At 37.4% G+C, this 72,089-nt stretch overlaps 2 protein-coding genes, 5 long non-coding RNA genes and 3 pseudogenes across 8 annotated transcripts; 5 read left to right on the top strand and 5 right to left on the bottom strand.

Annotated features, from left to right (window-relative positions):
* Positions 1-13,895: 13,895 nt before the first annotated feature.
* Positions 13,896-18,489, bottom strand: LOC145220322 (uncharacterized). Its single transcript, XR_013858101.1, has 3 exons — positions 18,419-18,489; positions 15,277-15,409; positions 13,896-15,027 (listed from the first exon to the last, which is right to left on the bottom strand). It is a non-coding gene; the product is annotated as an uncharacterized LOC145220322 (long non-coding RNA).
* An 84-nt stretch (positions 18,490-18,573) lies between these two features.
* Positions 18,574-19,887, top strand: LOC145220316 (uncharacterized). Its single transcript, XM_080087563.1, has one exon. The coding sequence runs from the start codon at positions 18,644-18,646 to the stop codon at positions 19,373-19,375; it is 732 nt and encodes a 243-aa protein (XP_079943689.1). The 5' UTR covers positions 18,574-18,643; the 3' UTR covers positions 19,376-19,887.
* A 7,451-nt stretch (positions 19,888-27,338) lies between these two features.
* LOC145220321 (uncharacterized) lies at positions 27,339-30,021 on the bottom strand. Its single transcript, XR_013858100.1, has 4 exons — positions 29,525-30,021; positions 28,608-28,775; positions 27,676-28,267; positions 27,339-27,400 (listed from the first exon to the last, which is right to left on the bottom strand). It is a non-coding gene; the product is annotated as an uncharacterized LOC145220321 (long non-coding RNA).
* On the top strand, positions 27,744-28,616 carry LOC145220319 (uncharacterized). 2 transcript variants are annotated; one of them, XR_013858098.1, is made up of 3 exons: positions 27,744-27,844; positions 27,944-28,008; positions 28,220-28,616. It is a non-coding gene; the product is annotated as an uncharacterized LOC145220319 (long non-coding RNA). The 2 variants fall into 2 exon arrangements; XR_013858097.1 differs by lacking the exon at positions 28,220-28,616 and having other exon boundaries at positions 27,944-28,055.
* A 200-nt stretch (positions 30,022-30,221) lies between the features above and the next one.
* LOC145220318 (uncharacterized) lies at positions 30,222-31,298 on the top strand. The gene is made up of 2 exons (XR_013858096.1): positions 30,222-30,802; positions 30,880-31,298. It is a non-coding gene; the product is annotated as an uncharacterized LOC145220318 (long non-coding RNA).
* A 5,112-nt stretch (positions 31,299-36,410) lies between these two features.
* On the top strand, positions 36,411-43,603 carry LOC145219441 (uncharacterized; annotated as a pseudogene).
* Positions 39,263-41,789, bottom strand: LOC145220315 (uncharacterized; annotated as a pseudogene).
* Positions 43,604-50,438: 6,835 nt separating the features above from the next.
* LOC145220312 (uncharacterized) lies at positions 50,439-54,815 on the bottom strand (annotated as a pseudogene).
* Positions 54,816-56,730: 1,915 nt separating this feature from the next.
* LOC145220311 (uncharacterized) lies at positions 56,731-60,328 on the top strand. The gene has a single exon (XM_080087560.1). The coding sequence runs from the start codon at positions 58,222-58,224 to the stop codon at positions 59,683-59,685; it is 1,464 nt and encodes a 487-aa protein (XP_079943686.1). The 5' UTR covers positions 56,731-58,221; the 3' UTR covers positions 59,686-60,328.
* Positions 60,329-61,227: 899 nt separating this feature from the next.
* LOC145220320 (uncharacterized) lies at positions 61,228-62,745 on the bottom strand. The gene is made up of 2 exons (XR_013858099.1): positions 62,275-62,745; positions 61,228-61,608 (listed from the first exon to the last, which is right to left on the bottom strand). It is a non-coding gene; the product is annotated as an uncharacterized LOC145220320 (long non-coding RNA).
* Between the last annotated feature and the right edge of the window lie 9,344 nt (positions 62,746-72,089).

Raw genomic sequence — 72,089 nt, 5'->3', positions numbered from 1 at the left:
TGAACGACGTATCATAGATTGGTCGAATAACGTGACGCGCTTTTCCACTAATAATCTAAAAAAAACTGGGTTTCGTCCTTGGATTGTACGGCTTCGAATGCCGTGAAAAAGTAACACTTGTAAGTCACAAAGCCCATTGTAAAAAGTATATTAACGTTTTAAACTAAGGCATTGTTTCGTAACAAATAAACTCGTTCGACTGGGTGTCTACACGTTAATCCAGTGGTTCTCAAACCTTTTTTTGTTGCGACGCCCCTGGAAAAGTTTTCAGGACTTGCGACGCACCAGAAAATAAAAGTGAATGAGGAAACTGATTATTAAAGTTGTATTTATTGATACAACAACAAAAAGCCACGAAACGGAACTATTCTGCGACGCCCTTGGAAAATTGAAACGACGCACAGTTTGAGAACTGCGTTAATCTTTCAATCTGTCTACTAGTGCTGTACCATGTTATGTGTAAGTTCATTCCTTGTGCATATTTACGTCAGAGGCATCGAGTTGGAGTGGAGACCAAGTAAATGTGGTAATAATGTCTTGTCCATCTAAGAAAATGACGAAAATAACGTCGTTTTTTAAAAAAGTCTGTTTCGGATTGTGGACCAGGAACTGACACGTAAATTACAAACAAGTTATTGAAAGATTTTTGGCTGAAGCTCCACGCCGATAAACCTTTTATTTTTGTGTGTTTACATGTATATACGTTTTCAAGTTCCAACAAAGATCGTTGTTGCGGTTATTTAGGTTGCTGTATAAATACATCGCAGAAACTTCGTTTTTACCATCGCAATACATGCCGATGAAGCGATTTACTGCTGCACCGGCGCCAAGTTTTTTTAGCTTTGATGCGAACGAACGTGTTTTTGGCGCAGTACGAGAGCCGTTATACGCAATAACGTCGATAGAAAAGGGACCTGGCATGCCGACGAACCTGCCCCCCTAGTTGCGCCCATGATTCTAATATACCTGATTTTTTACCATTGTCTAATATTAAGATACACTAAGTCACGTGATCAAACATGACAGCCTGATTGGCTAAGCTGAGGACACAAAAACGGTGTTAATGTATCTTAATCTTGTATTAAAATGAGCAATTAGATATGTTGGTAAAGTTGGATAGTTTACCCTTTCTCATAAATGTGGCAATCGTGATACAAAGTGTTTCAAGATACATCACGGCAAAGTATTAACATTAGGTGAACGGCTAGTTGCAAACATTGTTGGTGACAGATCAACGTCAACAGGCATTGTGACATCACTATAGGTGATAGCAACGCGTCAGTATTCCATCATGCGTGGGAAGACTTCCCATATGAGATTAATGAAGGGTTATTTCCTGCGCTTGCCAAACGACACTAGTTACACATGAGATGCAAGCAAGACAAAATCACCCTATGAACTACGGCGTTTGAAATCATTTATTGTTAATAGGCCAAAAAAACAATACTGGAAGCTTTTGATGAAACTTCAAATTTTGTCATTAGTTAGACAAAGCTCGTTTGTCAAATCAATTCACGTGATCAAACGTGGTGGTCTGATCGGTCGATTTGTGACATGTTGCAATCGTCTGGCGCGGCACAAAGAAAATTTCTTTTTTAAACATTTCACGGTGAATATGAATTGGACTTAAGTAAATTTCCGGAAAAGTGGGTTTGGCTGGTCTGGTTAAGTATTATATTATCGCCAAAATTTAGTGTTTGGTACAGGATCTATCCCGCAAGTAGTGGGCATCTTTTTTGTCGACGATCACTGATTATATTTTAAATTATATGTAAGAATAATTGACGAAGCAACAGTGCTTCCTAATCAAAATCAGTCAACAAGGTTGTTAAACGATATATATTTCACCCCAAAAAGGGCATCCTCAGTCGTTCTGTGAAACAACGGGTGTAAAAGTATGACAAACCAAGCAAAGAAATGAATACATATTAAACACACCAAAGAGAAACGGCAACCTGCTACAAGCCCTCGCTGATTAGGAAGCACTGTTGCTTCGTCAATTATTCTTACATTATCGCCAAAAGAGACATTTCAATGTACATCATATCTCACCACTTTGACGCTGATTTAATGAGAAGCGTGTGGATTGCATTTCGCAACAAAGCGCTACGCCCCAGCAAAGGAATTAGTAACAACTTTATTTTACTTTTTTTACTTTCTCCAGTTTAAAGGCGTCAACACAAAACAGGTTTCAAATTTTGTTACGAACCTTTTCATAGGTATAGGAACTTCCTTCTTAAGGAAACACCACTTAATACGCAACAATAAACCCTTCGGGTAATTTATTACTGGCGCCGGGCCCTTCATTTATTCACTATCCTTCCGCAAGCAGAAGGACAGGCATTGGAAAATGCAAATTGTCATGAGTGCAAGGTCTTCTTCCCATGGTACTGAAGATTGCACAGCAAGCGCGCATCTTGAATCGGTACAGTCATATGCGGAAGGTAACGATAACATCAACTAGTATGAACGGTTTGCAATTACAACGATGACCCCATATCATTGTCTGAAGTTAGTTAGTTTGTGCTGAAACCAGGCTGTTTGGTAGCAATAAAAACTTTGAGACTTCAGGACTTTTTTGGGCCTTTTTATGTTAATGAGTTATGTTGAGCCGAGTTGAGTTTGTTTCGTTTTGTGTTTTCGTCAGGGCCCTGAGGAGAAGAAAAACATGCTGGTGCAGTCAATTTCTAGGGCCCCCTTGAACACTTTCGAGAATAGTTTGTTAAGTTGCACTACAGTTTATGCGCAGATAATCCAGCATTTAATACGTTCATTCGTCAATCAGAACAAACAAAAGCATGTTTGCCAATGGTAATTAGCACACTCATTAAATAGCTTGGACAAAAACGTCAAACCTTTAAGAGTTCAAAATCCTAAAATTCCTATATTTTACTGCATGCGGCCCGGCGAAGGAGTTTGTGCGGCCCGCCAAATATTAGTAAATTTTAAAGAGAATGTTAATAACGCTGAATAGTATTTAAAAAATACCGGGGGTGCGAATTGCTGATGCCTGTACCATGTGCAGTATCTTACCCGTACCATAGGCTACTTACTTTGGAACTAAACACAGATACTTTTTACGTGGTTTAGCCTGTTGTTTCTGCCATGTTACTTTGCGAATCGTCACTTAACACAATTTCTTCATTCGATAAAGGTAAATAAAAGTAAAAGCGTTTGATGAAGGTAAATAAAAGTAAAGCGAAACGCGAATGTAAAAATGTTTCACGTTTTCAAATACAGCCCACTTTGCACTGTTGACGCCAAACCTTGTTCACGTTTAGGATCAAGTTTAGGTCGTTGCAATACTTTGCAAACGGACATTAAACACGGCTTTAGAATCGTTAACACAGACCCGCACAACACCTAAAAATGGAAACTAAACGCGGCTCGCTTTTTTAATGTTGGCGCAAGAATTTATTGACAAAAATACGTGGTGTAGCCTATGTTCCAACAAATGCTTGTTTATTTTGAAACAATTGCAATTGTGGCGTTTCAACCAATGTTTGTCCTATAATTTCAGTGACAACAAACGTATTTGCACATAGCTGAAAATATACTCCGTTAATATTTTGGGCAAAATCAGGGGTGCACAACATGCGGCCATACGGCCGCGGAGACGTGTTTGTGCTGTGACCATGTATGTTGAAATACACGTGCTGGCGGCGGTGACGTAACTAAATTAAATTTGCCAAATAGTTTGCGCCAGACTTTTTATCCGCTTACTGTGTGCAAACAATGCGAAAGAACAGGCACCCCAATCGTCACAATACAGATTATGACGTCATAAACAGTTAGCTCCGTTTAGTACACTTATGCGTCAAGTAAGAAATTTTTAATCTGAGCATTTAATGAGGCTTTAAATGGTATATATAAAGGATACAAACCTAATTCTTTACACCAGTTATTTAAAAAAAAAAAAAAAAAACAAGCAAGCAATTGGCGGTCGTTGGTGAAATACTATGCGGACCCCTGAGATTAAGACCTTTTGAATGCGGCCCTTGCACTAAAAAGTTTGCCCACCCCTGCGCTACACCGTTTGTGCAGCAAAGTAAACGCTTAAAAGCAAATGAAACCAGGGGTCACCAAACTACCGCCTGCGGGTCGGATCCGGCCCGCGACCACATTTTTTGGTTTCGATAACTTTGTAACATTTAAAAGTTAGTTTACTCCTTACGAAAGTTTTTCTGCCATAACATGTACAATTAATATGTTATATAGTTCCGTAGGATTACAACGCTCTTTGAAGTGTGTTAATTGTCCGCGAACAACTGCCTTCATTTGTCACGTGTGACGTAATTTAGAAGCATTGCTGGTAAGATGGGACTTACTATACAATTTAAAAGTCGTATTACTAGACTTCAAATAGGATTGAAAAAGGGACCATGAAAATCGCCTCGTGGGGCAAGGCGCTAAACTATGCGGCCCTCGCGAATCATTGTTAAACTTATCTGACCCGCAGTGGTCAAGTTTGGTGACCTCTGGCTTAAACCAAACGGCAACTACAGCACAAAATGCCAACGAAAGAAAGTTTTTCCACATAGCAAGGACTTCGTTACGTGAAAATTAAGCACAAATATCTCCGAATCGCACGGTAAAGTTCTGGTGTTGTTAGTTGAAGACACCTGAATAATTCATCAGGTGAAAAAATTCCTTTTTGTTGCAACAAGTCAAGTCAGGTCTTTTCACTACTAAAACTCAAGTCAAATCTTTGAAAATGATGACTGAAGTCTCGAGACCCGATCACTGCTAGCTTGTTTAAAACAACGTGTTTTGTTCACATGGGTATGATCAGACCAAATTTTAAAAATACATACATATTTGACCCTGCAATTTTTAACCGAATAATTATGCGTCCCCTGGATCCTCATTGTCCCCTGGACTCTCATGGGCCCCGGTGCGGCGCACCGGCTGCACCCCCGTCTTGTGGGGCCTGCCGTTCAAAGCACATGACGCCTCGCGGATGAATATTTTGATGCGTCACGACAAAAGCAAGACATATATCAGCCAAGTTTCCGCTGCAACATGTAGCTTATATGTTATAACCAAATCCATCCCATTTGCAACTTTTTTTTCTTTTTTGTTGTTTTGACCGAACCAAGTGTCATATTTTTTGGGGCAGCACAACATAAACCGTATTTCGAGGTAGCACAGCTAAATTTTGGTAGGTGGCGCAAAGAGCTGAATTACTTATTTAGCTTCCAAAAAGGGCTAGGGACAGGAAAAAGTTTTAAGTTAGTTTCCTTGGATTTTATTGATAATACTATCCCTCAACTCAAAAAGCCTGAGTGCTAGCATTTTTAGAGGTCCATTTATTTATATTTGGTCTTAGTGCTCTTTGTTTCACCTATCAAAATTTAGCTAAATGTTGGGCTGCTGTGAGGTATGGTTTCAATAGATTGTCCACATTTTCAAGTGTTGATTTTGTTGTATACTATGTGTTATTCAGTTCGCCACAAACTTGTTTTGAGAAAAGACTAGATCATAGGAAACTGACGAAACTGTGACGTAGTTTCACTTCTCGTTTTACAATTCACCAATGAACCTAAGCTTGTTTATTAATGAGCATCCGGACATTGTTGGTTAAAAGATGAACTCTCTTCGCTTGCTTCTATCTGTTGTGGGTTGGTAGAGTGGCGAAAAAAATAGCAAAGCGCAAAAAAGTGGCGAGCACCATTGGTGGATGGTTGAACACGCTGCTGCTACACCGTATTAGAATGCGAATACAAAAGTAATTTGTCTCTTTTTTCTGTTTACCTAGGCCTGATTACTGAATGTATTGACTTTGCATCAAATCACGTGTTCAAATCACGTGGTCTCTCCGGATTAATCAGCAAACATCTGTTCTTTTCTCGAGATTGCTTTTTGTAATTTATATTTTTCCCTTTTTGGACGACCCTATTAACCTTGAGTTAATCAAGCGTAATGACTTTGGTACATTGATTTCTAATCCCCGTGTGTCCAATTTCTTATCTCTCGGGTTTCATCATCTGTTGTTCAATCAAGATCGCTATCGAATTTTTTGAGTATAAATATCGGACCACAAACATTGAGATTCATTCTAATTCCGATTATAATTCCAAGTCTCATTCTGGTCAAAGTGCGAATATTATATTCTGTCATTATTCGCTTAATGTACGAATCGCTCGTCAACTTGATGTTACGTTGAACTTGTAAAAGTAAGTTATCTGTGTTCGTCTGTTTGTTATGTTGCTTGTAATAAAACTCGTGAAGTAGATACTTAAGTCTGTGCTATGCTCAGTTATTAACCGGAGTCAGCTTTGCATTCGCTGCAACTTTACAGACAGAATAGTAAGTCATTTTTTGATTGAGAACCGTAGTTATACGTTTTGAATTTTACTGAAACTTAAAAATGGAATCAAACACTTCCAATGTCACAGACATAGAAGAAAGAACGAAGGGTGCAACCAAATATTCCAATCAAAGAATTGCTTGGCTGACGATAGACACAACTGCACTATGCGTTACCATTTACTTGATTATTGCAATATTTGCCTATGGTTCTTCACACAACAAGTACAATAGTGGAGATAGAAATGCACGGGTTATGTATATGATGACAAGTGTAACTTCTATTTTAGTCAACATATACACTGTGCTTGACATATGTTTAATAAATGTGGGTTACATTCCCGGATCAATATATGCATGTCAAACTTTAATGAAAATCATGCCCATAGTTCTAGGTTTTAGTTTATGCTCAGTTTACACATTTCTGTGGTTTAAACAACGTTGCTTCTACGAATGTACGCTTTTGAATCACCTTTACAAAGGTTGGATTAAAGTACTAAGTTGGTCGAGCATTTTCTTTCTGAGTTTGGGCATATTTACTGCTGTCATTGAATATTCGATTACACAAAGAGTTCAGTCATTTGGATATATATGCCGAAATGTTGATAGTAATGTGTGGCCTTGGATTGTGGGAAGTATAATTGATTTTTGGGGCCAGTGCATACTTTTATTTCTTTTCCTCTATCCATTTAAATGCGCCCAACAAGGAGTAAATGCCATTGCCGGGTTACAAATGATCAAACGAACCGCATGTATGTCAATTCTTTGCATTTTATCCGATATTGTAGCAACACTTTGTAACTTTCGTCTGGAAATACAGCTGTTTGCTGCAGCAAATACTTGCAACCTTGTAGCTCTTGTTTTAACGTTCGAAACGTGGAAAGAAATATTGAAATATCCCCTGTCACTTTTGACAAGAAATGACACAGTTGATATCTAGCAGTCAATTGTTTATTTTTTATTACATCGTTATAAGTCCACATTGACTAATTGCTTGTGTTTTCATGCATCCTAACTTTGTATTATAGTTTTCTGCTTGTTAGTATTTTTTTAAAAAAAGATCTATTGTCGTGATGTGTTATTTCGTTGTTTGCGTTATTCTAGGTTTCCATGTTATAAATAACTCAATTGCACAAGCTTCCGGCTATTGTTAATGTTTGGAGTGAACAACGTTCCACAGTAGTTTGGGTAAAATGTAGTATTGATATAAAGGGATGATGGAATAAACTACTAAAAAATTGATTCATACGTTTCTGCATGAATACAAGTTGAAGCTTCGTTGTATTAAATTTCGCCTGCGTTTGGATTTGAATTTAAGGTGATCTTTTTCCAGTTTTCGTATGCGAACCCACATATTCCCTATCTGACTTTATTCCGTGACTGCACAGTCATAAATATACTGAAATCTACAAAACCCCGGTTTAACCAAGTTCCTCATTTGCACAAAACCAACGGCACGAGAGTTGGAACCATTTATTTGTGGTGTCATTGAGAGTTTGCATCCATGTCGAACTTCCGCTACAAGAAAAGAGAAACTGAAATGTCTGCACTAAAAACGTTTTATTTCATGCCAAACACAACAACATAGCGTTAAACGATAAACATTTTTTTTTATTTTGCCAAAATTATGATGTAACAATTAATTTATTGATGCCACAACCATATAGTTTGATAATTGATGGTTATTACGTAACAGATATAAATGCCGCGAAATGTTTTGATTTTTAAAATGCAGCATAGTTAACTCCTTTCTCATATTGTTGTTGATTTGCATTTAAATTTGCACTATCTGATACGCGAGTTAAACCCCAAATAAACCTGCTTCCTAATTTTCACATAACGAAATTCCGATTCATTTGTGGCGTCATGGGGAGTTTACTTCGAGGTTCATCTTCTGGTAACACTGTGACGTTAGCTGTAAGAATAGCAAATCCGTTGTATATTTGTGGACAATGCACGGCTCTACATACAAGCAAATATTTGTGTATAAAACTCCACGACGTTTTGATTTTTAAAATTGTAGTGTTCTTGGCAATGCCTGCGTGTTTTCCAACCATTGGTACCCAACGGCATACCTGATGGTTACAAACACCTTTCGGTGCTTTTTTCAATACAGCAGAGATAAACAAACTTTTTTCACGACGAGCGGGATAAAAATAACATCTGACGGCTACGTAGGTTACAATCCCTGACGCAGCTCCGTTCCAAACGTTTCTGCTAAGCGCTTTTGCAGGACCAACAAATAGTATATTTAAAGAATGTCCTCTACCAGCCAAACTCTTTATTTCATCACAAATATTTATTTTATTTCTTTATTTCATCACAATTAACAATAGAAAGGCGTTTGTTCCCGCACAATGAAGAGAGCATTGATAATTTAATATTATCTGTGATGAAACAAACAAACTTTTGTATCATCCTTTTAGATTCTGTGAAACTAGGTGGAGTTAATCTTACATGTTGTTGCAGGAAATACTGTTACTTTCAATGGTTAACTAAAGCCTTAGTTTTTCCAAGATATATACTGAAAACCAAGACTCTCGCAGGTCGGATAAAATAAAGCCGCAGGCCATAGTTTTGCATCCCTTGTATGAGAGCAGTGGTTCCCAACCTGGGGTTCATGGACAATATTTGTAAGTTCCCAAACCGTTTTTACAATCCTGCATCTGAGTGCAAACTGTTTATCAAACCCTTGGATCAGGAAAACTAGTAATTGTTACCTCCATTGGGACATCACAACACACATTAACAATAGAACTTATTGTGCTTTGTTTCAAGTATTGTATACCAGAAAATGTATCTCTTCGTTGCATTGACTGCTACAGTACAGAACTTTATTGAGATTGAGGGACTGTGAAGGTTGATCGAAATTCTGCCCTGATAAGCGAAAGTATAATAACGCATAATGCAGGAAACAAAAAAACATAACTGGACTAAATTGCGTTGGGGGTCCGCGGACCTATAAAATTTATAAAAGGGGTCCGTGACTACAAAAAGGTTGGGAACCACTGTATTAGAGCAAATCACTGATTCTGATATAAATCCTTTGAAACACCGGGTTGGGTATCACTTGCTTCTGCTGTGTTACAAATGACAAAAAGGACCGCCTTTATGACCCTACTTTGCTTTTCAACCGATATTATAGCAATAATTGTTAATAGGTATTTGGACGTAGAGCTGTTTGCAGTAGCAATTACTTGTAACCTAGTAGCTCTTGTTTTAACGTTTAAAACGTGTAAAGAAATATTGAAATATCCTTCGTCACTTTTTACAAGAAGTGAAACGGTTGATGTCTAACAATGATTTGTTTATTTTTCATCATGCGATTATTGGTCCGCATTAACAAATGGCTCGCATATTTCACGCACCCTAGTTTAGTATTACAGTTTTATGTTGCATAGTCTTTGGCTTAAAACGATCTATTGTCGCATTGTGTGTGAAGTCTTGGTAACAATAAATTAATTGCACAAACAACCGGGTATTGTTGAAGTTCGCGTCGACAAATGTTCATCAGTTGTGTTGTTGACATATACTATATCTTGATTTAAGGCAGTGGTTCCCAACCAGGGCCCTTGGCCCCCCAAAGGGGCCACGAGCTGTGTTCCGGGGGTCACAAGCATAGATTCACAAGAAACACCCACTAAAAGTCATTTTCACTTTAAATTTATTCCCGAATTTAATCGACAATTTCACATACTATATGTTTATAGTGAGGTTTATCATGCTCATTTACTCTATTAGACCTGTTTAAGGCCAAAATTAATACCGCATTCCAACGCGAGATTCCTATCTACATTTTAAGGGGGCCACAGGTCCTACATGGTAACTTGAAGGGGACCACGAGGCCAAAAAGTTACTTTCAGGAGGCCATGGTCCACGAAAGGTTGGGAACCACTGATTTAAGGGGATGTTGGAACAAATTTTACTTGAAACTTATACGTTTAAAAATCAGTGCAGATTAAAGTTGCGTTGTATTAAAATCTACCTAAAGCATCTGACTGCATTTGGATTGAAATCTAAAATCGCTGCTAAAAGTCAAAAATCATTTTTTGTGCTGAAGGTGTCGTTTTGAAGGCTCCGTACCGAATCAAGTCTGTCGGTAAGCATTCCCACTCAAAAAATATGCCAGACCGACTAAACATAGGACCATATTGCCGATGGGTGACGCAAAGAGCACAGGTAGTTATCAGAGCAGCACGACATCGCACTTTTTTGAAATGGACAATCTCCTGTCGCCATAACTCACGTCAGCAGCGCTTTTAACTAAATTTTCCTAGGTGGCGCAAAGAGCCCAAGCACCGATTTAAAAGTTAATTTTTTTCAAAAAACTTCTAAACCCTACCTTTCATTAAATGCTAAATTAACAATTTAGCTTTTTGTGCCACCTATCGAAATTTAGCTCAACTTGGGTCTGTCAAGATGCATGTTGTTAGTAGCTCCACCATAAGACCCCAGTTTAGTTTTGTGATTACTTTTTTGTAGGGGAAAGTGGGGCTAAGCGGGACACGGGGCAAAGAGGGACAGCTGATTATTTTCGCGGATATTGTCGTTAGCGCCCCCTATCCGTTTTTATGCAAAGTCGGCCATCTTGTCCAGCAGTTGATGGAAAAGTTTGAAGAACTGGTTTACATTCGTTCAGTTATGAAAGAAATATTCCTTTAGCTTAATTCACTATAAGAAAAGGTTTCAGAAATCATCTAAGTTAGCCTTCACCTGCATAAAAGTTGAACTTGGCTATGTTCCATCAGATACACTAGAACATGGTGATCAAACATTGAAAAAAATGTTTTCCTAAACTCTTGTTTAGTTTTTCAAATACGGTAATTTCGGAGGCTGTACGTTGGGGGCAAATCGGGACAGAGCAATGGGGGCAAAGCGGGACATGTCGGACATTGTCCCGCTTTGCCCCAGCAGTGCATTTCTTGCTTTCACTTGAAACTATTGGCCATCAGCCGAGCCTGAGCTTAACTAGTTTGATCATAGGCATAGGTTACTCAGTACCATACTGGTATTCCTATAAGGTTAGAGTACATACAGCTGAGTAAGGATAGCTCGGTAAATGCATAGCCTACTAAGCTATTTTAAAATTTGTTGTAATCATAAAATTGACTTGTAGCCTACTGTCAGTAATAACATGGCGGAATTGCCTACCGTATTAACATGTCTGCTTGTATTTTTGTAGCATGAAAAAATTCCGAACCCCCAAAATCATGGGCACCAAAAATCCCAGTCTTGGGCATTCAAATCTTGAACCCCAAAATCTTGGGACTAGTACTAAATATGTGTTTATTAATTAAATATGCAATGAATTTTGCTAAGCAGTTCTTCAAAACTGTTTGTTTTCCAGGCCAATTTAAAACTAAATATCATCTTTATATTGCAATTTGTCAAAGTTACACTATCATGGTTAGAAATTATAAACGTAAAACTGCAATTGCTCAGTACTCGAAGCAAGACTTAGAGCAAACTTTGGATGACATCCGTTCCAAAAAATTATCTTTTAGAAAAGCTGCTGAAACATACAAAATTTCCAAAAGCACTCTTGAAAGACATTTTAAAGAAAACGTTTCAAGACCAGGCCAAATTAAGCTGGGGTCGTTTGTGCCTGCTTTACCATTAAATTTGGAAAAAGAGCTTGTAGAACATGTATTGCAAATGCAAAAGATGTTTTTTGGCTTGTGTAGTGACACATTCTGTAAACTTGCTTATGAGCTTGCCAATGCAAACAACATCACAGTGCCTTTTAATGACAGTAAAAAGAAAGCTGGAAAAGACTGGCTGGGAAATTTTATGATGAGAAATCCAAACATAAGTCTCCGCCAGCCTGAAGCAACCAGCTTGTAAAGTCCAAGTGTCTGCAGAAATAAGCAATGATATGTTACCAGTTGTGATAGAAAGTGCTGCACTAAACCCAGTCAGTACTTCAACTAGTGACCCTGTTGTGGCTAACGCAAATGCAGAAGCATCCACTTCTGGTGACCTTTTTGAAACAGCCACAGCCGACGTTTTGCAACAGGCGGTTGATAATCAGCCTTGCTGCAGTTCTTCGATGCAATGATTGGCAACGCCACGAAAAGTTTCTGTGCAAGACATATCGCCATTGCCTCATGCTAAACTCTCCTGTCGGTAAAGAAAATCCAAAAGATCAGAAATTTTAACATCATCACTATTTAAGAACAGTTTAGTGGCAGCTGGAAGCAAACCAAAACCAAAAAAACAAAATCCAAATTGCAAGAATCCAACAAAGACCAGCTAAAAGAAACTGTATGCGAAGAAAGTTTATGGGTGCATTTTTTGCCTTGAATTGTACCATGAACCACTGACTGAGGACTGGATTGAATGTAGTGTGTGCAAATGCTGGTGCCGTGATAAATGTTCTAGTTACAGTGGCAAAGGAAAATTTGTGTGTTATTTTTGTTAAAATGCTCCTTGAAAAGTTAGAAGTTATGTTCTACCGGTCTTAAAATTGTCACTGTTCTGTTTTACCGGTACCGGTATATATTTTTTGTGATTTTTAGTTGTTAATTAAAACTTCATTCCAATGTTATTTCTGTAGTGAGAAAATGTTTTGATATGTTTAGAGACCTTGTTTTGTGCCAGCTGTTTAATATAAATCTCAGATTTCGATGCATTGCATCAAAAAGACTGATTTCTAGGCAAGTAGACATGTTGTCTTGTAATTAGTTAAATGCCACCAGTTTAAGCTTAAGAAGCGTGTTGAACAAAAATAGAAATCTAAAGCTTCAATACAAGTAAAATGGGAAAGGTGGGGCAATTAGGGACACTGTCCCTGATTGCCCCGACTGTGGGGCAAAGAGTATGTGTGCTTTCAAAAGCGTTTTAGTGAAAACCTCGCATTGATAGCGTTTTTCTCCACTGTGCGTAGCAGCGTGTTGTTTTAGACTCAATTGTTTTGGTTGCAGTTTTTACACAATTTTCCATCTTATGTTTGTCAATATTAAATTATCAACTTTTCTCGTTTTACTTGTGTATGCTGTCTCTTTTCTTCACGATATGTCGGTTTTGACCACTTTAAGTCTTCAGAATTGTTTTTAAGTTAACAACGAACTGTAAGGTAAAACACAAAACAAAACCACGGCTTTTAAATTCAAAACGAAACCTGATGACGTGGTCGCTTTAACAAGCTATACACAGAGGAAAAAATTGAACTATAAATACTAACCAAATCCTTTTAAATGTACCTCTTTTTTAGTTGTAAACTAACTTTGACAAACAAGAAATTGAATTATTCCCAATCTTGTAATACTAACAGTGTGTAAAGTTCACTATCTTATGAGCTGCCGCTACCTTAATCTTCACAATACAGTGTAGACTTAGCAGCAGCGCGTTTTGTAGCCATATCCACCTATTGTGCCATTCGCGTTTCAATGTCATTGTGTCGCTATAGGCTCTTTCAGAAAGCAAAATAAACAGACTTAAAACAACTCCGCATAATAAGCTAGTTGCTTCGAAACATGCTTAACTGTTTCAAAATGTTTGGCTTTAATTAAGCTTGTCCAAACTGCATGTAAACGAGCAAACTGAAAACAATGGGTTTACTCAATTCGTATTAGGAAGTTCTGTAGTTCTGATAATGTACATGAAAACGTGTTTTCCAATGTCGACTTTTCTTATGTCTATGATATTTTTTGTATGTTACTTTCAGATATGTGCTTTGAAGATATTGTCATAAACATTTGTAACTTCTATTTAAAAATACAGTGTTACCAAAAGGCCAAAAGTCTTAATGCAAAGTTGAAATTAAAATTTGAATAGAATTTTGAAGAATAAACCATAACAGTTGCAACAAGAAGTTCTTTTTTCAAGCAGATTTTTATATTTCTTGCTTTGTGTTTATAATGTTGTTTCCGTTAAAACTACAATGTTTATCAAGAATATGATGTTGAACTGTAAACTTGTAAATTGTCATTAGGTAGCAATTTGCAGTTATTTCTGGGACTGATTTTAATTTCACCAAAACTCAATGATTGATCCAGGTTTTAATATACTTTAAACCAAACAAGTAAAACACAAACAAATGTGATTTATAGCTTCTGAGAAATCACCACTCGTGCATATTGATAGCAAATAAGAATGTGCACATATAAAACACGTATTAAAAATAGAAGAGAGTGGTTTAAAATTTACACAGTAAGGAAAACAAATCACAAAAAAAGACACAACGCTTAAAATTTAGTTATTTTCAAAAGTTTTGGGAGTCTATCACGAGACACTGGGCCACTTTTCAAATTAATTTTGTGTTTTACATTACAACCTCAATATTATTTTTGGTAACAATGATGTTTTCATACTGGGCATACTGATTCATATCCGGCATTTCACTGCCTCTTTCTTAATTCTATATAGGTCACTCAATAACAAATCAGGCTAATCAGATATAAAGAACTCTTTACGACTAATTTGTCAACAATTAATACATCATTAATTTGAGGCTAATTTACATTATATTAAAGAAGCATATGTATTTATACTGTACGTTTCGTCTTTAAAACCTGTGCGCAACAATGAATAAGACGCTATTTTACGTCAATTAAGTACGTGACAAGAATTATGTCACACATATAAACAGAACCAAACAAGCTAAAACATGCTCACAGCTCCAAATTCGTATTTTCCACTTGTAAATCTGACAGAGTGAATACAAGCAGACGACCTTTCTTGTCATGCATCGAAGCGTGACCGTGTCCGAAACCATTTCTACAGGAGAATGACGTAACAATGGATTTTTTGGTGCAGTTTCTCATCATTACTTTTAAAATCATTGGTCGAATCTTTAGTTTCACAAATTTCACACATATCTGGTCTACTTTTGTCCTAATATTACGAAAAGTGTGTTTCAAAAATTTGGAGAAAAGGAATTTTAAGAAAAAAATTTAAACCTTGCACTGAGAATCTTTTTCTCCACTGTGTTGTGAATTGTTGAAATTTATTTGGGATGATTCTCACTTTTTTAATTTCTTGGTTTTCATTATGTCTACATTAATATTCCTAGCTTCATTTTACTAGTATTGTTTCCATTGCTGTTCGGTTGTGTGTTGTCTGTTGCAAAATCGAGGCTTGTTTCTTTGATTACCGCAATCTGTAAGGTAAAATACAAAATTACTTTCGTGCAAATGTGCAAACTACTGGTTCTCAAAGTGAAGTGTTACAGTGCTGTAAGCACAAGCGTATGATACGGTAACACGTAAGTTAAATGGTCACATTAGATAGTTTGGTAAGCATACTGCAGCTTTGAAATTGACTGAAACTTCCATTTGCGACTCTTTATTACAATGCATTTGTACTAAATCGGAGGATCAGTTCAATAAACGGGTACGAATAGCCTTTATTGTAGAATGTAGAACCACAAAACTATGTAGCAATATGTACATTGTACTATGGCGCATGGTGACAATTTTTTGCAGAAAAGTAAGTCTTTCGTGTGTGGTGTTTTGTTTAGGAACCGGTTAATTAATCGCATAATCCGTTTAATTGCATCACAATTAAAAATCCCAAACCGTCGCCCATCGTTTGTCAAGAAAATCGTCCGGTTAATCGCATACGGTTTATCGCATAAACCGGATATTCGCATCGATTTTCAACGAAATATGCGATTAACCGGATTGATGATCTCTATGTGAAAGTCGAACAGACGGAGTTTTTGGAATAGAAAACGACGATATGATAGTAAAATCATCCGGAGGTGATGTACGCGAAAAAAACGTAGATGCATGTTTGCATTCTACACCAAATAACGCATCTAATTTAAAAAAAAGGCACGTCCCGACCATAAAATATTTTGGAAAAGTTATTAGGAGATTAAATCGGCGTTCAGTTTACAGTTCATTGCACATTGATCCTTTTTTATTGGCTTATCTAATCGCCAATAGTGATATGCCAAGCGGTTAAATAAAGAGTTCAATGTGTTAAAGTTACGAAACTGGTGTTCCGGCAAAGACGCTGATTGTAATTTCTTACTAAGTGCGAACTGCACCGAATTCGAAGTGTTAAACTGTATTGAAATTTAAACAATGTTAAATGTAAAACAAATGTTTAAAAATGTTTTCTGTTATATTGTTCATTACCCGCCAAACACGTAATGGTTGTAAAAATGTTAGATCGCAAGTAATCACACTATGTCGTTTAGATTCACGTAATTGATAAGGTGCTAATGATTGCCATATTTTATGTCTTCTATTCGTGACCTTGCGCAACTTATCAGGTAGAACACCGATTAAGAAAGGCATCTATTCCTCTAGTATTTGTTGCTGCTTTAAATTTTTGAAGCAACGATCACACGTTGATCACGTGACAGTCACGCTAGTCTTGCAGCTGCAGTTTTGCTGAGTAATCTAGGAAGTAGCGCCACAATCTGAGTCGTTAAAGTTTTGCTAAAATCAATTATTCTTTTTGTCAATTGGATAACGGGTTATAATAGAAACTGATACTGCTCGCCTTAGTGCTCTTGCGCTGTAGAATGTGCCAAAATTGTAAGTTTGACTAGGTTTCGGTCGTGTACTTTCGGGTTTGGGCTTGCAAATATGCACCTAGCACTTTGCCGCTTAACGCGTTGGTTTGAACTAGAAAATGAAATAGGTTAGAAACAACAGGCCATTTTACGTGTATATTAGGCGAGAGACCTGGCAGCTTTATAAGGGAAACTACCCAAAACAAGACTAAAACATCATAAAGTTTATGACATAAACCGTTTTTATAGGGAAGTTCCCAAATTTAAATGTTGGGCCCCTTAGCTACGATGCGATGTAACATATCTTTTCAAATATACCTGACTGCAAGAGAAAGCACAAATCAAGCGAACTGTGCCGTGTGCGCCAGTTAAGAGTGTGTGTGCGCGTTTCTACTGTTTCTTTAACACACTTGGGCGATTGCACCATAGCCACGACAGTTAGGAAGCATGACGTCATGCATTGCGCTTAGAGTAATAAGTCTAGTTTTGACTTTTTTTTCAATTTTTTCAAAGAGTACTTTTTCAATTCTCGGCAACAAAAGAGAGAAAATACTGCTCCGTTGCCATAGTTGAGCGTCACTGCAACTTTGTTTCAGCTGGGGAATTGAAAATGAGCACTTTTGTTAACGGCGTGTACTGTTTACATAGCAACCGGATTATCGCATAATCCGGTTAATCGCATCAAATACCCTTGGCAAATCGATGATGCGATTAACCGGATTCGTCTGTATAACTCAAAAATATTACACGCGCATTTACTGTACTGTTTTGTCAGAGAGATTTTGTTTAGTCAGGTCGCTCTAATTTCTCTCTTTAACATCAACATTGCATATAAACTGCAACTCGTTTTATCTTTCATAGACCAAGCCATGGGAAGGAGATAATCGATCAGTTAGTTTATGTACATTGGCGATTGAATGACATGTTTGAGTTAAGGTCCTCAAACTCGTAACTAAAGGTTTACAAACTAGTAGCTTTGAGACTTGAGAGAAGGTGTACAAACTAGTGTCTAGTAGCGAATGTATTCTTATCTTTGACAGCGCCACAGTTGCTGATTGTGCCTTCTTCCTTTGACCTAATGGCTACAAGATCCAGATTTGTTTACACACATTCAAAGCAAAAAGAGGTTACTTAGAGTCACTGCATCTATCACTACAACAGATGAGGTTTTGAAACTGCAATCCCTCAAATAGGTTGTTCGTTGCTGTATTGTTTATCTTGAATTAAGGTATAAATGAAATGTTTATTTTATCTTGTGGTTTAGAGTCTATGTTACATAACGAGTCAAGTTTGTATATACAAGCAGAGATACTTAGTAGGTCGGATAGCATTCAGTTAATATTTGGCCATAGCTACAACTGTACAAAAATCGAGGCTATGTTACTAATTGCAACATACTACAGAAAATCGGCTGTGATTGGTGGATGAATATTGAAGCCACCCCATTCAAGTTTAGGTTTGGAACATATTCGGCGGGTTGTGAAGGTGCTAACTTATTCAACGTTATTTGTTTTGTACGTAAGATAATCAAGGTTGTCCACAAAAAGTCCGTAGAAATGTTAGAGCAGTTATAGCCGCCCACTTTATTCACAGCTTGTTGAATTGATCCAAAATGTTTGGTTTTGTTTATAGTTTTCTTACCTCCTATTCTAAACCAATAAAATCCTGTGTTGATTTTGACTGAAATAATTCAAAAATTTTCGTTTGTCAGTTTTGTGATGTGAAAACTTGCAAGTCTTGCATAGACTGTTACAGTTTGTAGTATCAGTTGATCGATAGCTGGAAAATATAATTGTATTTTGCTGTACAGCTTGTTGCAAGGTAAAAAAGTAAGCAGTAAACAACAACATTATTGATTAAGATAAAATGGACAATTGTGTAAAAACGCATTCCGCAAGAAACAGAACACACAATTGTGAAATTTGCGAAAAAGGTTTTTTCTCAGCTTCTCAATTAAAATCACACAAGGTATCGCACACGGGCATTAAACCATACAGTTGCGACATCTGCAAAAAGAAGTTTCAATTTTTAGCACATGTGAAGCAACATATGAGATGCCATTCAGGGGAACGACCATACAAGTGCAAACTCTGCGATAAAAGTTACACCCAATCTTCACACCTTTCAAGACACATGTCCACTCACACTCAGCAACGACCACATAAGTGTGAAATGTGTGAAAAATCTTTTACAGAGAGAAGAAAGTTGGACATACATCTTAATGTACATTTGGGTCTTAAAATTCACAAGTGTACAATATGTCAGAAAGCTTTCAGTTACCCAAGAACTATAAAAAAACACATGCTTACTCATAGTGAAGTGAAACCACACAAGTGTAAGTTTTGTGAAAAAGAGTTTGTATGGAGAAATGGTCTCAATAAACACATGTTGACCCATAAAGAAGAAAAAACATTTAAGTGTCCCTCTTGTGGAAAAGGATTTCATCACTTGCAAGGTTTGAAACGACACAGTTTGACACACTCAGGAATAAAGGCTCACCAGTGTGAAATATGTGAGAAAAAGTTTGCACTATTGGCAACATTGACAAGACACCGAAAAGTTCACTTTGGCAAGAAAAAGATTCAATGCAAAGTTTGAAAAACATCTTTTGAACGGGTTTGCAGTTTGAAACTTCCGTTGGGAAAAAAGCATGAAGGGACAGAAATGTGGAAAAGTTTTATCAAAAATTAACAATTGAAGCTTGAACAGACCACCATCATTCTATTGCAACACAAACTGTGATGGAAAATTCGTGGTAAATCATAAAAAACCCAAATATATCTGCTTTAGTTAAAACAATTGGCAAGCCAATTCATTCAAATCAACCTTATTTTATCACCTTTATAGCATTTTTTGTGACATTTATATGCAATTAAAGCTAACATTTTGACCAGTTTTATTCCTGAAATTTCTACCAGTAATCAGATAATTACTATTGTGACAGTTCTTTCAGTTCATTTCCATATTTTTCTTTTGTAGTTTCTTATTCTTTTGTACAATCTATCAATGCTTAGTGCTTAACAAACAATTTTAGTATTAATGCAACTTTCAACAACAAATTTGACAACCTGTGTACAACTGCTTAAAATAAAAAGTGGTGGTCTGGACAAGTTGGTTTCATATTTCAGAACAAAGCCACTCTGAGTTCATTATGCTGGTTTTATTTTTTTATCTTTCAAATAATCAGCATAAAACAACCCATCCAGAAAAACAGAAATGTAATGCAACCAAATCGTGGGATTAGTGCACAGATGCAGATAAACATGGATGTTCATTTTCAAATCAGACAGATTTTTTTCTGTTGTGAAACATGAAATGTATTTCATCAACAGGTGTACTGGCAAATTTAAACCTTATACAAGGAGATTTTTTTGTTTACCTCCTAGTAGTTTTAAAAGTTACATTACAACACTAATTTTGCAGTTGCATAAAGCTTTATGATTACTTTTAACACTCCCTTGCTGACCTCTGTTTTATAGTGACACTCTTTGTTCATGATACAGTTAAGCAATTGCTTTTGTCATTGTAAACAGGTAATACTTATTTAATATTTGAAACTAATAATAGTTTGAAAATTTATCAAATGACTTTTCATCTCCTTATAAATCAATCAACAATCGTCACCAAACACAAGACAAAATCACTTTTCATAGCTTTGTGGCCATAAAATGTTTTGTCAAAATCATGTCATTTTGAGTTTTTGAACCAGCTCTTTGTGTGCCAGCTGGAGGCGCAGCATGTTGGTTTCGTCTATCTTTTTTCTTTCTTTGTGCTGTGAATATACGATCACCAAAATGAATAATCTTGAATGGTTATACTAACTAAACTACACGATCCATGATTTTTTGTACTTTATTGGTTGGTGCATTGTAAAGCATGTTGTATCTTTTAGTTTGACTCACCCATTAACCCCATATTATTCGATTTTGGTTTATTGGTTATTTGGATTAGAACTACAGCATGTGCTGAAATTGCAAACAGTTGTTTGTGAGAAGTTTTGTTTTGGTTAGGAACACTATACAGGGACTTGAAAAGTAATTTGATCAAAAACATTACTGCCAAGGTACTGGTGTATATAGAATACATCGTTCAGACGTTTCGACAATCTCTGTTGTCATCAGTTTTGTTTTGGTGTTGTTTAAATTTTAGCCTGATTGGCCCAGTGATTACCTGAACAGCCCGAATATGTTTAAAGATTTCCCATTGGGTGTAAGTGATTGGTTTACAATAAGAAATGGCTTTAGTAATGACAACACATATCACAGTAATTTTCTTGTTTGAAAAACTCTTAGTTTTTCCCACTAAACTGAGCTACTTTGCTTTGCTAATATTGCTTTAATCTTTAGCCTTTGTTTTGAATTGGAGTAAAACTAAAATGATCCACATTCAGATAAAAAAAACCTAAGCCTCTGTTTGGTGATGATTGTTGATAACAAACTTTTGAGTTTTGAGAATTGAAAAGTAGATGAAAAGTTGTTTAATGATAAACATTACTGCCAAGGTAGTGGTGTATAAAGAATACATCGTTCAGACGTTTCGTCAATCTTTGATGTCATCATCAGTCGATTTTTTTCATAATAGGTTTACCCACTCATAAACTTTAAATGGCAACAAAATTTGAGAATCATGTCATTTTATTTTTAAGATATCGCATTGTGTGCTGGTCTTTGCTGAAGGGGACCCATATTGTTTTGTATGAAAGGAACTCATATTTTTTAAATGCCTTGAACCTTTTCAAATTTACACATTTATTAATTTGCTAACCGAAGTTGATCCACCCACAGTTTGATCACAGACACTACAGTTTACCAACAGGCACCAGGCAAAATTTTAACTAGCTGTTTTGACTAAAGTACATGATTCATTAAGGACCTCTTTAACAACAATAGTTTATTTCAACTAATTTTGGAGGTTTAACATTTTGGTTTTGTCAATTCAAGGAGCAAACAGGTCTTTAAGAAAATATTGCTTGTTAGGATAACAGCAACCCAAAGGAAATGGCTCGTTGTCCCCTACAGTTAGGACAAATGGTTGTGTCTGTGCAGCAATCAAACTTCTTGATTCGCCAGTGTTACTTCTCCTATGCCAGTGATAAAGTATGTTAAACAAACTTTGAATAGGCTAACTTAACAATTTGAAGGCTAACTTAATAAATTTTTCATCAGTTTTAATTGCATAAATGATTTATATGCTATTACAGCATGTATTTTCAACTCAGAGAAACTCAATAAAATTGTGATAAATAGAAATATATATATTAAATGTTTTTATATCAGGATTTTATATTATTTTAGCATCATCAAACATTCAACTTGCTGACAAACAAACCCTTCATTATCTATAGACCATAGGAAGCTAGGACAATACAAACTGATGACCTCTAAGTCTAAACCCAATTTTGCACAATTTCTGTGATTAAAGTCATTCAGTCACAAACAATTTAAACAGAACATAGTACTGTATAAAAAAATAACATTCAGGTATATCTATTGGCTTGTCGATTTTATTGAAATTAAGCAGATACATTTGGGTAACCATGTACAACGAATTTGCCAGAAAAAATTGTATTGCTGTTTGTATTTTAATTGTTAATTTCAGATAACACTTTTCCACATTAAGCCGTTTTGTCGTCGTTTGCGTTGTGTTGATGAGTCTTCCATACCGACCTGTGGCTATTCCAACGGATGGAAAATCGGTTTTTCGTCTGGCCGACATACTGCGCATTGCAAATTCGGCATGTTGCCACATAAATGCCGAAATCCCTACATGTTAGATGGGACGCTAATGTGAACACCCCGTTAGGCTGTCGGATGCGTCCACCATAGACATGTGGTTACCGAAGTGGCCACACAATGCACAATGGCCGCATGGAAAAGAACCCGGCAGTGATGAAATGTTAGTCAAAAAACTGCTTTGCGCGATAGTTCTGTATCTTGTGAGGATCCTAGCCAGAGTCGGTGGCTTTCTGTAGGAAATCATCACATTCGGTTGCAGCAATCGTTCTTTTTCACTAGCCTTCAGTAGATGAAGAAAACTAGTCGCCCAAACGTCCCTTTGAGCCCCAAACATTGTGGACGGGTTTGTCGGAAATCTTTCTGTCCATTTTCCTGCTTTACCAATGATGTCGTGGACCATGTTTTTTGGGAAATTTGACAATATGGCCTTTTGCTGAAGGTGTCGCAGACTCTTTGAGTAATCTTCGTCTCTTTCATTAAGCCGACGCATCCTTTTCGCCTCACCATGCAGAATCGACTTAAAAACTGATATTGGATGGTGAGACCTTCCGTCCAGAAAACGGCGGTTAACAGCAGTTTTCTTTACGTGATTTTTTGTTACAAACTGGAACACGTCATAATTGCAGATGACGTGTTCCACGTCTAGAAAAGAAATGTGCCCCTTCTTCTGATCGGTAGCAATTAGCTGAAATGTCAATGCAAGACCAGATTCAGCAAATGATTTTCTTAAGCCGTCATTTATCTGTTCAGCTTTCTTTTTACCCAGACATATGTACGCCATGTCATCAATAAAATGAGCAAAAATCTCCGTCTTTTCGACGAACCGCTTCGCCTGGACTATAATAAAGTGAACCGCCATATTTGCCAGAGATACACTGTGGTTATCACCCGTGGCAATCCCAGACCGCTGGGCATAAAACCGATCTTCGTGACACACAATCACATTTTCCACAGTTAAAACCGTGAGGTCAACCAGGTTCTTCATTGCAGTGGATGAAAACGTGGAGTGGCTTTGTAAGGCGTCCGTCAAGGCAGTGTATATCAGTGAGCGGCGTAAATTTGTGTACAGTGATGTCACGTCGGCCGTAATGATGCATAGCTCCGTTTCTCTCATTTTCTCTGCAATAAATTCCTTGTGGGCTTGTTTCCAACAATCTAACATCTGCAAGTAATGAGTACTATCCCGGCAGTATTCAGGGACAATACTTTGGCAGTAGGCAACGCTTATCGGCTGAAACAGATATTCCAAGAACGAAGTTACTCGGGAAGTAAAGGTGTGAGACAATGCTTGCAGCAGTCGGACTGGAATGTCATGAACCCGGATAGTTTCAATGTCTTCCTCAGAAAGTTTATGGGTTTTAAATAAGGGGTATGCATAAGCGGGGGCGTTGTTAGAAAAATGTTTAGCCGTTGGTCCCGTAACGTGATGATACAGGTTTCCCTTACATTTCAATCCAGCAACGTGTAACAAAAGCTGATCGGAAATTTCATTCTTCTGGTGCAAAGAAATTATCTTTTCCTCGCAAGTCTTACGTATTTGCGTTACATGTTTATCAAATGCATCTCGGGTAAGGGGAAGCAGATCAAAACCAGTCATCTCTCGTTGCATTACTTTTCGATAGTCATCAAAGTCCAATATCAACATCTTTCCATCTTTGTCCGAGCGGCAAATCACAATTTGATTGTCTTTTGTCAATTTTATAAGTTTATGTAAACTTTGTTTATGGTCTTTATTCATGTTGTTCTTGTGGCAGAAGTTGTATTTTACTTTTTCTCCCAAATTTCTCAATTTAGAAAAAACCAAGTCACCATATGCTTTGGTAGCTTCATCAAGCAGGTCTTTGTTTGGCCTGGAGTATTTCGGGATTTTTAACCTTTCAGGCAAAAAAGGTTCGTCGGTGTTGTCGTCTTTTCGGAAAACATACCGCCACTCCACGCGCCTCACATGTCCGTGAGCATTAAGCCACTCTTGATTTTCAATACCCTCTGACCAACCAGGTGTTGGAGCAAAGTTTAGTCCTCGAGCTAACAAACATTTGTCCCGAAGCTCAATTGCCGTCTTTGATTTATTGACGATGTTATGTTTCACTTTTGCCAACAAGTTTGCATAACAGCGTTCTTCCTTTCTCCTCAAATATCTTTTTCTGTCCTTAACGTTTCTGCTGATCTTTTTCTGTCTTTGATTGGCGGTTAGCGGTTTGCTTTTGCAAATATTGAACGCCGTGCGCTGCGAGCTTTGTCTTTCGAGCAGGTACTTAAACTTGCGTTTACATTTACGTTTGCATTTTTGCTCGAAGCGAAAGATGTATGAACGTTCTTTTGGTGAGAGTGTGCGCAGATTTGGTAGCGCTTTTTCCACGCTGGCCTGCAGATTTGGGAGGTCTTTTTTAATCCTTCTGTTCTGTTGGATTATAAGCAGGTCGAAATCAACGCTCTTTCGACAATTCGACGGTAAAAGAACGTTGAAGTACATACATCTCTTCAGCAGCTGGATTCGTTGCTTGATAGAAGCATACTTTTTATACTGCTTGCAGTCCATAGCAGACGGGCAACGAGGATTCTAGGCCGTGTAGAAGCAATACTCGTAATTGAAACTTAAAGCTCGAATCACCCAGTCCGTTGCTTGGTGAGTGAAGACTAAAAATCCTTATAGCAATAGATGTAAGTTCCGACAAATCACTTAGTCGTTCACCCTTTGGTTTTAAAGATATATATATTTCGCTATTACAGCATCGTCAGTATCTACGAACAAGCAGAAAGATTCCATCTAACATGTAGGGATTTCGGCATTTATGTGGCAACATGCCGAATTTGCAATGCGCAGTATGTCGGCCAGACGAAAAACCGATTTTCCATCCGTTGGAATAGCCACAGGTCGGTATGGAAGACTCATCAACACAACGCAAACGACGACAAAACGGCTTTGGCGCACCACTACGCTATCGCACACAGCGAGCGGTTCACTCGGTGCGTTGGTTGCCGCTGCAGCTTGAGTAACGTTTTTTAACATTCCATTTTACACTTTTATTAGTAGGTCTTTTATGCATACTGTTTTCATTAATTTTTTATGAATCTTTCTGCTTGTTCGTAGATACTGACGATGCTGTAATAGCGAAATATATATATCTTTAAAACCAAAGGGTGAACGACTAAGTGATTTGTCGGAACTTACATCTATTGCTATAAGGATTTTTAGTCTTCACTCACCAAGCAACGGACTGGGTGATTCGAGCTTTAAGTTTCAATTACGAGTACTGCAGGGTACTAGTCTGCAAACCTTAACTTAAAGCTACTAGGTTGTAAAACCATAACTTTTAGTCACTAGTTAGTGAACCTTAACCTCAAGTAAGTTTGTAAGCATCACTTTGTTAAGAAAAAGTAACATTGGATACAGCTCATGCATGAAAGCGCTTATGCTGGAGCATACTATACTGAATAACTTTGTTTTGCTTGTCCAGCATGCAGTCACCAATACGAATAAACTGACTGATCGATCACTTCCTTAATTTCCATGGATTGAAGCATTAAGTCTACAACTAGTTAGACAACATGCATGCACACTAGTTCATTTTCAGTTGTTATGTAACATTGAGGTTTAAAACGAAAAATCAGCGCGACCTGACTGCACAAAATCTGTCTGACAAAACAATGTCGGAAAGGCGGAAGTAATAATTTTTAAGGGATACTATGAAAAAAATGTATTACCTAAACAAAACACAAAATATGTATATCATGTTCCTTTTTTTACCGTAATTGGTCTTCTGATTTTATATATCAAAAGTAATTCAATAACAATGGTACAGTTTACATATTGCTGCTTAATTTTATGGTTCTACAATGAACGCTATTCAAAAATCTGAAACATTTTATACCCGGTTTATTGAAGTTATTCTCTGGTTTAGTACAAATGCATTGTAATAAAGGGTCGCATATGAAAGTTTTAGACAATATCAAAGCTGAAATATGCTTACCAAACTATCTGAAGCGAACCATTTAACTTGCGCACCACCGTATTGTACACTTGTTGACTTTTAAATCATTTTGTCTGCTCACTGCACTACCATACTTCAATTTGAGAACCAGTGGTTTGCACAATTGCACGAAATTAAGTTTGTATTTAAATGTGAAGAACGAGGTAAAGGTCACTGAATTAATTTGAACCAAAATTCAAAAGAATTCAGTTCATTGCATACCGGTTGATAGTATATTCTTGATAATCGCATCAAGATTGGAAATTCTAATCTTGGCATTTTATCGCTTTACAGACATTCGAAACCAATTTGAAAAGAGCTACGCAGCGCCACCGTTTGGGTGAAGTCACCGTTGTCTGATCAATCAGCTTCAAGGGCGCGCATTTTAAATTGTCGCCAAAACTAAAATATGTAAGATCAGCACAATGTAAGATTGTTGTTGAGTGAAATAATTCTGGAAAGGGTCTGACGGCGGCTGCTCAAGGTATGTGGTCTATGCAAGAAAACTCATGTTTGCATCTGGTGGAAATAATCTTTTCCGGGTAGTAAATAGCTGCGCAGATTGAGATGGTAGTACAGGTAAAACTTTACAGCAGTATTTGACAAAATCCACATTGTCACATCCCGTTAAAACACAAATACCCAGCATGAGTTAGAAACGGGATGTTAATGAAACTTCCATGTGGATTTCACATCACAACTTCCTGTGTATAAGTGAGTTCACTTCGCTGCAAACTTCCAGCAATACACTGTGACATATGTTGGTTCGGGATGAAAAGCAAGTGATCAAGTTTAATCTGTTTGTCCGCATTAAGTGTTTGCAGTGAGTTGTCGGTGTGAATCTCCAAGTATTAAACAACGTGAACAAAACAGAGTTATTTCGTGTTGGAAGGCAGATCTGCGGTTGTGTGGTCGGTCTGTTGGCATGGAAATAGATTTGTTTGTTAGTTTTTGTCTTGAATGTAACTGTGCGAACATGAGTTGTGTAGTTAATATCAACAACAGTTTGTTTACAAAGTTAGTTTCTTGTTGAGAAATAGACAATGTGTTGGAAACATTTTCGTTAGCCTCCAAAACCAGACTTCCATGCAAACTTTGCATTTACCTGAGACAAATATTAAGTAAGCCGATTTTAAATAACATTAGTTAAAAAAACAAAAAAAACACAGTACTGCTGCAGCTGAGCGCATACCTTAGTATTGCACGCGTTTATGAAAAAAGCATTTCATCGTTTCTTGTGTTTGCAGCGACACAGAAGAGATGACAAAGTTAAGTTTGTTGCTTGTCGTTTGTTTGTTGGTTGCAATATTAGTTGATCCAGGAGAGTCAACGGAGGGTAAGATGTTGACAGTCAACGGAGGGTAAGATGGTTTGTAAACACAAATTACCAAGTTTGCTTGTAAGGAAATGTGCAACCAAGTTATAGTTGATCGAAATATTTTGCATAAAACTTTTCATAGGGTTACTATTCCCTGGGATTACGAAAACAACGAAGATCTTAAAATGTTTGAAGATCTTTTCAGAGGTGACAAGCGTTGGTACAAGATCTCACGTGTGGCGTTTGTAGTTTGAAATTTTTCCCACATAAGTAAATATATCCGCAATTTCAAGCCGCAATGCTGTGGTTCAAACAAACAACCATAAATCTTCCCAGTGATATCATATTTCTTCAAAAATACCTTTGGCAGGGCGGAAACCGATGGCAGAAAATAAAACAAATATTTTATTTCTCGCAGATTTCGAAGATGAACTGATTGGAGAAGGCAGATGAAGAAAAGGATAAACTGAAAACATTGAAGTTGTCATTATTCTGATTTGGCACCTTTGTTGAAAATTTAATGACATTTTTGATGTGCGGTTAATTGTATGCTGTGCTACAATGTAAACAGATTTAAACAATGCTTGCTAAAATTAATAAGGCAACAAAAAGAAAAAAAAGTGTTTGGTGTTTGACGTTTTTGGAAATGTGCATCACAGGCATGAAGAACATTTACTTTGAATGTAATCTTTTCATGTTAAGCCAAATAGAGAGGCCTATACTGAAAAGTAGGCCCTAATTATCAGCACCAAACCTATAGTGCAACCCATAGTGGATTTAAAGATATAAGGAAAGTAAACGCTTACCAACAGCTTGCGGAACACTATACCTCGTATGTTAGAAATGCTGGAAGTTGGTCGTGTCGATTGTTGGTGGTTCCTCATGTGTCGAACACAAGTATTAAACAACATCAACAAAACAGGGCTGTTTTGAATTGGACAGCATATCTGTGGTTAGGAGGGCGTTTCCTCTGCCTGGAAGTACACTTATGTTTATTATTTCTTGTATGTATGTAATTCCGTGATTAACTTTTGTTCGCTCGTTAATATCAACAACAGTTTGTTGACAAAGTTAGTTGCTTAGCAAGAAACATACGATATGTTGAGATTATTATTGTTAGCTTCCAATAACAGATTTCCCTGCAAAATCGTCCATTTAACTGTATGAGTGCGAGGAACCATAAAAAAGTAAATTAACCCGATTTCAAATACATAGGTAAAACAAAATCAACTGCACCACAGTTATATCACGAAGCTTTGGGCTCACTTAAATTGAAAAAGAGCATTTTATCGTTTTGGATCACTACAAACGTCAACTCGACCAATGGTTTACAAAAGCATTCAAGATAAAAAAGAAAATCGGCACCTGTGAGATCAACGTTCCTAAGTTCACAAACAACGCGCGGTAACTGATAACGCATCCATTAATCAAGCTGACCGAGGTTGATTACAACTACCCGATGTTTATAAACTTGTGGGCCCAAATCCCATTTCGGGCACTTGTATTTTTAATGACCACGTTCGCAATTTGGAAAATGTTATTTCAAGCGTGACAATCTTTAGGTTTCAATGCGCGTGTTGCGTTAACTTTGTTTTGGGACGCGCTTGTTTGTATCGTTTTATGGAAGATGTGTCAAGAATTGAATTGCGCGTAATAACTGCTCACAAAAAAGAAAGAAAGATAAAAAACAGTTTAACACATTAGCCTACTTTATTTCACTTACCCTTAGCCGGTGGCTTCCCAACTTGTTTTGGATACAATTACACAAAATGGCTCAGATTTCCTAAAAATTCAGAGTCTAGGTTTAGTGCAACGAGCTTCATACACTTTATACAACAACGAAGGCCTAATCCTTTATTTAAATAGAATCCACTAAATCAAACACTTTGCACAACGCACCTCGTCAGAAATAAAAAACTCTGCCTAGCTTCAACAGAAAAAGGCGCTGATTATACGCACGCTTTTTGCACAGAACCAAGTCACGTGATCAAACACGACAACGTGATTGGCTAAGCTGACGTAAATGACGGTTGTGTGGCGCTGCTTCGAGAAAGAACAAAGCTTTCCCATTAAATCAGCAAGACTTGATTTTATGAATCCTTTGGGAAGTCGGAGATTGGTTGCTACTAAATATGATTGCTGTGCTATGTTATTAATGGATGTTACAAAAGTTGCAGCCTAAACGCAAAGGTTTGTAACGACAAAAGAGACTCTCGGTAAGCTGAATATTCGCAGAAACTACTCTTACTATTTCTGGTGTTTGCTCAGCCTCAAACCAAAGAGGTCAATGCATAAAGGTTTCCAACAAAAAACAGTCGTAATACATCTTAATCCTGTATTAAACCGAGCATTTTCAAGTGCTGGTGAATTTTGAGTATTTTACTCTTTCAATTAAATATAGCAATTAATGTAATGAAAAATCAAACAAAGTGTTGAAAGATAAAGTCATGACCAAGTGTTAGCATTATGTGTAAAGCTCGTTGCAAAAATTATAGGCGACAGATTTACGTCAACAGGTATTGTGTCATCACTATTGTTTCTAACGACGCGTATAAGATTTACATGAGATTGCAATAGTTAGACATGAGATGCAAGCAAGGTAGATTCAGCCAAAGAATTACGGCGTTTTAAGTCATTTATTGTTAATAGGCTACAAAATCTTCAACTCCCAATTACTGCAAAACCCACAAAAATATATTTTTGAAAACGTTAAGTACCACACAAGATCGTTTTCATCAATCCGTAAAATAAAGTCTCATTGTGGGTGAATTTCATGGGCCAAAGTTAACTATTTTTGACTCTGCTCTCTACTCCACTGAAAAACAGCGTGGGTTTACACAACTTGTCAATTATCCAACTGGATTTAATCAACTTCTAGATTGGATTCTACTAGACAACACTGCGTATGTGCTAGAATGTGGGGTATTACCTCCCCTTACAAGTTTGGATCGCTGCATGATTTATGCATTATTCAATCTGCCTCGTCCCACCAATGCTACAGGTGGAAAATATTGGATTGAAGTAATCTGTTTACCTTGTACATGTTACACATTGTTGTCTCTTTTTTTTCTTTTGAAGGAACAATCGACAACTTTATGATATGGCCTCGTGTTCTCTCCCAAGTGGAAGTGCTGAGGATTGAAGCATCGTGCAAATGTCCGTTTGACCACGCTGTTGTCATGACAACCGACCATGTCGAGGAGATTTGGGGGAACAGCAGCTACTCTGTTCCGACCGAGTGCCCTCCGGTGGATGTTTAATCTTGTGTTTTGTTGCATCCAACAAATCAATGTAAGGTGACGATAATTCAATTCAATATTGGCCAAAGCATTTTTGCGCTTCTTCTGTTTTCATTATTACTTTGCAATTTTCTGATTTGTAAACTTTCCAAAACTTAAACATGCTTTTAACCTTTTGAGTTGTATCAAAACAACTCTGTTGTTTATGTAACAAAAAGTAGACATCATTTTATAAAAAGCAATAGCAAATGTGGTTACTCTTTCTTTTATGTCTTATGACTTTTAACGTAATCCAGTTTTCTTAAATTACCATAGCCTCGGAAGAACATTTACATTTCAATAATGAATATGTCTTATCGCGAATGTGTACTTCCTATTCATGTTTTTTTAAATATGTTAATACAATAATTTTCGTCATTGCAAGTACAATATAAATCTGCTTCTCCACCTGGTTTGAAATATCATTCATAGAATTAAAAACGTAGTGCAGTCTGACTTGATAAATATGTACTATTTTACTCGAACTTACCAACATTCCAGTGATAAACAATTAATCAGACCAGCGAAATCTCATAAACCTGACAGTTAAACGCTGTTCTAACCACCATGACATAAGTGAGAAGCGTAAAACCATTGTTATTTAAATTGGTCAAAAATTTCCGGTTTTGTTAGTCCTCTTGTAAACCACCAATCTTTATCTTCGACAATCAAAAGGTTATGAAACTATTAAACACTGTAACTGACAGTGCTATCGTATAGAATTGCTCAACACCAACTGCCGTTGTCAATTTTCCCTGACAATCACTAACGTCGCCTAACAGCATGAAAAAGATAGAAAAAAGACTGATTCTCGTTTTCTCAAAATTTATTGTGTGGCATTAAAGCATGCCACTCTGGCTAGGGAGTTTTTCTCACTAACAAATAACAAGAAACAATAGCTTAGTTCTTCCTCCCCGGCACAAAAAGTGCCCCAGTGTCTTTGTTGTTGTGTGGTTTGCCCTATTTTCGATTTGGTAACTGACACTATATATTATCCAAAAATTATTAACAGGTCATTTCCCATGCAGCCTGTCAACGAAGATAAGATGAGGTGAAGTCACCAACCGTAAATTCTAAAACCACGTGTAAACCTTTGTCTCGAACTCTTTTAAAGTTTATTAAACCATGAATCTTGTTTACTGTCTTCCCCACAATTGGTTTTGTTGCCAGAACCCGGATATTTCGACCGAGAAGTGCTTCCCTTTTGAAAGTAGAATAAAACTGCATTGTTAACTTTTTAACCCCGAAAAAAATACAAAAATATTGTTTGGTTTCTTCCGTTTTTTTTTCATTTGGTGTATTTTTGTCCTATAAGAACGTTAAGACGAATTTGTCCCAAACTTTATCGTGCGGCCATATCGGTATAAATTACCAAAAAACTCAACAATTGATTTGTGCATAAATTTAAGCAAAAAAGTCAGTATGCTGACTTTTAATGTGCAACAGTCATTGTTGTGCAATTTTGTTTCATATTGCTCGTTGACTCATTTTGTGTTTCCACGTAATAGTCGAACAGAAAACTTTGTCTGGCATTAGGTGTACTTTCCAAGTCTTACCAGCGTCACCTTGTGTGTATGGTTTAAAAAAAACTGATCTAGAACCTAGCCGCCAGATGTCTTTTAAAATCATGTTAGCGTCCGATTTGACACCGAAAGTGCTATAAATAGAGCTTTCATTATTGGTGAAGAAATGGGACCAAAAAGTTATCCTAGATATATTGTCCAGGAAGGAGAAAGTTTAATACTTGGACAGAATCAGGATGTTGTTAATGCAAGAAATAGGAATTCAAACCAATGCTTTCGGTGCGAAAGTATCGTTCTTTCTATACATATATTTCTATACATAAGTTAAATGTGTATATTTGTTTTGTCTTTATCAGTGGAACAATCGACAATGTGATGATCTGGCATTGACATTTGGAGATGCGTCTTTTTATGGAAGTAGTTTTGGTATAAATATTGCTGTATTTAAATTACACCATAAAACATTGAAAGAACGTTACATTATTGATTAATCATTTCTCATTGTCGTTGTGTATTTCTCAGCTATATTTTTTCAAAATCTGTTAATCCAATATTTTTTTACGCACATTATCTGACATTAGACAGGACCCAATCAGCATTGTTAGAAACATTTTATGGAAAGCCTCAGAAATACAACAGTTTGGCGCATTACCAACCTCCATGACATAAATGACAACAAAGCGTAAAACCACTGTTTTTTTGTTTGAATAGGACAAAAGTATTTTACAAAGATTTTTAGTTTTCTGGAAAACCACCAATTAGGCCATTTTATTTAGTCTCGTTTTCAGGTGTAAATATTTCTGTTTTTTATTGTTTTGACAGAATCATTACAAGCATGACATGAAGCCATTGATGATTTTCTAGCAGAAAAAAAACAACTTGCTGTGATGACAAAAAGTGTGGTTAACGTTATTTAATATTCGTATTGCAATGCAGCATAAAAACAACAACTCTGCCGCATGCGGCCCGCGAACACTCAACAACAATTGTAGTGTTTTGTCAGATTTTTATCTAATTATAATAAATTTTACTTACTTTTCTAAGTGAAAGCTATGATTTAAACATTACATAAATTTAATTCATGAATAAAATCCATATGTTATGAAACAATAGTAATTAAACCGTTCCTCAAAGCGTTAAGTTACCAGTCATATGCGTCAAACTTTTCGTAGGATTATTGTGTGCAGACAATGCGAAAAACAGGCGCCAAAAGCGTCACATTACAAATTATGATGTAATAAACAATTAAAACTGATGTTTACACTGTGCAGCTCTACCTGTGCATCAGATTTAAAATTTATCTTAACTTTTATATCGTCAATAGATGATATATATATATACATATATATATACGATAAAAACCTATTTATTTACATCTGTAATTTCAATGATCTGCAATGAGGCCGTCGTAGCGAAAAGGTTGTTTAAGAGTATTAGAACTAGATTAAAAATTACATGCGGCCCTCGGCATTTCCAAACTGCAATGTGGCCCACGAACCCCAGGAGTTTGACGCCCTGCACTAGGGACCATTCAACCAAATATAACTAAATTCGTGACACTGCTCGTGAACAAATTCACCATTATTCTTTGTCTTTTTCAATGGCAAACAAGGAAACTTACGTAAAAACACTTTAGTAACAGATCAGTGAATCAAACCAAGATGATTGCTTAATAAAAACAGTACGTGCTGATGTAGGGGCGACGTTTGCAACACTGTTTAAACTTTGGTTAAATAGTAAATTTTGAAATCACTGGTTTTCATTTTTAAGTCTAAGGTCAAGTACTTTTGCTGTGACTTCAAATAAACCGGCTCACGTAACAAATTTGTCCGAATAAAGTCAGTTTTCTTGTTAAAGTTGCCAATCAACGCGAACAAACTATTGATGCGGAGACAGGATACTCTGCTGTTGACTTCCTCACAATTTCAGGAGATATTTCATGACAAAATGTTTAACTTATCGTGACCACAGGACGATGCCGATTGTATTTACTTTAGAAGCCGATATGCTGCACTTATACTTTACACTACACGGTTTACATCCGCTGGTTGATGGTAACGGCAGCCGTGTTAAAAAGATAAGTTAAAGCAGGGGTGGGGAACCTGCGGCCCGCTTGCCTTTTTAATGTGGCCCGCGTCACATTTTTGTCAAAGTACAGCATAAAACATAGCATAAAAAACAACAACAATAAAATTTTCATGTGCAAATATTTACTTGAAAAGACTTCGACATTTCCACATTTGACGCCAAACTTATTAAAATTGCCACACATTCAACCACTTGCTGTATTTGTGACGTAACTGTCACTTGATTGTCTCTCCTTGCAGTAACAAATCATTTGCCATGTGGTGTTAGTTTTAAATTGATTTTAGAGCTATTAGCGTGGATCCTTATATTGTTACATAAAATATATTCGGTATAATGGAGCTAGGGTGTTCCAGAAAGAATGGACAGATTTTAGTCGAATTAGGTGATAAACCTGTATGCCTTGTTTGTTGCAAACAAGTAACAGCAAAGAAAAAAATCATATCTGGAGCGATAAAATACAAAATCAATTGTGTGCTTAGGGTATTATTACACGGAATTTGAAAATAAAAAAAATATTTGGCCCTCCCGAAAATGTTGTGCAATTCATGCGGCCCACAGTACTAAGTAAGTTCCCCACCCCTGAGTTAAAGCAACAAATAAAACTAGTAGCAGACGAGTTGTATTAACGGTGTGCGCCAGTTTAATAGATTATGATCTAAAAATAACTGTTTCTAAAACACATTAACTTGTCTAAAAAAAGTAAAAGTATTTTGTTACGTCACAAGAAATTGTCAATCAATTCAAATGTGTCGCAAGCATAGGAAGTTTTGTGGACCACTGTTGTAATCAATAAGAGCAGAGAAAAGCATCAAGCAACAACACCAAATGCAAACAATTTAAAACAAAAACGCTAACGGCTCAAGTTAAGGTAATTTGTTATCGTTGCTGTTCAGTAATGCATTGCAGCGATTGACGAAAATTCTAGTAGAAGGGCATTTGCAGGATGGCTGTACTGACACTTCCTTATTTCCTCACTCGTATTAAGCTGACAGTGTCGGTAACGTTGTTGTGAGTTAGATCCAAATTGTTGCCTAAAATCGGTGGTACATTAAGCAGCCACTTAGTTCTCAGACTTATAATTATAACAAGGGTGTGCAGCGGTTATTGCATGGAAATAAATAATTACGTACAATAATGCGTAAATAGTATGCAAAAATGCAATTGTGAGTTTTGTTGTCGTTAAAAAGTGTTATGTTGGTGTTAGTTGGGCAAACATAATATATAACCGTAGTTTGACGAGAAATATGTAAAAAGTAAAACCCATATAACTTAAATTATGAGTCTGTAAACGCTTCACCCCAAGGGTTTAGTTAAAATGCAGAAATTATTTCGCAAGCCTTCTTTGACATAGTATTTCGTGCTTGCAACAGTCATCATAACTCAATATCACGGCGCTTATTTTGTTGGAAGAACGCAGTTGTTTAGTCGCTATTGTGCGTTTCCATTCAATGAGTTATAGCTGTCAACGGCGCCCATAGTTTGTCACACACATCAACAAACTGTTGTTTACGCGTTGCGCGCTTAGTCTGGTATCCATTTGGTCGAGCCAAAGCATCCATAGGGGGCATATGGATTTCAAACATATGGAACTTGCATTGAAGTTATCCGAATTTGCACATGAATTGTCCTATTTAAAACAGTGTTTTTAACTGTGCAGTAGATCAATAAATAATTTAGCAAGGTAAAAATGGTTAGGTTTGTGCTGCTGTTGTCCCTTATAATGTTAATCAACAATCTACTGTCAGAAGGTCTCTTTACGTATGGTAAGCAAATTGTTTTCGGAACGCAATTAAACCTTTTCATTTTATCAGTAATTCTAAGCGTGTTTTCAAGCCAGTGGTAGCATCATGTAAAAACATGGCATTTATATGTTCTGAGTTGTCAAAAAATGCTCAATAACTTACTGGTTTTAACTTTAAGTCCAAAGATAATTCATTGCTTGTATTTATTAACTATTTATTAAATGTAAACAATAATGATCTTTGAACTGAACCAGTTCAAACCACAGCAAAAAGCTGATGTCAACCAAAAACATTAAGACCGTAACATTGCAAAACAAGGTTGCTTTATAGCTAAATATTGTAAATATGTGGTTGCTGGTTTATGTTTTGAACTGTAACATTTGATTACTTTTTTTTAAGAACCGGTACTTTTTTACAGAACAATGTCGGTATAAGCAGCAAAGTTGCAACATTGGAGAGTTCGTGTGTGGATGCCCAGCATCAAGACCGGACAACATCTTAACTACATTTAGAGCAACTCAATGTGTTCCTATCGAATTATGTACTATATACAACAAAACGGTCTGCAATGAAAGTCAATACCAATGCGGCTGTTTTCCAAGAGACAGTAACTGCACGTATGGTCTGGGATGTTATGAAAAGACACAAACATGTGATGGCATCTATGACTGTTTAGATCAGGGCGTCCAACCCGTGGCCCGCGGGCCACATGTGGCCCGCAGGAAGGTTCTGAGTGGCCCGCGTAGTATTTTTTGAAATGACAACTTAATCGCCTACGTAATTTATGGCAAACTTCCATTCCGAAAAATTGACATTTTAATTGTTGTTTGCCTTATTTCTTTGTTAATAGAGTAGTAATACACAACTGTTCAAGCTACTTTTGTTGCGTCACAATGCGCATTGTTACGCATCACAATTTCTACATTGTTACGTCACAATCTGATGCGTGCTTGAAGAGTCAGTCAGTAGTCTAATGTTTCTTGGTTCATTGAAATACATCTGCATGGTACCACAGACTCGCGTAAAACGCATTGATCAGAAAAACATCTTCTGCACTCTGCAGTGATATAGATTATGCCAAACAAGAAATAAAAAGCAAGTAACGCCAACAGAACTTTCCAAGAAAGATTGACATGTGACTTCAAATCCCCTGTAAGATCAGCAATTTCTGACAGCCATATGGAAAAATCGCTCTGCATTCTCCATCGTCCATCTCACCGAATATTGCCGAACTTGTTAGAGAAAAACAGTGCCAAACTTGCACATTGAAATGTCGACGTGTGGGAAAAACTTTGTTGACTTAACTGTATCTTGGTGGGTTTATTGTTCTTATAACTGTAAACGAGGATAATACACATTTCTAAGATTAGAATTTCGGTGTGAGGATTTTAATAAGAAATTATAAGACAGAGATTCCAAATTGGCAGTAACACTCAAGTGGCCCGCGCAATCATTCGTAAACCGCATGTGGCCCTTTGGCCAAAAAGGTTGGACACCCCTGGTTTAGATGGAACAGACGAAGTGAATTGCACTTGCCCAGTTAATGAGTTTCAATGTGCATGTTACGAAAGTTCCTCATGTGTTGGTTTGCGTGGCTGTCTGCCAAGCTCGAAGGTATGCGATATGATAGATGATTGTAAAGATTACAGTGATGAAGCCAACTGTCCGTGCTGGGAAGATGAATTTGAGTGCAAGTCTAAACAATGCATCCTATTATCTCTAAAATGTAACGGAGAACCTAACTGCGAAGACAGCAGCGACGAAACCAATTGCACATGTAGTGGTGATCAAGTAATGTGCGGATGTATCTATGATGAACAGATATGTCCTGCTACTGGGCAATGCATACCCAACACAACAGTGGCCGATGGAAAGCCGAACTGCATTGATCAAAGCGATGAGCCTTGCGACTATCTTAAACACACCTATGGTTTAAAATGCGAACAGATCTTAATTAACTGCACCAGTGTAAAATCGATGGAGAGATTTTTAATGTACCAAGCAAACAATTCCTCAGATTGCATTCAGCACCACAGACCGTGTGAAGGACACAAGGATAAAGTTTGTGCTGATAATTACTGGATTTGCAACATTCCCCAATGCCAACCACTGGACGGGCCTCCTTTATCATCTCCTGTTCTTTATCAAGATCTTAACAATAACTATCAAATCGCTTTGTTTGCTTTTTGTCCTTTTATAACCTCAAGTGGCTACCACGATTATGTGAAACCGAGTTTCGACTGTCTTGGATATTGGTTGACATTTCCATGTAGCTTGCCACAGATCAATCTCTACGACCAAGACGCTCAGTGCGCTGACAAATCTGATCTGTGTTTTGTCAACGGAGAATTCCGATGCTTCCTTTGCTTGGACATGAAAATAGTTATCTCAAGGAAGCAGGTGTGCGACGGAGTGATTGACTGCGACCTGTCAGATGAATGCTTGTGCGAGAATCAGAGCGTGTGCAAAGCTGTGCTTGGCGATTCCCAGTCAACTTGTCCAGCAGGTCATATGCACTGTTACAACCAAACAGATTGCCTTCCAATAGGTTCTGTGTTGTGCAATGAATCTGTTGTCTGCTTGGACTGGGTAAACACGAACTACTGCTATCCACAAATTGACGCTATAATATGTGACAAGAGAAATACTTTAGGTGTAGCATGCGACGGAAGACCAGATTGTTTAAATGCCACTGATGAGTGCTATAACTGCCCAAATCCACCAGCGTTTTGCTATGACACCCAATTTATGTCAGATGCAGCACAATACTGGATGTGTGATGGATCGTTAGGCAGCTCCTACAACGAATCACTTTGTCCCAAACGCCATATTTGTAACAACTGAGGTTTATTAAGTATTGACGTCATGAAAGTTTGCGATGGAAACTACGATTGTGACGATAAATCGGATGAGGCAAAAGATCGCTGTAAGGACAGGAGGTTTTATTGTCTTAATGGAAATCCACTATCAGTGCCCATGGCTGAAAAAGAAGATGGAATCAAAGACTGCTTGGACGGCAGTGACGAATGCCCACCTATCAGTTCACATAACACTATTTTCTCCAATCAGAAGGAAATGATTGCCAACCCTATTTTAACTGTGTTTATATGGATAATGGGTATCCTTGCATTGATAGGGAATTTCATAGTTGCTGCAACCACTGTCAGAAAGACATATCAAAACTGGAATTTTAACAATTGTGTAAATAAATGTACTCAAATTTTCATTGTCAACCAATCAGTTTCCGACATGTTAATGGGAATCTATTTACTTACCGTTGCAGCCAAAATTTTCCAGTTTTCTGGAAGTTATTGTTATTTTGATTCTCAATGGCGTTCAAGCACACAATGCTCGATCGTGGGTGTACTGTGTGTCATTTCATCTCAGACTTCGGCTTTAACCATGGCACTGATATCAGTCTATCGACTTGTGTCTGTGTGGAACCCATTTCTAACTACGTCACTTGAGCCTAAATGGATAATATTGGGGTGTTTCCTTACTTGGTGTGTTGGTTTGGTCATTGCCATCAATCCCACAATTGATTTTGCATCTGGTTACTTTGTGACAACAGTATGGTTTCCCAATTTCATTCACAAGCGTGATTTTGTTTCTTGGCACAACGTATGTCACCCACCAACAGCACCGTTCTGTCATGGCACGACGCTAAACAAGTCATCAACATTAAAATGTCAGGGCAATCAATCAAAGGAGAGTTTGGTTACTATGCTAAAACCAGCGTGTGTTTGCCAAGATTCTTTGCTTCAAGTAGCCATTCAGCTTGGGGATACTCACTGTTTATTATCACAGTTGATTTTGTCATGTTTATTTTTATGGTTGCCGCTTATGTCCTTATTTATCGACGCAGCAATCGCATGGCTGAGGCAAGAAACAATGATACCAGCGCCAAAATGCAGAAGCGAATATCCAGATTGCTTCTGACCGATTTCTGTTGCTGGATTCCGATTTGCATCCTCAGTTATTTGTCGCTTGGTGGTGTAGTATTATCCGATATCGTTTATGTGCTTGCAGCTGCGGTTTTGCTTCCGATCAACAGCGCCCTCAACCCGTTGCTTTATTCATCTGTGATTGACAGCGCAGTGAATCAATGTAAGAAAGTTCGTGCTGCTTCTGCTCGCCGAAATAATGCTGAACTCGTTGCCATGTAGCTTTTTTTGATTTTCTTTTATTATGACAGATGTTACCAATGTTTTCAAAATACCTTTCGTGTTTAGCCCTAAACCAAAGTTTTCTTTTGATGTACACGTACGCGTGTTCCTTGTTTCATTTTACGTGACGGCTTGCAACCGATGTTCTTGCTGAGTTTTGTACAGGCTTGATTTGATCAAAATTAATACATATCTGGAATCATCAAACGAAATGTTTATGCAAAGATACAACAGAACCAACTTTTTAGAGTTTCTACAAGACGGTTACTAACAAAGATTTTGGCAGCAAATAAACTTATGAATTTAAAACCAGTCTTAGAAATTTAAACTCAAAGTAACTGACTGTTTGTTTGGCAAACTTTTTCTCACATATTTCACACTGGTGATTGGTGAACCTTTATTCCTGAATGTGTCAAGCTGTGTAGTTTTTTGAAATTTAAAAATGATTGAATCCTTTTTCACAAGAAGGACATTTAAAGGGCTTTCCTTCTTTATGACTCAACATGTGTTTATTGAGACCATTTCTTCACGCAAACTCTTTTTCAAAAAACTTACACTTGTGAGGTTTTACTTGCTATGAGTAAGCATGTGGTTCCTTGGAGTTCTTGGGTATTTGAATGCCTTCAAATTCTGACATATTGTACATTTATGCAGTTTAAGACCCACGTGTACATTAAGATGTATGTCCAAACACCTTCTTTCTGTAAAAGATTTTTCACACACTCCACACTTATGTGGTTGTTCCTCGGTGTGATGAAACATGTGTCTTGAAAGGTGTGAAGATTGGGTGTAACTTTTTTCGCAGAGCTTGCACTTGTATGGTCGTTCTTCTGAATGGCTTTTCATATGTTGCTTCACATGTCCTGAGGTTTGAAACTTCTTTTTGCAAATGTCGCAACTGTATGGTTTCACACCAGTGTGCGATACCTTGTGTCTTTTCAATTCAGAAGCAGACAAAAAAACTTTATCACAAATTTCACACTTATGTGGTCTTTTTCTATCCGTATGTGTCAGCATGTGTGATTTCAAAAGCGTTTTAGTGAAAACTTTTTTCTGGCAAACCTCGCATTGATAGCGTTTTTCTCCAGTGTGCGTAGCAGCGTGTTGTTTCAGAGTAAACTTTCGCGTAAACGATTTTTGACACAAATTGCATTCAAATTCTTTGGTTGCAGTTTTTACACAATTTTCCATCTTATGTTTGTCAATATTGAATTATCAACTTTTCTCGTTTTAGTTGTGTATGCTGTCTCTTTTCTTCACAATATGTCGGTTTTGACCACTTTAAGTCTTTAGAATTGTTTTTAAGTTAACAACGAACTGTAAGGTAAAATACAAACAAAACCACGGCTATTAAATTCAAAACGAAACCTGATGGCATGGTCGCTTTAACAAGCTATACATAGAGGCATCTACAACTGAACTATAAATACTAACAAAATCCTATCAAATGTACCTCTTTTATGTGTAAACTAACTTTGACAAACAAGAAATTGAATTGTTCCCAATCTTGTAATACTAACAGCGTGCAAAGTTCAGTATCTTATGAGCTGCCGCTACCTTAATCTTTACAATACAGTGCAGACTTAGCAGCAGCGCGTTTAGCCATATCCACCAATTGTGCCATTCGTGTTTCAATGTCATTGTGTCGCTATACGCTCTTTCAGAAAGCAAAATAAACAGACTTAAAACAACTCAGCACAAAAAGCTAGTTACTTCGAAACATGCTTAACTGTTTCAAAATGTTTGGCTTTAATTAAGCTTGTCCAAACCGCATGTAAACGAGCAAACTGAAAAAAATGGGTTTACTCAATTCGTATTAGATTTCTGTGCCTGCAAGCACTCGCCAATGCAAATCAATTGACCGTGCAATTGTTTCCTTCGCTTGCATGCCTTGAACAAATGTGCCAATACGAAATTCTGTTTTTGTCGACACAGTGGTTTGCAAAGCATTTTAGGCCACATACCACCTGCCAAGTGTGATGAATATTGTGAAGAATATGTTTACAGTGAAGATGGAAACATGCACAACAAGCATTTTGCAACTTAATTCAGAGAATATTTTAGATGCCAAAGCGATTTCTAATAAAGCATATTTGTCACTTCTGAATTTCGTTGATGAACAGCCGATTTTTTTTTTTCAATCAGTAAACTAGTAATAACGGATTGAATCCATGAGCGCAAAAATATAGTAATATTCTGAGCTGCACAGTCTATTAAACTGCACGTATTTTCCTATCAATGTAAATGCAAACATTTTCAAAGAAGTTCGATCGTTTTTTTTTTGCAGAGATGCAAAAGGGATCGAAATTCAAGCCCGAATCCCATTTGAAGCCTATTTGTCAACCCAAATAAAGCTCGCACCAAAACCCGATCCGAAATAACCGTAAATCTAATAAAAATATTTGTTTCTTGTACAGAATTCGTTCGGCCTAATGTTTAAACCTGTGCAAGCGCCATGTTCAAACAGTTAATGAGCTCGATTATTATGTGTTGGTATCTTCGAGATGTTTTTAAATGGTCAAATATTTAAAAAAATGTTTTTTTGTGTGTGAAATAGTTAATACACGCAGTAGCGTCGCATCTTAGCAGTGCCGGATTACGAGTCTGCTGGCCTGTAGGCCCATTTTATAAGTGGCCCGAAAATCAGGGTTGCCAACTAAAAATGAGAATTATCGGAGTTGCCAAATCAATCAATTGGCCAGGATTTTGCACGTGCCTACTTTGCCTAATGGTTAATCCCGCACTGATCTTCGGTGCAGAATAAACTGCCAGTGCGAACAACAGAATCTTTTTGGATCAAGGCTAAATGACGCGTGGAATAAACACGGCTCTCTGCAAAATAACGACACAGATACAGATCTAAACGAGCAACAGCGACACCATTCGTCAGACAAACACATATGTACAGTAAAGAAACCACACACCAAACTTTAATTCGCACCAATCTTCAATAACAGCGGAAGAAGGCCTTGTACTCATGACAAATTGTATTTTCCCATGCCTGCTTAAGAAAGGTGTTCTTTTGCCGGCGGAAGGGAAGTGCTTAAATGTAGGGTGACCTGCGCTCATAACAAATTACACAAAGGGTGTCTTGTTGCGTAATATACCAGCGAAAGGGTAAGAAACAAAATTCGAACCTTTTTGTGTTGGCTTACCTGACTTGGTCAACACATCCGCTGTATCGCATTGCAGAGAACGATGTTTAAAGAGGAAATCTTCTTTAAGCCTTAATACCAGGCTATCGCAACATGACACAACTCGACAAATCAGATCACTACGTTTGATCACGTGAACTGATTTGACAAACGAGCTGTGTATGATTAAAGACAAAATGCGAAGTTTTATAAAATGTTCAGCTTGCAATGTTTTCTGGCCTGTTTACACTAAATGACTTGAACGCCGCAATACGTGGGGCGGTTTTGCCTTGCCTGCATTTTATGTATAACTTATGTCGCTTTGCAAGCTAATAACCCGTTATTAATCTTATTTAGAAAGCCTTGTCACGCATGATTTCGAATAAACGACAACGTTCATTGTATACACTTTATGAAGGAAGTCGTTGTAATTACGAGCCGTTTACTCTAGTTGATGTTTTTATCACTATTTCCGCGTATGAGTTAGTCGGTTCAGGACTGGCGTATTGGTTATGAAAGTGTAAACAATCCCTTACTACGAAGGTGCCATGTGCTTATGAGGCAGGCAATAATGCTTGTGATTCAACGAGTTTACCGCTGAACCTGTATAGCTTAGTTGGTAAAGCCTGGGTTGCGGAAACACTCCTGTCATCGCAGCCTTTTTTCTAGCCTACGCCGTGCCATGTGGTGGTGAATCCTTGGTGACCGGCTGATGCAGTACAACACGTTTAATGGTCTTTGCGTACTATGATTTGCATATGACTGTACCCTGATCGCTGCTCTGCATAAACCCTTCAGGTCAGATCCCAGTTATGAATTGATATATAAATTGATATTGATATATAAAATCCGTTTACGAAACAATAGTAAAAAATACAAATCAAAAACTTTTAAAAATTGCAAAATTGATGGCAACTTCGAAAAGACAAAAAACAAGAAAACATTCACAGTTATAAGGATCAGTAAAAACATATCAGACTTAAACAACAATGTAATAAGAAATAAAGCATTCATTCTTAGATATCAACTTTTTCACACCATGTAAAAAGTGACAGAGGATATTTCAATATTTCTTTCCACGTTTCGAACGTTAAAACAAGAGCTACTAGGTTGCAAGAAATTGCTGCTGCAAATAGATGAACCTCCACATGCAAGTTAATAAGTATTCCCACAATATCTGTTGAAATGCAAAGAAGCGACAAGAAAGCGCTTTGTTTTATCATTTGTAACGCGGCAATGCCAAATGCTTCTTGCTGGGCACATGTGAATGGATAAAGGAAAAGAAATAAAAGTAAGCACTGGCCCCCAAAATCAATTGCATCTCCCACTATCAAAGGCCACTCTACATTTCCAGCAATCTTTATGCATCCATGTCCAAATGACTGAATTCTTCGAGTAATCAAATACCCAATGCAAGAAGTAAACATGCCCAAACTCAGAAAGACAATACTCGACCAACTTTCTATTTTCAGCCAGCATTAAAAGTGTTTGAATTAGTCTTTTAGGTTTCAGCAAAACCACAAACGTATACTACGGTTCGAAAAAATATTAAAATTAACATTTTGTCCGAAATGTAAATGCATTTAAAAATGAGACTTGTTAACAGAAACAAATACTATTGCATTTAGAAAACATTAAAAGGTACAGCCTTAACACGCATAACACCAATTGTCTAAAGTGTTCACTTGTCTTTTCTTAGACTTATGTGCTTTTGCACCACCCATCGGCAATACGGTCTGATGTTAGTAAGCCTGACATTGTTTTCGAGTCTACACGGGAATGCTTACAAACAGCCCTGATTCGGTACTTTCAGCAAAAAAAAAGATTTCTGACTTTCAGCAGCCATCTTGGATCTCAAAATCCCCTTTAATCAAGCCATGCTATAATTTCCACAACTGTGGAACTTTATTTGAACCAAGCATCAACAATACCCTGATGTTTGTGCATTTATTTATTTCTAGCAAGACTACATACACTATGCGACAAGTAGAAACCGAAAAAAAAGCAACAGAAAACTATCATACAAAACTAGTGTGCCTTAAATCATCAGCAATTAGTCAATGTGGACAATAATGTCACTAAAAAACAAAAACAAATCACTTTTGGATGTCAAGGGTTTCCCGTCTTGTGAAAAGTAACAGAGGAGACTTCAGTATTTCTTTCCATGTTTCAAACGTTAAAACAAGAGCTACTACGTTGCAACTGGTTGCTGCTGCAAACAGCTCTACGTCCAAATTATTACTGACAATGATTGCTAAAATATCGGTTGAAATACACAGAAATGACAAGAAAGCGCTTCTTTTTATCATTTGTAACCCGGCAATGTCATTTACTCCTTGCTGGGCGCATTTGAATGGATAAAGGAAAAGAAACAATAGCAAGCACTGGCCCCCAAAATCAATTGCACCTCCCGCTATCCAAGGCCATTTTACATTTCCATTAACTTTTATGCATCCATAGCCAATTGAATGAACTCTTTGTGTAATGGAGTATCCAATGCAAGAAATCAATACGCCTAAACTCAAAAAGACAATGCTCGACCAACTTAGTACTTTAATCCAAGCTTTGTAAAGGTGATTCAAAAGCGTACTTTTATAGAAGCAACGTTGTTTCAACCACAGAAATGTGTAAGCTGTACAGAAACTGAAAGCTAGCACCATGGGCTTAATTTTCTCTAGGATTTGACAGACATATGTTGATCCTTCAGTGTAACCCACATTCACAAAACTGATGTCAAACACAATGTATATGTTCACTAAGATAGACGCTGCACTTGTCAACATATACATAACCCGTGAATTCCTATCTCCACTTTTGTACTTGTTGTGTGAACAACCATAGGCAAATATTGCAATAGTGAAGTAAATGGTAACGAAAAGTGCAGTTGTATCTATCGTCAGCGAAGCAATTCTTTGAGGGGAAAATTTGTTCGTTCGTACATAGATGTTAGTAAGATTGGAAGTGTTTGATTCCATCTTCAAGTTTGAACAAATTCCAAAAGGTATACGACAGTTCTCAATCAATTTAAGACGTTATATTCTGTCCAAAATGTCAAAGCATTCAGTATTCCTACGTAGACATCCGCAAACTGAATAAAAGACAAGTTATTCTTGTATTAGCTTTTTTTCAGCGCGTTGAGCCATTATTCACCAATTGTCTTGCGCTCCATAACGATTCAGGCCTGATGACTGTTTTAGTGTAATGGTGTTGCTATATTCTGACACCAAACGAAACAAACTCAACTCGTCTCAACATAACCTATGTAATACAAAAAGGTGCTGCAAAAAGTCATGATGCCCCAAAATTTTAATTGCTACCAAACCACGACAGGTTTCAGCACAAACTAACTAACGTCAAACAAAGACCAGGGCTTTACTACTAAGGACTTAAACAGGGTCGTTCAAAAAAACGACAACTTTAGTAATACATCAAAACCATCAACAGCATGGCTTAAACTGGCGATCATTGTTTTGCTTTTTTTTGGACTATAATACAGTGAAACCGAAAGACGACTAAAACATTGGTAAAACAGAATGAGTCGGTCCAAATGAATGGAACAAATATTTCGCCTATGTGGCACCATCAGTTCCTGGAAATGATATGTATTTCGATTTACAGAAACTGATGATTGGTTTTACTGTATTATCTTTCAAAAAAAACTACCGTTCAGTCGTGTCAAACCTCTGATTGCGTTTTGATGCTGCACAGCAAACAAGAAGGCTATGGTAACTCTTTATAATTTCGATTAAACGACAACGTTCATTGTATACACTTTATGCAGGACGTCGTTGTAATTACAAACCGTTTATTGCAGTTGATGTTTTCATTAACTTTTCGACGTATTACTGTGTCGGTTCAGGATGTCCGCTTGTTGTGCAATTTTTTATACCTGCGAAAGAAGGCCTCAGTCTGTTAACGACAGTTTAACGCCATGTACTGACGCACTTGTTATGAAAGTGTAAAAACATAGTTTTAATTGATACTGACCATTGCCTTCGATCTGGCGATTCCAGTTACTGACCATTGCCTTCGATCTGGCGGTACCTACGAAGGTGTAATGTGCTTATATAGTAGGCAACGGTGCTTGTGATACGACGAGTTCACCGTTAAACCTGTGTAGCCCAGTTGGTAGAGCGTGAGTCGTTGAACCACTCCTGTCACCTCATGAAATGGTTGTCAGGTGGTACGCGGTCTCTAGAAGTTTGAGCCTTAAACAGTAGTCATACTACAATTTACGAACGTTAGTCGAACAAACACCAACAATACCCGGATGTTTGCAATTATTTTATTGTTAGCAAGACTTCCTATACAATGCGACAAGTAGAAACCGAAAATCGTCATTAAGATAGCACAACACGACAATAGATCGTTTCAAGAGAAACAGAAAACTAGGGGGCATGAAAACCACGAGCTATTGATGTGGACTGGCAATAATGTTATGAATAGTAAACAACTTAGTGTGAGATATCAACTATTTCCCGTCCTGTGAAAAGTGTCAGAGGATATTTCAATATTTCGTTCCAAGTTTCGAACGTTAAAACAACAGCTACTAGGTTGCAAGCGAACGCCTCTAAATACGTCTAACCTCTAAACCTCTAAATACGATTTAACAAGTATTGCTACAATATCGGTTGAAATGCATAGAATTGACATACATGCGGTTCGTTTTATCAGTTGTAACCCGGCAATTCTGAATCAGTTCAGTTTGAAGTTACGTTGTATTAAAATCATCTTACAGCATCTGATTACGTTTGAATTGGAGTCCAAGATGGCTGCTGAAAGTTTTGATAAAAGTATCGTTTAGCGCCGTACCGAATTAAACCTGTTTGTAAGCATTCCCGTGTAGACTTGTAGCGGCCATATGCAATAATATAGAACGCAGGGCAAGCTAATATATATACCAAAGCGTCACACAATATACATCGCGTTCCATAAACGGCGCCGAATTCCTCCCGACCAATGAATGTATACTTGGCCGCTTATATCAGTGGGAAATCTCCTCACACATTTGTATGTAAAATGAGATTTTGCTAAAAAATGCCATTTTTGTGTTAACATTTGGATAGGTAAGAGCTGATGAAAAGGCAAACCTGCGTCAATTCAGATTAAGCTAGGAAAACGGCCAAGTCTTTGACTTAAAAAATATCACGACTGCCAGAAAAACGACAAAGTCTTTAACTTGAAGCACTCGGAAAACTTCGCGACGAAGCGCAGCATAAATATATGTAGCTACATAGCGTCTTTGGTTAACGGCGACAACCATTGTCGAACTGCCCCGTGCAAGCGGTTAGCCGACTCGAGATAAATGTATCGACCAGACTAATGTACAAAACAAGTCCATGACCAGAAATAGGACTCATAAACAATGAGGGACCGAATTTAGCACACGACAATATAGCGGATCATTCTGCGGGGAAGCAGCAACCGAAATCCCGCAGAAATCCTAGGGACTTATCTTGGGCCAATGAAAGGCAAATTAGTTTATCGGTTAATCAAACATAGATAGGACAATGTCTTTCCTGTATAGGCACTAGCGTTGGCGCTTAAATGTATCAAAATAAACATTTAGTTGGCTTAACGGTTTCTATTCTTTTGTCTTCTTTGCAATACCTATTGTTAATTGCTGTTGATGTTATTTACATTCTATTTGAATACGAAATCAACTGATCTGTATCACTGTTCTGCTAACGATGAATATTAGAAACTGCTATTCCACACTCGGATTTATCAAATACATTCGACACCCCTCAACCCTCTGGATCATTGGATGTAGATGCAATTTTAGCCAGGTATGGAGAATTGTCTTCGGAAGACCAGATTATGCTAGACGAGTATTTAAAGCAGCCTGACGTCTTTATTGCGAGATCGGCCAACACCCCAAACGAAGGAGTGAGTTCGCAGGTCCGGGTTTATCGTAACCTCAGCGACGCAAGTTCGCCCGATCGCACAGAAGCCGAACGCGGCAAGGGAAATATTATATAGTCTAGACCAGGTGTCTTAAACGGATTTATCAGTATCTTGGACATACCGGATATTGAGCGTCCGCAGCCGGCAGCAGTAAGCGACGAGTTTATTCAATCTCGAGCGGGACAGTACTTTTATTCGGCCCAGTACTTTTATTGAGATCAACCCGAGAAACGCTGGCAGCAAAGCCGCGAGTTCATTGGGAATATATTCGACGCCAGGTGAAAGGAATTCCAGCCAATCGGAGGCCGCGAGGTGGCCACGCACATCGATTTTCGCCTACGCCAATTAGGCAGGGTTTACGCCACCCGTGTTGTGCAAACGCGCAGCGATCGCTTGGAAATTATAAGCCGCCACAACCATTGCCCGAGCTACACCGCTGTTAGGCTGTATCATAAGGTGTTTGCGTAGCATATTAATCCTATTGTGGCACAGGAAAATATTTCGCGCTATCAACCGCACCAGACTCAAAAAATATGTCAGACTTACTAACATCAAAACATATTGCAGATGGTTGGCGCAAAAAGCAGAGACAGTTATGAAAGCCGCAAGACATCGCAGTTTCACGAAATGAACATCAGAACTCATGTAAGCAGCGCTTTTCGTTACATTTGTCTAGGTGGCGCAAAGAGCCCAAGCACCTATTTCGAAATTCAATTTAAACCCTACCCCTTTTTTTTTTTTTTTTTTTTTTTTTTTCTTCACGGGGTTCGAACCCAGGAACCTCCCGGGGACGAATCCCGATCAGGTTTTTTATGTCTGTATATGGGTCAGGCGCGCCAGGCCATTCGGCCAAGTTCCTGCCCTAAACCCTACCCCTTATTAGATGCTAAATTAATTCAGCTTTTTGCGCCACCTATCGAAACTTTGATCAATTTGGGTCTATCGTGAGGTATGGTGTTAGTGGTAGCTCCACCATAAAACCCGAGTTTAGTTTTGTGATTACTTTTTTGTACTTATTCTTTTGGTCTAGGGGTAACTCCGCTAAAAGTCGATTCACAAGCACCATTGATTGTCTCCTTTGCGGGGCATGTCAGTATCGTAGTAGGATGTCAATAGGATTGGGGTGATCCATACAGTGAGATGTACGACGATAGTCACAGGGGTACAAAAACTATGTTTAAAATTCATATTTCAATTTCCACCTCCAAATATTCCAGTTTCCTTTGTTTTTGGACGCATTTGGCCCACAGGAAAGATTTAACTATTCTGATTTGAAATAAAACCTACACAAACATAACCAAAATATTCTAGCTTGATTCAGTGATAAGTATTCCTGTTGTTTTCTAGTGTATCGTTGTAAATGCTGATGGTAAAAATGGATGGATGTGCAAATCGCTCTGATTCGATCGTGCAAAGAAAGCAAGCTGATTGCCAAATATGGTCATGTAAGTTTTTTTTTATTACTATTCCGCCTGATACGAAATTAAATACTCATTGTCGAGACAGAATCAAGTTTGACAAAGCCGAAAATACTAAGATTAAATATGAAAGCTTATGTGGTAATTTTTGGAAGCTTTTTAAATATAGTTTCACAGCAAAACAAGTTTGATTCGACAAACATAACAAGAAGAGTGTTTGTGCTACCTTCTACATACGGTCGTACAACATCGTAGCCCAACTCAGTCTCTCGCCGGAAAAGGGTGATTAAATTCCCGCCGAAGATTGAATATCGCTGCCTTTCAGGTTACATGGGCATTGTGCATTGTCGTTTTTTCAGAACTTTAATGACATAATAATTGACAGTTTCAAAGGTTGATGTCATATAAAATTTTGGCACATTTTCGACCCTTGTTGGTTTTTTTCAAGTGCAGCTTTAAGTTTTCAAGTCGTATAAAGTAACTTTTACAAACTTTGCATTGAATCTTTTTATTTCCAAAGTGAGCTTCTCGGTGTCTTTTCAATGTTGTCGAAAGGGCAAACTTTTTTTCACAAATGTCACACTGGTGAGCCTTTATTCCTGAGTATGTCAAACTGTGTCGTTTCAAACCGTGCATGTGATGAAATCCTTTTCCACAAGAGGGACACTTGAATGGTTTTTCTTCTTTATGGGCCGCCATATGATGTTTTAGACCACCTATCGAAGCAAACTCCTTTTCACAAAACTTACACTTGTGTGGTTTCACGTCACTATGAATGAACATGTGGCTCCTTAGAGATCTTGGGTAACTAAATGCTTTCTGACATATTGTACACTTATGCAGTTTAAGTCCCATGTGTACATTAAGATGTATGTCCAAACTCCTTTTCTCTGTAAAACATTTTTCACACACTTGGTATTTTCCTTGGTGTGATGAAGCATGTGTCTTGAAAGGTGTGAAGAATGGTTGTAGCTTTTGTCGCAGAGATTGCATTTGTATGGTCGTTCCCCTGAATGGCATCTCATATGTTGATTCACATGTCCTGGAAATTGAAACTTCTTTTCGCAAATATTGCAACTGTATGCTTTAACGCCAGTGTGCGATACCTGATGTATTTTTAATTCAGAAGCTGACAAAAAAAACTTTTCACAAATTTCACACTTATGTGGTCTTTTTCTGTCCGAGTGTGTCAGCATGTGTGCTTTCAAATTTGGTTTAGTGAAAACTTTTTTCTTGCAAACCTCACACTGATAGCGTTTTTCACCATTGTGTGTAACCAAATGTTGTTTTAGATTACACTTTCGGGTATATGATTTTTCACATAAATTGCATTTAAATTTTTTGTTTGCTGATTTTACACAACTTTTCATTGTATGTTTGTCAGTATTCTTTGCTATCAACTGTTCTTGTTCCGTTTGCTGTTTATACCAGGGGTGTGCAACCTTTGTCACTGTGGGGCCAAATACAATTACCATAATTAGATCGCGGGCCGCACCACAAGTTGATTTTACTTTGTTGCATAAAAAATATGCTTATACATTGAGTTAACAAGTAAAAGTCGCATTTATTTATAGTTGCATTATTGCTTGGTCGCATAGAAATAGCACCGGGCGCATTAATCTGTTCAAAAATACATGAAAATTGGAATCGTTTACCAGTAAATTAGAAAATTCCAGCGTCTCCGCGGGCCGCACAACCATTATCAACGGGCCGCATTTGGCCCGCGGGCCGCAGGTTGCACACCCCTGGTTGATACAATCTTCACTTGTTTGTATTCTCTGTTTCTTTTTTAACTTATAATCGGTTTTGGTCACTTTATGCCTTCAGAATTAGATCTTGGTTTTCAAATTAACCACAAACTGTAAGGTAAAAAATCTAACATTAACCAAGGCAATAATATTAAAAACAAAACCTCTTTTACGCTTTACCCAGCTGTCAGTATAGGCAGCCACATCTATACTACCAGGTCATAATAAATGTACAACATACAAGAAATCGAATTATGCCCAGTCATATTATACTCACCGTGCGCAAAACTGCCTTTCTTATGAGCTGTTGCTACATAACCATTTGCAATGCAGCTGTTGCGCGTTTTAGTCATTATCCACTAATTGTGCCATTTACCATTTTAAACTACATATAGCGCTTATGTATTTACTAACCGACATCAAACTTAATATACTTGTAATTCTGAAAAATGCTTTCAAAAGACTTGTCTGTGATTAAGCTGGCCTAAACCACATGAAACCGAGCAAGCTGAAACAATTAGGTTTGCATTTAATATTGGGTTGATGCCCAGCACGCAGTCGCCGATGCAAATCAATTAACCGTGCAATTGTTTCCTTCCCTTGCATGCCTTGCACACAAGCACCAAAACGAGAAGTTCGTTTTGTTCAAGCATGGTTGTTTGCAACTCATATCTTTGAAACTTATTGTTTTTAAAAAAAATTACTGACAGGGAAAAAGTCAGGCCCGAACCAAACCCATTTTTCAAAAACAAATAAAGCTGTACGCACCCAACCCGAAAAAACGCAAATCTTATAAAAATATTCCTATTTAGTTCGTTCGACCTAACGTTTAAACCTCAATAGTAATATATCAATAGTAACATAATTTATGCGTGTAGGCCGAATGTAAGGCTATTATTGAATGATGAACTGGTAACAAGCAATGTATAAGTTTAAATTAGTACTTCAACATAAATACAGCAAAACAACCTGCCAACCTTGGCATGTGTGCCAGGGGTTGCCAACCCCTGCTGCAAAACAATGAAGTATACTAAATACAGTCTAAAAGTCAGGTATGTTTGCAAAATAGGTAAGTTTCAATACCAATTAATTTATTGCTAGCAAGATTACATACACAATGCGACAAGTAGAAAGCAAAAATCGTCATTAAGATAGCACAACGCGACAATAGATCGTTTCAAGAGAAACAGAAAACTAGGATGCACGAAAATCACGAGCAATTAATGTGGACGAACAATAATGTTATAAAAACTAAATAACTCAGTGTTCGATATCAACCGTTTCACTGCTTGCAAAAATTGACAGAGGATATTTCAATATATCGTTCCAAGTTTCGAACGTTAACACAACAGCTAATAGGTTGCAAGCAATTGCTGCTGCAAATAGCTGTACCTCAAGATACAAGTTAGCAAACATTGATACAATATCGGTTGAAATGCAAAGTAATGACATAAAAGCGGTTCGTTTCATCGTTTGTAACCCGGCAATAACATTTACTCCCTGCTGGGCGCATCTAAATGGATAGAGGAAAAGAAATAAAAGCAACCACTGTCCTGCTATATCAATTGCACTGCCTGCTAACAAAGGCCACTTAACATTACCTTCAAAATGTGTACACCCACACCCATAAGACTGATATCTTTGTGTAATAGAGTATGCAATGCATGCAGTAAATGTTTTAAAATTCAGACAGACAATGCTCGACTAACTTAGAACTTTAATCCGACCGTTGTAAAGCTGATTCAAAAGCGAACTTTTATAGAAGCAACGTTGTTTGAACCACAGAAATGTGTAAACTGAGCATAAACTAAAACCTATAACGATGGGCGTGATTTTCATTAGGATTTGACATGCACGCGTTGATCTCGGAATGCAGCCCACAATAATAAAAGCCAAGTCAAGCCCAATATAAACATCCACTACGGTTAATCAACATAAGACTTAGCGTTATGTTCAAAAAGTCAAAACCTACTCTAACCAGGCCTAGGTGAACGGATAAGAGATAAAGTGCTTTCAAATTTAGTAAACATAAACAGGTGCCCTAAAAGTCACGAATCCCAATGGTTTTATTGCTGCCAAACAACGCCTGGTTTCTGCACAAACTAACTTACGTTGGAATGAACTAAACTGCAGTTATGAGAATCACAGCATATACCAAGTCATACTTCCTTCTTTAAATAACCACCGTCTGGATACTCTTCCTTATTGTAAAGCGGATCGTTCTGACAATCGACTGAAACACTGAAGTGAAACTCTGCAACAATTGTGCACCAAAGTTACGTCAAAGACACATATGTCACTGTGCCTTTGTTTCGAATTGAACAGAAAATTTAGATTTATCAAGGTTTAAATCATGGAGTTCAACCGCTTGGTATATGGGTTCGGTCCAAGTCTTGAAAACCAAACAATTGCCTCTCAAAGACTTGCTTGGTCGATGCTAAACACAACTAAACTATCCCTTTCTTGACTTTAGCAATGTTTGCCTATGGTTATTCACACAACAAGTACAATATTCGAAGTAAAAATGCACGGGTTATGTATATGTTGGCAAGTCTCACTACGTGTGCCAAAAGCAACTATGTTTAATTCTGGTCTTTACTCCACTGCAACACAACATGGATTTTCCAAACTTGTCAATCACCCAACCAGACTTAATCAGATTCTTTACTGGATTGTAATCATATTCTTTACTGGATAACGTTAAATAAACAAATTTATTTACTGACTGGATTGTAATTTACTGGATTGTAATCATATTCTTTACTGGATAACGTTAAATAAACAAATTTATTTACCTTTGGACTCACTTCCCCCTAAAATTAATTTTGCAAGTGTAGTGCATTGTTTGCGAGCACGAACGATATTAAAAAGAAGCGAATGGTATGATGCAATACCTATGATGACGTAACACACATTCTGATTAATGACGTACGTTGCAAAGTTTTGAGTTTATCAGTTTAGAACAGAGCCACATTGCTTGCAGGCCCTGACGCAGCCTTTCCCAAACCAGCGCTCGCGAGGCGACTTTGACAAGACCGCAAAGGGTTCATGTCTTCCCACGATCCTATTTGTATTCAGATTGTGCTACTGTTTCATTGCAAAATTATGAAAAATATGAAAGTGTATTATTTACAAACTAATAAATACGTTCACTCGTCAATGAGAACAAACAAAAGCAAGTTGGCCATTGGAAATTTTATTAAACTTACTTTTAAAAGCGACAACAAAACACAAAACATTAATCAAAAGTAACATGTATCTGAAGAATTATAGGCAGGGTTGTGTAGCAAGTCATGTTAGTCGAGTCTCAAGTCAAGTCAGTGGGGGTTCGAGCAGTGCCGGATTAAGGGTCTGCTGGCCTGTGGGCACATTTCATAAATGGCCCGAAAATCAGGGTCGACTCAGTCTAAGTCATACCTAGCTAACAAAATCATCCGTGTTTAGATTGATTCAACGTTGACAACGCCACGTTTGTTTCGTTGCGTCACTTAACGGAAATGCGAATTCATCAAAAATCAAGTGGCAACATGTTTCAATTCCTCTTTTTTCAAACAATCTTTGCCTTCAATTCGTCACGAAAAACAGAATTATTAGTTTAAAAAATAACTATTTTGAAATCATGACTAAATTTCTATTGATTTTAAAATGGTCTTGATTTTTGACTTGCCTGTAGGCAGGTGCCTTCTTTGCCTAACGGTTAATCCAGCATTGGGTTCGTGTCTGAGAATAATACTCGCGGTTGATCGCTTGCTCTGATTTAAAACGAGTCAATTGCTTCCTGTATTACGGAATCGTACAAAAGTCGGCTACGGCTATACAGTTAATGCTGTTTTAATTCATCATGTACGCGCAGCAACTAGATTGAAGTGTTTTACAGTAACGAGACAAAGCTGGTGTGCACAAGGTGTGGTTTTTGGATAAAAGTTCCTATTTCTGCCATGCTAAAACACACAGATTTAATGTATGCCTGATGTCAATTATACTGCAAAAATAGGTTTGGATATTTTACCAGTGCCAGTGGAATACTTCAACTTACTGGTTTGACGCATTTTCTGTCCAACTTAATGACGCTTGTAATCGGACACACAGGAAAAGGAAATTGTTGCATAGCTGACTGCCACACTGCGAAACCAGTTGATGCCGGTTAGCGTATGGCTTCAGTCTAGAATTCGGCTTTGCAGGTATTTGAAAGCGCATGGTATGGTTGTTTTAGTATCGTCTTTAGATAAACGTTATAATTCGTCTGAAAGGTTATCAGCAATAGCTTAATGACAGATAGAAAGGTTTTCAAGTTTTCATTTTAATTTAGGATTGAAAGGAATTAGGTGTGTGGTTATGCAAACATACCGACCAGTAGAAATGACACAGGCATATGAAACCACAAAAGAAATCTGAAATGTAGCGATCTCACTTTATATGTTTGTTGTTGTAGATAATTGATCCTTGGCACATGAAGTAACTAAAAGTTAATATGTGCGCCCGAAATTATTTCCGAATAATACTTGTATCAGTACATGTTTGTTTTCACGTACGATTTTCGGGACATGATCTTAGATATATAGAGTTGTTTCGATCGGAAAGTTTACATCGGATCATACAAGATGCTAGGGTGAATATCTTACACGATATTTGGCGAATCTACTCGCTTAAACCAAACATTACCTGCAGTTTTCTGAGATTAAACTATGAAAAACTATCGTGTAAAGTCATCGTTTTACCAATGACACGCTTAAAGAAACATACATATTTATTCTTAAACGACTTAAAGTAAACGGCGATTAGGCAATGTATGGTAGCATTAGGGAATTGATTGTTTTAATCTGTGGATTTGAGTGTCAGTCATTTTACTATTCTTATTGGTTATTTGAGAATCCTACGTCAGGCCTCGCCTAGATTGCATTACTGTTGACATTTGATTTCTGCCAAGCACATATTGCAGAATACGCAAACATCAATTCTACCCATGTAAACACGTTAAACAAAAACTTTTGTGATAACCAATAACTACACTATATTTCTGGTATACTATGTTTGATTCGAAGATAGCCCTAGTATAGGGTTTGACTGGTCGAGTGGGTAAACTCGAACTTAGATTGTATGACCGACTGGTTAAAGTGATGTGTGGATCAATATATTTTTGGTAAATAATTAGTTAATTGAAAATAGCTGCGCAACTTTGCCACGTTATAAACAAAGTAGGCCTAAAGAGCCCTAATTATGGATAAGTGGTAAACGCACTGAGCTACACAGTTACTTCATTGGCGCAATACAGCACTAGACTGGCTAGTAACTTTAATGGAGACAATAATTGCCCAATTTTACATACTTTTCAACATATCATTCTTGTTTGTTAAAAATGTTTAATTGTAACACAGCCACATGTTGACTAACACTAAAGAGAAACCTCTTCGATGTGATGTTTGTAAGAAAGACTTCAGCGACCATGGATTTTAGTAAAAACATGTTGATTCACAATAACCAAAAACTTTATCGATGTGAAGTCTGTGAAAAAATATTTCGCCGAAGTGGAAATTTTAAAGCCCACATGTTAATACACACCAAAGAGAAGCCTCATCAATGTGATGTTTGTGAAAAACGATTTCGCCAAAGTCAAAATCTGAAAACACACATGATCATACACACCAAGGAGAAACCACACCGCTGTGACATTTGTGAAAAAAAGTTTGCCTATCGTCAAGTTTTAAAAACACACATGTTGACACACACCAATGAGAAACCACACCGCTGTGACATTTGTGAGAAAAAATTCAGGGTACTTGGAGAGTTGAAAAAACACATGTTGATTCACACTAAACAAAAACCTTATCGCTGTGATGTTTGTGAAAAAAGATTTAGCCAAATTGGAAGTTGCAAAACACACATGTTGACACACACAAATGAGAAATCTCATCGATGTGATGTTTGTGAAAAACGTTTTCGCAGAAGAGAACATCTGAAAAAACACATGATTATACACACCAAGAAGAAACCACACCGATGTGACATTTGTGAAAAAAGGTTTGCCCATATTGGAGTTTTAAAAAGACACATGTTGACACACACCAATGAGAAACCTCATCGCTGTGATGTTTGTGAAAAACGATTTACACGAAGTGAAAGTTTAAAGATACATTTGCTGATTCACACCAACGAGAAACCTCATCGCTGTGATCTTTGTGAGAAACGATTCAGCCAACTTGGAAATTTGAAATTACACATGCTGGTTCATACTAAAGAAAAACGTTTTCGATGTGATATTTGCGGAAAAAGATTTGGCCGAGGTGCAGCTTTGAAATATCACAAAATGATTCACACCAATGAGAAACCGCATCAATGTGTTGTTTGTGAGAAAAGATTTCGCCAAATTGCCAGTGTGAAAACACACATGTTGACACACACCAATGAGAAACCGCATCAATGTGTTGTTTGTGAGAAAAGATTTTGCCAACTTGCAAGTGTGAAAACACACATGTTGACACACACCAATGAGAAACCGCATCAATGTGTTGTTTGTGAGAAAAGATTTTGCCAACTTGCAAGTGTGAAAACACATATGTTGACACACACCAATGAGAAACCGCATCAATGTGTGGTTTGTGAGAAAAGATTCCGCACTCTTGGAAATTTGAAAAATCACATGTTGACACATACCAATGAGAAACCGCATCAATGTGATGTTTGTGAAAAAAGATTTGGACTACTTGCACGTTTGAAAACACACATGTTGACACACACCAATGAGAAACCGCATCGATGTGTTGTTTGTGTGAAAAAATTCAGCCAACTTGGGAATTTGAAAAGACACATGATGACACACACCAACGAGAAACCACATCGATGTGTTGTTTGTGAGAAAGATTCAGCCAACTTGGGAATTTGAAAAGACACATGTTGATTCGATGTTTTGCTTTTTCTTCATCATCCAACTAATTCCATTAATCACACATTGTTATTCAACTGTTTGCGTTAACTTTAAGTTGTAGTCGTCAGACGAAGAATGCTCCTTCACCGGAGCGTACTACCGTTCTGGTACGCATAATAAATGTTGATTAAAAGGTTATTTTTTAATTATTTATGACATGAAAAAACAAACATTTGCAGATAATATCAAAACTCAGTGAAACTTAAATTGTTGATGACTTGATTTCATCACAATGTCACTGTGCCAAAAAAACATAAAATTTGATAGCGTTACTGATTAACATTTGTGCTAACGGGGCTGACCGCTATGCAAAAGGGGGTTTACACGCACTGTAGGCCTAATCTTAAAACGCGCACATGACAACACTATATTTGTATTTGTAATGAAACTCGGCATTTGAAGTGAGTTTAGTAAACTTGTTGTCTCTTTTGCTCCAATGGTTTAGTTAAAAAAATTGGTTTTGAAAATAACACGCTGTCGCTGCACGAGCCCATCGTGAAAAAAAACACAATCTTTCATTTTGAATAAACGGGTTTGGAGTAGGGCTGCCTCTTTAGACACCTTTATTTTAAGTGAATTTCATTAAATTTATCCAACCTGATTCCGATTGGTTTATTTGAAGGTACTGTTTTTGATTACCGCACCTCAAGTACAGTACAGCAAAACGGTACGTTTCGATTTTGACGTTTGGTACGGTACGGTGTCAAACATCTTGGAACAATGTACGTGGTACGGCCAACGCAACACGAGCCGTACTGCCATCCTAGGTTGTGTAACAAAACCAAGTTAAATCAAACCTTCATTTTGCCATAAAAAAGCTATAAAACTTATAGGCCTATGACCTCTTGTAGATTTTGTTTGCATGTAGCCATGCCCTTATTGTCGAGTAAAATTAACACAATAACCACTGTAACGTCACAATCACTCTTAGTCAAACCTACTTTACAAAATAAAATTCGAATACGTGAAAGTTAAATATGATGGAATAAAAAAAATATAAACGTGAAAGTCAAATATGATGGAAACTTTGTATTCGAAAAACATTAAAACCTGACATCCATTCAAAACCTTGTTCCTGTTAATTAAACAAAATCTAAAAAAGTTGAGCTTGTATTTTCTAAAAATCATGCTTTGGACTTTTTGTAAAGTTCTAAAAGAAAATAAAAGAAACTCAAAAATGCCAGTGTGTTTTGTAACTCCGAACCTGTTTTTAATACTTGTTTGACTTTAACCTATCCAGATGTATAAGTTATCATTTTGAAGTAAGCCTCACAGGACCGATTCTGTAGAAAAAATACAATATATGGTCAAAACGCACATGTAATTACCGAAACAAAACAACCTACAAATTGATAATTTAGACTTTATATTAGAGCAATGCATGCAGATGTTTTCGGTAATAAATTAATCAGTTTAGACAACAGGTGTAAACAAATGAAATTTTAAGATTAAAAGACCTTTCAACCTTTCGTGTTCAAGATTGGATATTAAACGCTCCAGAAGTTTTGGTTGCCTGTTTATTTCGATTCGACACTGAGCGATCCACGCACATCAGTTCAATGCACTACAACGGAGAATAGAAGAAAAGTAGGATGAATGCTCGGCTCAACTACTACGAATTAACTTCCTAATAGCACAATGCAAGAAAAAAATCATAACACAGTATGAAAAACAATATACACAAATTTTGAAGAAAAAGACAACATTCGGTTGACATCGATAAACAATACGATACGCTTTTATAAACGAATTGGCTTAACATTCGCGTTTCTGGAAGTTGTTTTTCTATGCAGTGTGTTGAGTTGTACATCAACAGTGGTATGGTGAAAATTGAATGTCCTCCTTCTCTGAACAATACGAAACGACATCCAAAATTCATATCTGAAACAATAAAAAAATTAACGACAGTATTCACAGAAAAACAAAGCTATATTGGAGTTTGCTTTGTGCCGGAACAAAATTTAGGTGTTTGCAAGATAAAATCACAAAACGTCACTAATGAAATATCGCTTCCACTTTATATGTATGAATGCTTCACAGTGCAACAACTTCGCTGAATAGGAGGTAGCAATGTTCGTCATATATAATGGCTTTGAGTGGCAGCCGCGACCAGTATAGTCCTATCTGGCTTATAATAAGTGAGGACAACCTGGTCTAGAATCATAAGGTATTGTGTAGCCAATTCGAAAGCCATCTCGCCAGTAAAGCTGCATGAACTTTTAAATAAGTGTCATTACAGAACAGGCGCATCGCGCAGCAATATAGGGCATTCAGCCTCTGCAATGTAGGGGGAAATCATAGCTCAAGTAATGGCCGAAATGCCTAAAGCCAGAGAACCTGGATCGGTATTCGTCCCGGGAAGTTTCCTTAAAAAGCGTCTTGAACTCGAGCAGAGTGGCGCGTTTTTAAAGTGGCATTCAGCACATGTGGCAGATTAGAGGGCTGGATGTATTTTGTTTTGACATTTATTGTTGTGACTTTCCTAATACAAGGTTTACGTAACCCACTGTGTATAGTTTGGAACATAACAGTCAGCTTAAAATATACTTTGTCCATTTTCATTCACAACTTCTCAGTTTCATTTGTGGCGCCATAGAGAGTTGCTTCCAGGTTCAACTTCCGCTTGACGTCATAACCGTCTTGCCGCAGAAACGCATCAAAAAACAAATTGAGTAATAAAATCTCTATTACAAGGGACAAGAAAAATGAAATTAAAGTGTCTGCGCAAGAAATAAACCGTTTTTTTATCCAAACTTAATTCCCGCTCAACCACTACGAAAAAAAGCATCAAGCAAATAGATGATAAGCTGCAGATGGTGCATACTGTTTCGACAGTGCACGCAGGCTAAAAAGTGATGCCTCACCTATTCTGTTCGATGTCACAACTGGGATTAAACCACAGAGGAAACTGAACCAAAGTGAAGTCGACTCACTGTCACAGTTTCTCAATGTATATTTGTGAAATTTTCGTTTCCTGACAAACTGGTTTATTGCTCACTTTGTCAAATAATAACTACTGTCTACCTTAGCTTCCACATTTCCTTTAAGGACAGTGATGGAAATAAGGTTCAATAAAATTGCAGCGGTTTTTTGTTGTGCAGACACTTTCATTTGTTTTTTCTTGTCCCTTGCAATGGAGATTTAGTTATGACGTCACAGTCAAGCGGAAGTTCAACCAGGAAGCAAACTGCATATGACGCCACAAATGAATGGTTGCACATCTTGCGTCGTTGGTTTTATGCACATGAGGAGCTAGGTTAACTAGGGTTTTGTAGATTCCAGTATATTTATAAGGTGTGCAGTCACGAAACGCAGGCGGATTTTAATATAACGCAACTTCAACGCGTTCATATAACTAATGTCAAGCACAGTGTATCTGTTCACTAAGATAAACTCTACACTTGTCCACACATACATAACCCGTGCATTCTTATGCCCACTTTTGTACTTGTTGTGTGAGGAACCATAAGCAAATATTGCATTAGTCAAGTAAATGGTAAGGTATAGTGTAGTCGTGTCTATTATCAGCCAAGCAACTTATTGAGAGGAAAATTTCAAAACCTGAATCGAACCCATATAGTAGGGATGCCCAACCCGTCGATCTCGAACTGATATCAAGTGGAGCGCGAGGGATGCAGAAAATATATAGTTGTTTTGTAATACGTTTTTGAGTCTTTGTACATGGATGACTTTTATATAACAGAATTGCTCATCGAATTATGTTTGTTCACACTACAAATACTCAGAAGGCTCACTGTTACGTCACAAAAAAGAATAGTTACAGGGGTAATTGTAACTTTGTACTGATATTTCATCTCTTTATTTCAATTAAATGGGTGCTTTGTTCTAACCTTTTTCTCAATATTATATTTTAAAGGTTAGTATTAGATCAAGTTTATGAACAGCGTTCATTGCACTGTAAAACATATAATACCCAGACAATGATGAAACGCAAAACTTGGTTGGAAAAATTATCCTTGCTAATCAACACATAGTCTTACGTCAGTGTGTCTCGTCAGTGTGTTCGGGTTGAATTCGACACATACGTCAGTGTGCCTTTGTTTCGAGTTCAACCCGAAATTTAGATTTGTCAAGATTTAAGTCATGGAGTCGAACCGCTTGCTGTATTATATTGCTAATTTTTATTGAAATGGTAGATCCCGAGAGTTTAAATACCTTAAAAGTCGATCTTGAGTCAAAAAAGGTTGAGCACCCCTGCCATATAGCAAGCGGTTCGACTCCATGACTTAAATCTTGACAAATCTAAATTTCGGGTTTAACACGAAACAAAGGCACACTGACGTATGCGTCTCTGACGTAACTCTTATGCACAAGTGTTGCAGAGTTTCACTTCAGTGTTTCAGTCGATTGTCAGACCGATCCACTTCACAATAAGGAAGAGTATCCAGACATTGGTTATTTAAAGAAGGAAGTATGACTTGGTATATGCTGTGATGCACATAACTGCGGTTTAATTTATTCCAACGTTAGTTGGTTTGTGCAGAAACCAGACGTTGTTTGGCAGCAATAAAACCATTGGCATTCCTGACTTTTAGGGCACCTGATTATGTGTACTAAATGTGAAAGTAATTTCTCTCTTATCCATTCACCTAGGCCTGGTTACAATAGGTTTTGACATTTTGAACACTTAGTCTTATATTGATTTAGAAACGTAGTGCATGTTTTGGATTTTGCTGAACCTTGAAGATCGATTCAAACGCTTCCAATCCCGCAGAAATCGAAGAAAAAACAAAGAATGCAACGAAATTTCATCCTCAAAGAATTGCTTGGCTGGTGATAGACACAACTGCACTATGCTTTAGAATAAACGGGATATGTATGTTTTGGCAAGTGTAGCGTCTATCTTAGTGAACATTTTCACTGTGCTTGACATCAGTTTTATGAATGTGGGTTACAATGAAGGATCAACGTATTCATGTCAAGCTTTAATGAAAGTAATTCCCATGATTCTAGGATTTAGTTTATGCACAGTTTACTCATTTCTGTGGTTCAAACAACGTTGCTTCTATAAAACGTACGCTTTTGAATCACCTTTACAAAGCTTGGATTGAAGTACTAAGTTGGTCAAGCATTGTCTTTTTGAGTTTGGGCGTAGTTATTTCTTGCATTGGATACTCTATTACACAAAGATTTCAATCATTCGGGTATGGTTGTAAACGTGTTGACAAAAATGTTAAGTGACCTTGGATAACGGGAGGTGCAATTGATTTTGGAGGCCAATGCTTGCTTTTATTTCTTTTCCTTGATCCATTGAAATGTGCCCAGCAAGGAGTAAATGACATTGCCGGGTTACAATGATAAAATGAAGCGCTTTCTTGTCATTTCTGTGCATTTCAACCCATATTTTAGCAATCATTGTCAGTAATAATTTGGACGTAGAGCTGTTTGCAGCAGCAACTAGTTGCAACCTAGTAGCTCTTGTTTTAAGGTTTGAAACGTGGAAAGAAATACTGAAGTATCCTTTGTCACTTTTCACAAGACGGGAAATAGTTGATATGAGTTGAGTTCAGTTGAGTTTACTTCGCTTGGTGAAAGAAAACATAGCGACACAATAGCGCTAAAACAATCACCAAGCCGGAAATAGCTGCGCAACGTTATTAAGCGCAAAACAGTAAAGGGCACAATTAGTGGATGATACCAAAACGCGCTGCAGCTACACCGTATTATAAAGCGTTATGTGACCGGGGCTGAAAAGAAAGTGAGGTTGGCGCAGTGATGGAAAATACGACTGGGGAGGGAACGTTGTTGGGACCAGTCGCGGGGGCCCTATTAACTAACCACTCGTATTAGGGAAAGAAGGTGGGGTTCGACAGGAAAAGAATCCACCGAAAGAAACCCTGTCGGATAGTTTCAAGCGCCGTAAGTAAGAACACACACAACGATGACAATAATTTAAAAAACTACATTAGGATTATTATTGAATTCTTAATTAGGGGTTATGTTTTTGAAATAGAGTCATTCACATTAAATGACATTAAAGATAATAATAGTTTAAAGGGATAAATAAATAGATAAATAAACAATAGATATCAAAACAAAATTAACCTACAAAAAAACGAAAAACATAAAAACACCAAACAAAAAGAAAAAGGCACAGCATAGAAGTTGATTGACAGCACGTGACGTCACTGACGGTTGTTCAACGGACGCAAGATATCCCCGTAACAAGAAACAGCAGCAGGTGACCAGTTCCACAATATATGCAATATCTACCCAAGACCTCAAGACGTTATTACATTAAAAAAAAATAGTGGTTGTGTAGACAACAAAGTGAAAAAACACAGCAAGTTCCTGGGTGATATTTCAGTATTGTAAATAGTGCACTAAGTCATGCAGTGAAATGTACAATACATAAGGCGGCGTGACCTTAACGTTAGAAGGGGTGACGTCAGTGTTATGAAAAACAAAAGACAGATGTGCAATCTGTGGTACGTCGACAACTTTAGTAACGAAAATACATGTTTACTTTCCGCAATTGTCAAAAAAAATATTGTGGTTTATCAAGTGTGCGTTGATAAGCCAGACTTTGTGGGGGCATTCCAGAAAACTAGAAAAGCACTTCGCTTAGAACCAAATGGCCACATTCCAGTTGTTTTGTTGCTGTAACATCATGCACACAAAAAAGAAGTGATAATGGTAATAAATTGTCTTGTAGAGTTTGTATTACTAACTTCTGGAATACTATTCCATATTTTTGGGCCAATGAACTGCATCGATTGCTGATTTGTATACGTGCCATAATAAGGTATAAGGTATTTGGAGTTGGCACCCGTGGTGATGCTTGGAGTGTTAATTTTGAAGTGGTCAGCAAATGCGGATGGAAGCATATCATTATTATGCTTGAACATAAATGTGAATATCGCACAGTGAATTGTATATTTTTATGACATTATTGTCCACATTGACTAATTGCATGTGATTTAAAACACACTAGTTTTGTATGATAGTTTTCCGTTGCATTTTTTTGTCTGTTAAAACGACCTATTGTCGTATTTTTTGCTATGTCTGTGAGTATTTTCGGTTTCTACTTGCCTTATTGTGTATGTGGTCTTACTAGAAATAAATTTCACTGCACAAACATCCGAGTATTTTTGATGTTCGGATCGACTAACATTCCACAGTTGTATTAGTAAACTGAAGTGGCTATTGTTTGAGACTCAACCTCCTGCGTACCGCGTACCACCTCACAACCTTTTCCTGCGGTAACAGGAGAGTTTCCGCGACTCACGCTCCACCAACTGTGCTACACAGGTTCAGCGGTGAACTCGTCGTATCAAAAGCTTTAAAAACTTCTAAATCCTACCCCTTTTTAGATCCTAAATAATAATTAAGCTTTCTGCGTCACCTATTGAACTTTAGCTCAATTTGGGTCTGCCGTTAGGTGTAGTGTTGTTATCTCCACCATAGGAACCTAGTTTAGTTTTTTGGTTTCTTTTTTTGTACTTATTTACTTGACCTGGGGGTAACTCCGCTAAATTCGAATCACAATCACCGTCATCTGCCTCGTGTGCGGGGCATGACACCTTCGTAGTAGGGTGTCAGTAGGTTTAGCGCAAAAGGAATTTTCAATGTGTGTTGTGATCGCTGGTCTGCACGAACGCTTACAGGTTGATCCCAGTTTTGAATCTATGTTTATAGGTAGATATTTATTTCTGTTTTCGGCCGAATCCCTCCACAGGGTGAAATTTTCTAGCCCATTTTTGCCAATAATGTAATGTTTGAGAAACTGGTTTCATTTTCGACCTGCAACGTTTCTAGGTAGCCTTTTTAGTCTAAATTATCTATTTGAGCTGTCATAAAAACGCCACTAAATTTAGAGTATAATCTTACGTTAATGTAGACTATATCATCTAGTTTATTTTATTATTGCGTGAGTTCACTAATTCGCTTATTGCTTTTTGTGTAAGAACGAACTTTTAGTTAATTCTATAAACCAAACCTAGATCCACTCCACCAAGTGATTTTAATAAAAGAAAGCACACAAACAATTATTATACACAAGACATAATGCTAATACATACAACTGCCAAAACCACAGTAATCTGGCATTCAGTTCTAAAGAAACTGCATTCAACAAGCATACAACTTCACAGGCAACAACAGGGCAATCAGTCCAGCATATACACGCTGGACGATTGCCCGAGGATAACACTCTCCGTTTCGCAACGAAAGGAACGGTATCAATACTATGTCGTAGGTATGTGAAAGCAAGAAAGAGCGATTACATGAAAAACGCCAATACAAGAGAATGATGAGAGTTACACAATTAAACAGAATTAGTGGGCTATCGTTCATTTGAAGCACGACATTTAGTAGCTGAATTTGGCAGCGTTTACGCCATAGAAATTTCTCCCTAGTGTACAGCGTTGGTCAGTGAATTGACCTGTCCTGAGGGTAAATTGCAAGACGTCTTGTTTCAGGTTGTTAGGAAACCGATTATAGTTTGTTGTAATCAAACGTGTTGGTTTTAAACCCAACACGACCCTTCTGGGTTTTTTTCAGGTGCAGTTTTAAGTTGTCAAGACGTGTAAAGTAACTTTTACAAACTTTGCATTGAATCGTTGTTTTTTTTGCCGAAATCTATTCCTCAGTGTCTTTCCAATGTTGTCAAACGAGCATACTTTACTCGCATTTGTCACACTGGACAAGCTGTGCCGTTTTAAAATGATAAATTCTTTTTCCACAAGAGGGACACTTAAATGACTTTGCTTCATTGTGAGTCGTCATTTGTTGTTCCAAACCAAACAGCTCAGGGCTGATGTCAACCAGAACAAGCAAAATTAAGTTGGCCAGCGGAAATTTCAGTGAACTTACTTTTAAAAACGACAGCAAAACAAAAAGCATTAATCGAATGTCACATGCCTATGAATAATAATCGGAATGGTTGGGTAACGAGTCCGATTTGCCGAGTCTCAAGTTAAGTCAGTGCAGTTTAAGTCGAGTTTCGGTATAGTACTCGTGGCTGATCGCTTGCTCTGGTTTGAATTGTTTCCTGGAATCGTACAAAAGTCGCAGATACACAAGTGAGTACTGTTTTAATTCCTCATGTACGCACAGCAACTAAATATGTCAGCACAGACAAGGTGATTATACTGCAAAAACGATTTGGCTATTTTGCCAGTGCTAGTGGAATACTTAAACTTGTTTATTTGACACAGTTTCTGTCCTAAATAATTGACGCTTGTAACCGGATACGCGGAAAAAGGAAATTGTTGCACAGCTGACTGCCATATTGCAAAGCCAGTTGATGCCAGTCAGCTTATAACTTCAGTTTAAAAATCGGCTTTCCAGATATTTGAAAGCGCATGTATTGATTGTTTTATTATTTGTCTTTAGATAACGTTATAATACGCCCAGAGTTAGTCAACCCAAGCTTAATGTCAGATCGAAAAGTTTTGAAGGAGCATTAAGTTTTCATTTTATTTTTGAGTAGAATTTAGTGTGGGGTTGGAAATACATCGACTCGCAGAAATGGCAAGTATATGAATCCATAGAAGAAACTAAGTTGTTGGCAACCTTTAGTTGGCAACCCTGATTTTCGGGCCACTTATAAAATGTGCCTACAGGCCAGCAGACCCTTAATCCGGCACTGTGTAGTGCGTACGAATTTCTGGGTGAATCTTGAACATATAGAGTTGTTACAATGGGAAAGTTTACATTGGATCATGCAAGATGCTAGGGTAAATTTTTTTTGGATTTATTCATTTAAATTGTAAATTGGAATTGATCCCAAGTTCAACACATCTAAAAATAGAATGTTTAGAGTAAATGTTCAATACTGAAATCTCTCATTTTTTGTAAATGAAAGGACAGCCCCTCGTTTCTAAGTACTTTTTAGTTTTGTTTTATCAGCAGTACATTTAGTCAGGTTGTTGTCGACCAAATTGATAATTTGTTATTTTACTTACTTTGCACGATTCGACAACTTAACGCTGCATTTTGAAAAAAACAACAACCAGGGTCGAATGGTGGATAAATGCTAAACTCGCTGCACTGCATTGGCGCTATTTATAGTACATTTACGAGACTGGCTAGTAACCTCAGTGGAAGCAATAATCTCATTGGCAAGTCAACATTTTTCGCTTAAAAAAGTTCAGATCAACCCATGCCGTGTAATATGCTGATATGCAAAAATTACTGAACGCAAATTTGTGACTTTCATGTTTTTGTAACGTAATATTCTTGTTTGTTGATTATTCAATTGTAACAGACACACATGTTGTCGCACACTAATGAGATGCCCCATCTAAGTTTGTGCGAAAAACGTTTGTAGAAGTTTAAAACCACAAATGTTAACACACACTAAAGACAAGCCTCATCGGTAGAGCTACTAACACAAGAACTCACAGGACAGGCCTGCTAATATCCGATAGGTGGCGCAACGGAACATAAGCGTTTGTAATGGCAGAAAAATGCTGTGACCAGGGCAGGAACTTGGCCGAGGGGTCCAGCGCGCCTGACCCATATACAGACACAAAAAATCTTGATCGGGATTCGTCCCGAAGTTTCCCGGGTTCGAAACCCGTGAAAAAAAATGTTGTCAGCAATTTGCTGAGTCAGAACTACGATAAGTTCAGATATCAATATCTTCTGCTATCCGGATAGCGGATATTTTGAATTTAGCAATCCGGTTATAATATAACATCATCCAACTGTGACAGAGATTAAGTTTTCATTTTTATAGTTGTCTAGCACATAACAAATTTACGCATTTACAACATTTACTGTTTTTCTGGGAGGCTAAAATCTGACAACAACAACAACAACACAAAATCACGATACTCGGACCGGGAAGTTTGAACAATCATCTTCACAAACCTGAAAGAGGTTTTTTACCTGCAAACTTCCAACAACAAATTCAGAGGAATACCGAATTGTCTTGTTTCCAACGTGACATTTATGAGATGAGCTTTTCATTGAACAACCAAACGTAACGTTTGCGAATCAATATAGACGTACAAAATGAATCCAAGTCAACTCATGCTAATGAAACCTCATCGATGTGAAGTTTGTGAAAAGAGAGGGAATTTGAAAACACACATGTTGACACACAGTAAAGAGAAACCCCATCGATGTCTTGTTTGTGAAAAAACTTTTACTCAGATTGGAACGTTAAATAGACACATGTTGGTACACACTAAAGAGAAGCCACATCGTTTTTGCATTAAATGAACCGTCAATATCATTTTGTTTTGCGACAGCTAAGTTTAAGACAACTAAATGTTGTGTAAAACTTTGGAAACATCGGTGCTCTTTTTAGAAGTCTATAATAGAAAAAAACTCTCAAACATGAGAAACAATTTTATTATCGGATAAAATGTCAGTATAATATTCTCAAGCGCTTAGCGGAAACGTTTAGAACGGCGCTGCGTTTGAGCGTGTAATTTGTAACATACGTGGCCCTCGCATGCATGTTATTTTTGATTTTATCCGACCCGTCGCGAAAAAAGTACCGAAAGGTGTTCGTGTACCACCAGGATGCCGTTGGGTACTACTGATGGCAAAAACACGCATGCATTGCCAAGAACTCTACAAATTAAAAGTCGAAACGTCGTGAAGTTTTTATTCACAAATATTGGCTTGTATTTAGAACGTGCATTGTCCACAAATATCGGTTTTATTAATCTTACAACTAACGTCACTGTGTTACCAGAAGATGAACCTCGAAGTAAACTCTCTATGACGCCACAAATGAATCGGAATTTCGTTTTAAAAAAATTAGGAAGTAGGTTTATTTGGGGTTTAGCTCACGTACCTCATGCAGATAGTACAAATTTAAATGCAAATCAACAGCAATATGAGAAAGGCGTTCGCTTTGCTGCATTTAAAAAAAATGAAAACATTTTGCGGCCTTTATGTTTGTCCAATAATAATGACCAATTAATCAAACTATATGATTGTCCCATGAATAAATTGTATTGTTACATCATAATTTTTGCAAAAAAAACAAAACGTATTTCGTTTAACGCTACGTTGTTGTTTTTTGTCAAATCAAACGTTTTTAGTGCAGACACTTCAATTTCTTGTTTCTTGTATCCTTGAGATAGAGATTTAATTACTCTTCAAAAGCAGTTTGTTGTGTTATATTGCGTTTCTGCGGTAAACACGTCAAAGTTAAGCGGAAGTTCAATCAAGAAGCAAACTCTCTATGACGCCACTAATGAATGGTTCCAATTCTCGTGCCATTGGTAATATGCAAATAAGGAACTAGGTTTATCCGGGGGTTAGTAGATTATTAATTGTGCAGCCACGAAATGCTGGGGATCTCATACGAAAACAGATAAATAATCATCTTGAATTCAAATTACGCAGGCGAATTTTAATGTAACGCAACTTTAACT

The sequence above is a fragment of the Phallusia mammillata genome, chromosome 3 (genome assembly GCF_965637545.1).
Source record: "Phallusia mammillata chromosome 3, kaPhaMamm4.hap1.1, whole genome shotgun sequence".
NCBI classification, from domain to species: Eukaryota; Metazoa; Chordata; class Ascidiacea; order Phlebobranchia; family Ascidiidae; genus Phallusia; species Phallusia mammillata.
This window is presented reverse-complemented; position numbering and strand designations above follow the sequence as displayed.

What these genes read in the sequence shown, in the direction of transcription:
- LOC145220316 (XM_080087563.1), top strand. Translation starts at nt 18,644, where the DNA reads ATGGACAATTGTGTAAAAACGCATTCCGCAAGAAACAGAACACACAAT.
- LOC145220311 (XM_080087560.1), top strand. Translation starts at nt 58,222, where the DNA reads ATGTTTGTAAGAAAGACTTCAGCGACCATGGATTTTAGTAAAAACATG.